At 38.5% G+C, this 71,662-nt stretch overlaps 3 protein-coding genes and 1 long non-coding RNA gene across 12 annotated transcripts; 1 reads left to right on the top strand and 3 right to left on the bottom strand.

Moving 5' to 3' along the window:
• Positions 1-549: 549 nt before the first annotated feature.
• LOC147544600 (TATA box-binding protein-associated factor RNA polymerase I subunit B-like) lies at positions 550-13,023 on the bottom strand. Of its 3 annotated transcripts, none has more exons than XM_086637057.1 (7): positions 12,695-12,919; positions 12,444-12,605; positions 11,100-12,043; positions 9,476-10,348; positions 9,210-9,340; positions 6,969-7,308; positions 550-1,015 (listed from the first exon to the last, which is right to left on the bottom strand). In XM_086637057.1, the coding sequence occupies exons 3-7, from the start codon at positions 11,656-11,658 to the stop codon at positions 777-779; spliced, it is 2,142 nt and encodes a 713-aa protein (XP_086493183.1). In that variant the 5' UTR covers positions 11,659-12,043; positions 12,444-12,605; positions 12,695-12,919; the 3' UTR covers positions 550-776. The 3 variants fall into 3 exon arrangements, with proteins under 3 accessions (XP_086493183.1, XP_086493182.1, XP_086493181.1); XM_086637056.1 differs by lacking the exon at positions 550-1,015 and adding an exon at positions 6,535-6,872 and having other exon boundaries at positions 12,695-13,023; XM_086637055.1 differs by lacking the exon at positions 550-1,015 and having other exon boundaries at positions 6,535-7,308.
• A 2,626-nt stretch (positions 13,024-15,649) lies between these two features.
• LOC147544601 (conserved oligomeric Golgi complex subunit 5-like) lies at positions 15,650-22,570 on the top strand. Of its 6 annotated transcripts, none has more exons than XR_015223869.1 (5): positions 15,867-17,156; positions 18,499-18,972; positions 20,046-21,005; positions 21,308-21,400; positions 22,370-22,570. XR_015223869.1 is itself a non-coding variant. In XM_086637060.1 (4 exons), exons 1-3 carry the CDS (start codon positions 16,086-16,088, stop codon positions 20,979-20,981), a joined length of 2,481 nt encoding a protein of 826 aa, XP_086493186.1. In that variant the 5' UTR covers positions 15,650-16,085; the 3' UTR covers positions 20,982-21,005; positions 21,308-21,800. The 6 variants fall into 6 exon arrangements, 4 of the variants coding, with proteins under 4 accessions (XP_086493186.1, XP_086493187.1, XP_086493184.1 ...); XR_015223870.1 differs by having other exon boundaries at positions 22,375-22,570; XM_086637060.1 differs by lacking the exon at positions 22,370-22,570 and having other exon boundaries at positions 15,650-17,156; positions 21,308-21,800.
• Positions 22,571-24,664: 2,094 nt separating this feature from the next.
• Positions 24,665-31,877, bottom strand: LOC147544602 (putative lipase ROG1). 2 transcript variants are annotated; one of them, XM_086634998.1, is made up of 10 exons: positions 31,337-31,877; positions 31,095-31,162; positions 29,777-29,847; positions 29,389-29,628; positions 28,006-28,169; positions 27,820-27,875; positions 27,666-27,718; positions 27,464-27,578; positions 25,494-25,591; positions 24,665-24,957 (listed from the first exon to the last, which is right to left on the bottom strand). In XM_086634998.1, exons 1-10 carry the CDS (start codon positions 31,471-31,473, stop codon positions 24,877-24,879), a joined length of 1,083 nt encoding a protein of 360 aa, XP_086491124.1. In that variant the 5' UTR covers positions 31,474-31,877; the 3' UTR covers positions 24,665-24,876. The 2 variants fall into 2 exon arrangements, with proteins under 2 accessions (XP_086491124.1, XP_086491125.1); XM_086634999.1 differs by having other exon boundaries at positions 24,665-24,823; positions 31,337-31,804.
• Positions 31,878-51,633: 19,756 nt separating this feature from the next.
• LOC147544603 (uncharacterized) lies at positions 51,634-53,050 on the bottom strand. Its single transcript, XR_015224355.1, has 2 exons — positions 52,895-53,050; positions 51,634-52,826 (listed from the first exon to the last, which is right to left on the bottom strand). It is a non-coding gene; the product is annotated as an uncharacterized LOC147544603 (long non-coding RNA).
• Between the last annotated feature and the right edge of the window lie 18,612 nt (positions 53,051-71,662).

Genomic DNA, 71,662 nt, shown 5'->3' on the forward strand with positions numbered 1-71,662 from the left:
CTATAGGTGGATATCACATGAGCCTTTCGGGTGCACTATAGGTGGATATCACATGAGCCTTTCGGGTGCACTATAGGTGGAGCTGATCGTACGACAGTTCTTGTTACTAATGATAGCGAGGGCAATGAAGAATAATGTGCAAATTGTGATCCAAAATGTTTGAATAATCGAGACCAAATGTAATGAAGAGAGCTGATTTTATGGCTTGTTTTGTTTACTGAATCAATGAAAATTTGCCAGGTTTAAAAGAAGCTACAAATAGTAGACACATTTAGATTAGTTCATTCTGTCCATGTCCATAGAGAACATAAGTAGCTCATGATTTATTAAGCAAGTAACAAATGTAACACAGAAATTGAACTTTAGAATTAACAAAGGTAGAGAGACCTCTGACCTAAAATCAACCCCCCTCCTGGGACTCAGTCAGGTGGAGAGAGAAATATTTGTTTCTCTCACATGGGGTTCATGCGGGAGTCCAATGAAGAGGGTTTTGTAGCCTTGTTGGATATTTTTACTAGGACTAGTTATAAAACAGGCAACACCCCCAACGAAACATACATATATCCATATATACAGCTTATAAAGATCACCTACAAATATATTATATGACCAGTGTAGACATGGTTGAATTCTATTGCTTAAGACCTAATTTGAACACTTCCAAGTATTCAACCTCATTGCAACAACAAATAATGTATTATTCAACCTCATGAACCACAATATTTCTCTCTAGACTCTGCCGCTGTTAACAGTCATATTTCTTACAAAAATCAAGACTAAATTACAAACCTATAATTTGAGTAGTCGAGAGAATCTTTAATATCATCTTCTGATTCTTCATCTACATTTACCTTAAGCTTAGAAAGATCAAAAGAATCACCCTTACTTTGTGATGTTTCAACATCTACATCTAAAACTACATCAGACTTGAAAGGAATATTATCTCTTGCTTTCAAGTGTAAGCATCGATCGATTTGGTTTTCTAACCATTGTAACCTCTTCTCAAATTTTAACACTGCAAAATGCATAAAGCGAGCATCGACTTGAGCAACACTAGCAAGTTGGTAGCCTAAGTTGGCATGGCCTAAGTTGGTAACCTAGGCAGGGACGTGTTTGGCATGGCCTAAGTTGGTAGCCTAGGGGCGAACCATCCTTGGGTCGTACAAGGCACAACCTACGCCTTTGGCAGGGACAAACCAATTGGCAATTACCCAATTCAAATCTACAATCAATGTGGTTAGTTATGATCGGTTAGTTATGATCGTCGATGACCATGATAGTCGGGCGGAATTGGGAAATTGCTGCTATCTGTGGAATCCAGTTACTTTGGAGAAGATTCAGTTACCCTAGTCTTAAATCCTCTTATACTGTTTCATCTTCTAAGACCCCAAAATATAAAAACTGATCTTGAAATTCTTCATCTAATAAGGTCCCAAACACAAAATGATTGTCTAACACAAACTGAATGTAGGCCTTTTTTTTTTAAGTTTGCTTTGCATTTGTATAATACGTTTGGCTTGTTTGCTATTGTCTCAAGAAATTCTTGGACCCGTTCTTGAAGGGATTCAGTGAATACTTCGCGAGTCGTTTCCTGCGGTGAAAAAGGCAGCCATCCAAGCAGGTGCCTTTTGGGTGCACTATAGGTGGATATCACATGAGCCTTTCAGGGTACAATGGGAGAGTAGCCGGACATAAGCTCATTTTCCTTGTAAATATATCATGACTTTGAAACATGAAATGATGTAAAAACATGCAAATCGTAATAACTTCAACATAAACTTCCTGAACATATAGTACGAATAAGAACTGCAATTAAAAGATTACTCCATTCCTTGCTACCAGTCCCAGACACCAAAAGAAAGAAAAAAAAACAGATTATGAAACAAAAAAGTTACCACATCCAAGCTCCATTGTCTAAAAAGTATATCATTTCATCACACTAATTGAAGTTATCAGACACCTTCAAATGGCAGCAGATGCATTACCTCAAGCTAGAATTTCAGGTCAGGAAGAAAAATGGTTATTTCATAAAAAAAAAAAAAAAAAGATTAATGAAACAGTTTGTTTCCCCAAAAAACTAAATATTGGAAATAGAGCAATTGATAATTATTGAGACTCATTAGTTATTTAAACATCTCAGTAATATAGAGAAAATATTCTTTCTTCTTTTTGAAGTATTAACTACTTTTTTATCATCATTAATCATGGAGGTTTCTCCTAGAGAAACTAATGAGACAAAGCTGTTCACATGAAGAATTACCTGATCAAATCTCAAATTCGAAAGGCGTTCACACTTTCCATCTTTTGGGTCACAACGATAGATATTTTCGAAAGCATAATCTACAGAGAGTATAAGTTGGCCACTTCTTGTGATGGCTAATGGTTGAAAGATGGAGTGGGAGAGAATGGTGTTTTTTGGTATGCTGAATTCCCTAATCCAACTCCAGTTGAGGTATTTGTTTTCTTGTAAGCCTTGATCTCTAGTAGTAATATTAGTGTTGTTGTCCATTTTGTTCTTCTTAAATAACCATAAGTCAATACTATTTTCTTTTTTTTCGGTCGCGCACAACCAACCATCCAATACAGAGAGTGAGGATATAAAAGACTCAAACTTAGGATTAGTAGGGAGGATATTGAATTCTTCATTCTTCAAATCAAACGCATAAATGGAACGACCATCATTAGAATAGTCCTGAAAGTGAAGAGCTCCATTCGCAAGTGTACCTAAGCTACTAGTAAGAAACAAGAAGGGGATTACACCTTTGTTTCTCCATTTGCCACTTCCAAGAGAGTATACCTCTACATGTGACTCTTTTTCGAAACGGTACCGTGTGATTGTAACAACTTTGTAATCATTAGTTGAAGGATGGTAGCCGAACCCTATAGCAATACTGTGAACTTCATTCTGAATGTTAAGTTTTGGTCCGTACGGAAGATGAATGTATTCTCTAGTGATAGGATTACATATATTGATTCTAGAACCACTTACGTTGTTATCTTTTAAAATATATTCATTAAAACAAACCAAACCATTACATGAACCAACAATGAAACTACCCATTGGGACATAATTGTTTATCTTTTTATATCCATTATAAGGATACCCAGTAAAGCAAAATTGGTATTTTGTGTTACTACTTGATGAATTAGACAAAAAAAGAAGATTCAAACCTGGCTCACTGTCTACATCATTGTGATTAGAATGGCTATGGTTACCATGAAGTTGATGATTGAGGTGCATACTGATGAAGTTAGTGTCAGTAAGAATAAGAAGATTTCGCCATGTTTTGGATACTACTCTGCACCGTATAATTGATTCCGCCGGTAAGCGAGAAAATATGTCAAGCATTAATTCTTGTGGGAGAAAGTTTTCCATTAATTATTTGGTGATTTGACGCAGCGGAAAATTCCGAAAAGAATTAGAACTCCGTCTAAAACTTTTAAAACTCAGAAAAAATCTTAGAACTCCGTCTAAAGACTATAGAACGAAACTATAAGAAGATTTAATACTAAAAAGCTGAACTTTATTGATAAACTTGAATGAATAAAACAACTCCTAACTCCCCCTTTATATAGAATTAGGGTTTCCTTAACCTAATTAAACTCAAATAACAATTTCTAATAAATAAAATACTACTTTCCTAAACCTAATCAAATTCTAATAACAACTTCTATATAAATAAAATACTAGAATCTAAAACCTAAAAGGTTTCCTAAAAATATAAAACTGCTAAAAATAATAATTCTCTACTAACAAAAATATTATGCTACTAAAATAACTAGATTTTAAGATATCCAAGATACTTGGAATATCTCATGAAAACCTCCCTGCATCATGATTTGAATCACCTTTTGCTTGCCCTTCAATGTATAGCTAGCTGTAGTGTATGTATGATAAGTTTTAGGGTTTAGAGTTTATTATGGTAGCACCAATACTTTTGGGAGAAGATCCGCCATTATCTGGTGCGAGGAATTAGGTGTTGCTTGCGCTATAACGTCTAGCTAGCTTTAGGGTTTATATGGGCATGTGGCAAAGGTGGAATTTAATTATCTGGCGCTCCAACCGGGCATAGCTGGTGACGTGGTTTGTAATATTAGAGTGGAATGCTACGACTTTCTAGGAGAATTACTTAAACCCCCACTTTTGATAATGCGTGTACTGAAACCCTTCACTTTTATTAGTAATTACTGAAACCTCCCACTTTCGTTAGATTTAACGGAAAATATTGGTTAGTGCTTGTCTATTTACTTAACTGCCCTTAGTGTTTGGTTAGTGCAATTTCGAGTTGTCTCTCTCTCTCTAAAGATTGTCGAAACCAGGTAATACATCTCTCTCTCTCTCTCTCTCTCTCTCTCTCTCTCTCTCTTTCTCTCTCTCGTACTGATCGAACTACCCTTTAATCGAATTAGGGTTCTTCGAATTGGAGGTGAAGTCAATACACAATTTCTGCAATTTCGAGTTGTCTCTCTCTCTAAAGATTCCCGAATGGAGCTACAGTTATTCCAGCGAGGAATCTTCGAATTAGTGGTGTACTCCATTAGAACTTTTTCAATTTCGAGCTAGGATTCTTGGAATTAGGGATTTGTCCAACTAGGTTTCCATTTTTGTCTGAAATTGACCATCAATTTGTTCCAGTAATTACTAAAATTGCAGTGACTTAGTTTGTTTGCAATTTACCATTAATTTGTTTCAGTAATTACTAAAATTGCAGTGACTAAATTTGTTTCAGTAATTACTAATAAAAGGTGGGGGTTTCGGTAAACGCATTACCAAAAGGTGTGGTAAAACGTGAAAGGGCAAGAAAGTAATATTGAAAATATCGAAGTTAAATGTAACGAAAGTGGGGAGTTTCAGTAATTACTAATAAAAGTGGGGGGTTTCCATAAACGCATTATCAAAAGTGGGGGGTTTCAGTAATTCTCCCTTTCTGAATCAGTCCCTCCAAATACCCGATACTAAAAGGAAGGCATTTTTATAATTAGAGTGGAATGCTTTGATTCTCGGGAGAATTACTGAAACCCCGCCTTTTGATAATCTGTTTACTGAAACCCCACATTTTATTAGTAATTACTAAAACCCCTATGGAAAGGTGAGTTTTCATGGGTTTTCTTCTTCATTCTCTATCTTCTGAATCTTTGTATATCTCTCTTTAGGTGTTGTTCTCTTGTATAATTACCTCCTGAACATGAAGAAACCCCATTTCTGAGCTAGGGCTTCACGAAGAAGGATTTTTGGGAGAGTTCCAAGTTCGATTTGAGGGGAAACCACCACCTAGGGCTTCATCATCTGAGCAAGGTGAGTTTCTGCCCTAAAAGTTGAATCTTTGTCCTAATTTTTTCTAGTTTCTTAGTTAAAACTTAAAAGTGCATAACACCAAACACATGTCGTAATTGGCAATTACCCAATTCAAATCTACAATCAAGGTGGTTAGTTATGATCGTCGATGACCATGATAATCGGACGGAATTGGGAAATTGCTGCTATCTGTGGGATCCAGTTACTTTGGAGAAGATTCAGTTACCCTAGTCTTAAATCCTCTTATAGTGTTTAATCTTTTAAGACCCCAAAATATAAACACTGACCTTGAAATTCTTCATCTAATAAGGTCCCAAACACAAAATGATTGTCTAACACAAACTCAATGTGGGCATTTTTTTTGAAGTTTACTTTGCATTTGTATAATATGTTTGGCTTGTTTGCTATTGTCTCAGGAAATTCTTGGACCCGTTCTTGAAGGGATTCAGTGAATACTTCGCGAGTCGTTCCCTGCGGTGAAAAAGGCAACCATCCAAGCAGGAGCCTTTTGGGTGCACTATAGGTGGATATCACATGAGCCTTTCGGGTGCACTATAGGTGGATGTCACATGAGCCTTTCGGGTGCACTATAGGTGGAGCTGATCGTACGACAGTTCCTGTTACTAAGGATAGCGAGGGCAATGAAGAATAATGTGTAAATTGTGATACAAAATGTTTGAATAATCGAGACCAAATGTAATGAAGAGATCTGATTTTATGGCTTGTTTTGTTTACTGAATCAATGAAAATTTGTTAGGTTTAAAAGAAGCTAAAGAGTAGATACATTTAGATTAGTTCATTCTTTCCATGTCCATCTAAACAAGCAAGAAAGAAGTGAACTTAAGTAGCTCATGATTTATTAAGCAAGTAACAAATGTAACATAGAAATTGAACTTTAGAAATAACAAAAGTAGAGAGACCTCTGACCTAAAAACGAATAGATATTTTTCAAACAGTATACTCAACCCGCCTCCTGGGACTAAGTCAGGTGGAGAGAGAAATCTTTGTTTCTCTCACATGGGGTTCATGCGGGAGTCCAATGAAGAGGGTTTTGTAGCCTAGTTGGATATTTTTACTAGGACTAGTTATAAAACGGGCAACACCCCCAACGAAACATACATATATCGATATATACAGCTTATAAAGATCACCTACAAATATATTATATGACTAGTGTAGACATGGTTGAATTCTATTGCGTAAGACCTAATTTGAACACTTCCAAGTATTCAACCTCATTGCAACAACAAATAATGTATTATTCAACCTCATGAACCACAATATTTCTCTCTAGACTCTGCCGCTGTTACCAGTCATATTTCTTACAAAAATCAAGACTAAATTACAAACCTATAATTTGAGTAGTCGAGAGAATCGTTAATATCATCTTCTGATTCTTCATCTACATTTACCTTAAGCTTAGAAAGATCAAAAGAATTACCCTTACTTTGTGATGTTTCAACATCTACATCTAAAACTACATCAGACTTGAAAGGAATATTATCTCTTGCTTTCAAGTGTAAGCATCGATCGATTTGGTTTTCTAACCATTGTAACCTCTTCTCAAATTTTAACACTGCAAAATGCATAAAGCGAGCATCGACTTGAGCAACACTAGCACAAGAACGAAGCAAAGTATAGTAGTCGGCATGAGCTACATAAACTAGGTTACCTTCGTCTTTCTTCCTTACATAATGAAGATAATCGAATCTCTTGAGGTTGACCCTTGGAGGTATATAGCGGAACCCACTTTCTTCCATGTTTGATTTTAGCCGTTTGAGGGTTGCTTTCCTGTCAGTTCTTAATGAAGATTTGGAACAGAATGGAGGGTTTTGATCTTCTTGCGAACTTGGAGAAGGGTTATCATCATCAGATTTGCTATCGACCGGAGAACTACTACTACTATACTTGGGTTTTGTAGGTTTTATGTCATCCATGGACAAATCTGCAGCGGATTCTTGGTTGCAGTAATTATTGCTTCCAGTTCCTGCTTCTGCTGGTTCTTTAGAACCCTGAAACAGAAAGTAGAGTTCTGAGAATCTACATCCGTGCATAAATATATTATTGGCATTAACTATACTATCTCGAAAGAACAAACTTAAAGCAATATAATAACGCAATAGAAGCATTCAAGATTGACTTGTATCGAAAACCTAAAAATATGTTTCTCGTAATTATGCATACTTGAAGAGTGAAAAGAGACAATATACAGCAAATGCCAGATTAAAGTCATTAAACAAAGAAAGTGTGGAATCGAGCCTTTCACCCAAAACATCTCGAACTGAATCGAGTAATTACTTTTCTTTAAATCAAAGTAAATTTCACAAGTTGAAGATTAATGGTTGTTTATAAAAGAGTAACAACATCAGCTGTGTATATGCATTGGCTTTCGTCAAATCCTTCAACAAAATGAAAACCAGAAATTGCAAGAAAGGTGACAAATAAGCTTTTTCTCAGAGCTCAAGAAAGCAAATCTTATCGGGGAGGTTTTTCTTTTAATAGATCGGGTCTTTTGACAAAGATGATAATAATCTTTCGTTCCAACTTCCATGCCGATAGTTGCGTTTAAAACAATTATGTGTGTCTCGCAAGGAATGAAATTTCGGTTTCGGTAGAAATTTCGGTCGGCCGAAAAGTGGAAACGTTTCGAGGACACGTTTCGGTCTGTGTGGAAATTTCACAATTTTGCGGAAATGATAGAAATATAACAAAATTACATATGGCAAGATTATATTAAACTATAACAAAGCATAGAAAAGATGTTATGCTTATTCTAACAATCATACAGTTAGGTTAGGGGGGTAAATTGGATATCTTATTGACAACTACACCCGATTTTTACTGCCAGTAGTTATAAGTAGTTGATACAGGGAGTAAACATGAGAAAATTAATAAATTTTTAACAATTTGTGTTAGTTTGGGGAGGTATCTTCAATCACATAGTTAGGTTGGGAGGGTAAATCGAACAATTTCAACTTATATAGTTATGGTAGGAATTTTCAAAAAATATATAGTTATGGCAGGGAGTAAATTGCTGTTTTAAACAATTATGTATACTTGGAAGTAAAAACATGAAACGTCAGAAAGGAGGACCTGAGTACAACAAAATTTGACTCAATTGTGAAGACACCCTGCATAATTGTTAAAGGCGCCTCTCTTATGGTAGGAGGTTTATGAGGGAAGGGGCGCCTTTTACACTAATACTGGGTGCATATAAAACTCTTATACACTTTTAGGTTTCTTCTCTTTCGCAAATGATCAGAACAGTACGTAAGATTAGGGTTTCTTCAAGCTTTCTCTCTCTACAGTTTTCTAAGTTCTCAAATCTTCTCAAGTTGATACAAATCTATTGGGGCTTTCATACTGAAGATGACTAATAATGAATTAGAAAAAAAATCTAGAAGAAAATTCGATGAAACAAACCACAAAATGAAGAAGAAACGATGAAGGTGTGTTCAGTTTTTTCAATCAAATGTTAGAATCCAGTAGGGTTTCGAAACCCTAAAGCTTTTTCGCAATTTCGTGCCAGATTTTGGTGGAAATCTGACGCGAAAAATATGTATCCAGCTTTTCCTGTCGGTGGAATGAAAAACCGACATATTTCAGCCATTTCGGCCGAAATATGTCGACATTTCATTCCTTGGTGTCTCGTATGATTCTCGGGTTGCCTAAATACCCAGATAGATTTTGTAGATGAACTTTGGTTAGTAAATATTTTTTGAATTTTTGGATAGTAAATAGAAACTAAGCATTTGCCGATGTTTTTTTGTATTTTTACCCCGCAACTAACACAATGTGCTAGAACTTAGGCAGCCTAAAGTGAAACATATGTTGCTTAAAGTGAAACATATAGATGGTCCTAAGACTCTGAACATACGGGTAGCTAAATCTGGCTAGTGGAATTATAACATACCTCTTCGTTCTCATAGATTTCCCAAAGATCTTTGATTAAATCATTTTCACGGTTATCTCCACCAGGTGGATCTGGTCCACCGAACAAATCCCTACAGTATTTGAGATAGGTCGGTAAGTCCCTTAAATATTCTGTCAGCAAGAGAGAAAATAATCAATATGATTCATAGTCATCAAAATTAATACTTGGATTGAGAACATAATACGGCTCACAGAACAACTAGATTGCCGAGAATTTGTGCATTATAATTACTCAAAGGTTGTTACCTGGTGAGTCACGAGTTTTTTCATATGATGCTTCAAGGTGAGAAAGTAGTTGCGCCGTATCCAACTCAGGATTCTGATTATGTAATGAGCCTCTACCTCTTTTTGTACTCGTATTGTGCAACTTGGTAGCACCATCACTCTTCTTGCCAGACTTAACTTTTGGGTCCGAAAGCTGAGAACAGTTTTTAGCACTAATTTTCTTTTTCGGGGGCATGCATGTTCCTTTATGTCTCTTTACTTGGTGACTCGAAGAAGCAACATCAACACCAGAAAACTTTTCTTCCCACTTTCCAAAACCATTTATATTGTACAAAACCCTTATAGCTACCATAAGAATTGACATCACGCAAACACGAGATGGAATCCTGTTCTGATTTGCTGACAACCACAATTCTGGAGGCATCGACCATTGATGTATCAAAGACGCACATGGAAGAATCTTTTCCACTGGAAGTAGAAGTTGTTTAAGAAGGCGGCGAGATATAGCCTCAAAGTTCACTGGAGGAAGTTCCAAACCTACACGCTGAGCAATAGAACCAGACAGTGACTCCAACATCTTTGAATCAACAACTTGAGAAGGCTTAAACATGAATTTTATACTTAATGGAAACTTGGTGTTTGATGAATCAAATAGATTTCCAATTTTGAGGAAAGCACTCAAATACGGGAGCTTATTCTCAAGTGACCACTTTACTATATCTGTTGGTAGGATGGCCTCCCTTGCAATATGACAAGCCAGAAAAGAAACCGCTAAAGAAAATGAGAGTGGTATTTTCTTTTTCAAAGATCTCAACCAAATTATCACTGCCCTTTGCCCGTGCCTGTTATGAAGCTCGTGTTTGTGTTCCCAACGATGCTTTTTGCTATCAACGCCTGCAAGGAATGATCCGGAAGGTGTCTAGTAAATAATGCAATGGTAAATACCAGAGAGAGTAAAAACATCACGGATGGAAAGAGATGATACTTTTGCTTCCGTAAAAGGATACAAATAAATTCAGACTCTTAAACAGAACGGTTAAAAAGAGCACTAATGTGGGGTATGTACCAGTAAAACTACAATCTCACAGTCAAAATAGAACATGGAAACAATTAAAATCATGTTGAAGCCTAGAATTCAGGTTTAGAATTTTGGCGACTGCGGATCATTCAATAAAGTTGGCACTCAAACTTAATGTAATTCTACTAGAGTTTGTGAACTTATAAATTATAATTGGCTTAATCATATAGATTAACTTGCAACAAATTGACAGATATATCATCAGATGAAGACTTGATGTTTTTTACCCGTAAAAGTAATGAAAAACATTCTTTTCTCCTCACATTCGCTGCAACAATCTGTACCAAACACTAAATAATCTGCTCAAAGAGTTGAGCTGATAACTCAATTTTGCGTTAGTCTTGGTTAAAAGACATGTCGATGTTTAGACATCTCTGGGAAAATCTAAGCAACCCCATGCAAATTTGTGCAAACCATACTCATGCAAACATGTCCTTACTTAAGGAGCCTAAAGAAATCGATAGATCCTTTCTGAGAAATACTGGTGTAGGCGTTTTAGCTAATTTGCCCTAAATTTACAAAGAAAACACATCAACAAGAGGAGAAGGTATAGTACTGTCTAGCTACCTTCTTTCTGTATCTCTGAATCCTCAATCATTTTATCTGCCCAATGTTCATCAAAAACCCCACAAACACTAACAAATCTTAACCAAATCACCCCAGACAACCCACAAATCAAAGGACTAGCACCAAATTCTTCAACCAAAGCCTGACACTGAAATTGAATCATTAGTTGGATTCCCATAATGTACCTTAATCTAAGGTTAGATGCTAAATCTTCCGCATTTTGAGAAGAAACCCTAAAACTACCAAAATCATTAGGTTTAGAAGGTCCCCAATCACTGTTTTCTTGTTTTATTTGATCCCTATTATCAGATTTTTTTAACTCATCCCAAAAGGTTCCTTGAGTTTGAGATTGTGATAAACCAGACTCAGATTTGATAGTTCGGCGACGAGTCTGTGAGTACATTCCTTTATGATTATCATAGTTACATAAATCTTCATCTGCAACACCAGTTTCAACCATATCGGAAGATTGAACTCCACACTCTTGGCAATAGTAAAATCCATCGATACAATTGAACTCCGAATGACCACAATCATGGCAAAATACTTTTTCCACCATATCTAAATAGATTTGTTCCGGTCACAGTTCACTTCAAAACCCTAATGAAGAAAGCGGAATTATCATGATATACATGTTACGAATTTCAAGCTTTCCTCTTGAATGGCGGAGCTTGAATACGTTAACTGATTTCACCGGAGGAGATTCAATATCATCATCCCTTTCGTAATGGAGAACGAAACCCTAAAATCTTCGATTAGGGTTTAAGCACTATCATCATCCCTTTCGTAATGGAGACCTTGTACACTTCAATTATCAAAGAGAAGAGAATGAAAAGAACTCTTCTTCCACGCAATATTTGTACATAACCTTGTACACTTCAGTTAAGAATCTTGGGAGACGACTCAGTCATATATACACTGAATCCTTCAGGTCCAAGAATTTCCTGAGACAAAAGAACACAAGCAGAAAAATATTATACAAATGCAAAGCAAACTCCGAAAGACAAAAAGAACACATTATCTGTTCACTTTCTTCTATGGAATACATGAGAACACATCACCTATTTGAGACTAATTTCACCATTTGAGACACTATTTGAGACTAATTTCACCATTACACATCTAGGGCACAATCTAGAGCAAAATCAAAATACATGAGAACATATGTCAAACCCATCTCACGATAATTAGGGCAAATTCGACCACTTTCATCACATTAGACATCTAGGGCACAATTTAGTGCAAAATCAGATTAATTTCACAATTTTCAGAACAAACTGTCAAATAAAGTTAAATTCCTTGTTCTTGTCTTAAAATCAAAACAGAACAACGATGAAGACTCACCTCGGTTTGTAGAGAAAGTCGAGTGGAAGTGTGAAACCCTCTGTTTGTAGAGAAAGTCGATGATGTTAGGAGAGAAAGTCGATGCTGATAAAAGATGAGTTGGGTTGCTGTTAGGTGGTGATTTGGGGTCAAAACCAACCTTGAAACCTTCCAAAATCAAACCTTGAAATTTGTAAAGAGAGAGAGAGTTAGACAGTGAATGAAGTGGTATGAGAGGAAGACAGAGAAAGAAGAAGAATACCAAACCTTACCTTTCGAGAAGAGAAGATGAAGCCCTAGGTGATTTCCGGCCAAAATCTTGCTTCAATCCCTCCCAAATTCGAGCTGATGTTTTGAATGGAAGATAAACCCTAAAATCAACAATTCTGAAACCCCTTCTCAGTTCTCTCTCTAGACATTAACACGATTACAAAAGGGGAGAATTACTGAAACCCCCCACACTTTGATAATGCCTTTACTAAAACCCCCACTTTAATTAGTAATTACTGAAACCCCCCAACTTCGTTAGATTTAACTTTGATATTTTAAATATTACTTTGTTGCCCTCTTACGTTTTACTCCCATTTCTGATAATGTGTACAGAAACCCCCCCACTTTTATTAGTAATTATTGAAACCCCCCAATTTTATTAGTAAGTACTGAAACCTCTCAACTATTTGAAATGAATAGAGATATCAAAATAGAGGGCCAAGATGACGCAAAATTCATATGAGAAGACAATTTCAGTGATACTAGACCCTATCAATTTGCAACCATGCACAACCACCCAAACCCTATCACATATACATATATATATATATATATATATATATATATATATATATATATATATATATATATATATGCAACCATTGGTCATATTTTATATGATGGGATTCTCTGAACTACTAGTGATCAATTTCAGTCATACTAGACCCTATCAATTTCAGTCATACTAGGGTTTTGGTGGTTCAGAGAATCCAACAACACACATATTCATCAAAGTCCAATACCTCATTCATGCATTCAATTCAATTGACACCTATACCTCATTTAACTGAAACTGTGGCAGCCATGTCACTTTGTTCTCACTATATAAATCTCATCATCACTCAATTCCTTCTTCATATTCATAACTCAATCCTACTTAATTAACAAGTTTGATTAGCAAATCAAAGCTTTCTTAATCAACAATGGCGTCAGGAGGAGACCAACAATTCCCACCACAGAGCCAGAAGACACAACCAGGGAAAGAACATATCATGAATCCTACCCCTCAAGCTTCTCACCCTCATTATTCCCCTTCTAACAAACTCAATACCATCATCAAAGTCCAATATCTCTCAAACTCAATAAGTTAATAACCTTCAAACTATCTCTAGGGTAAAAATCACCATGATCACATGATCACCAATTGGTGAGAAAATATCACTTTCTAATATAGACTCACTTCGATCATATGAAGTCATTGATGAAATTAAAGAGGCCTTAGAGAAAATTGCCCAAATGTTGTTTCTTGTGCTGATATTATAATCATGGCTTCTAGAGATGTTGTCCTTTTGGTAAGAACATTAAACCCATATTGAAAACCCTAAGGTAAAAACCCTAGTTGTATTCGAATGGAGAGAGAGACAGAATACTGGTGTGATGACCTTCACCGATTTGTATTCGTCTGATTTGTGAGGGAGTGATTTTTGTTGAAAACTTTCACTTGTTTTCATGGAGGGAAAAGGGTTGGAGATGTGCGATTTTTGTTGAGGCAGTGAGGGAGAAGAGAACTATTGATATATGCGCCCCCTATTTAGTATCCGGCGCCCCATTTTCATGTACTTTTTCTGGTCGGGTTTTAGTAAATGGTTTTTTAGTCATTTCAGTCTCTCTCTAACGGCACAAAACCGTTGAATCTAACGAAGTTGGGGGGTTTCAGTAATTACTAATTAAAGTGGGGGGTTTCAGTAAAGGCATTATCAAAGTTGGGGAGTTTCAGTAATTCTCCCCAAATGCCGAGTTGTTCTTTGAATAGTTTTAAAGACGCATCTGATTACTGCTTTCGGCGCCCTTGCACAAGCAAACTTCCTAGGCCTGTCTCTGTCACCATGTCAAGTATACATGGGGCAGTGTCCGTCTAAGACATGATGCTGTATGTTCTTTCATATATCTTCCATGCGAGTAAGGGTGTCCAGAGACCATTATTAGGCATGAAATGGATAGGCCCTGTATAACTGTTTGTCAAATGAAACTTGGGAATTGTCGTTTCTACTCGGTGAGTTGTCGAGCTGGAATTCCTGTGTATGCAAAACTGAAGAACACGTACATGAGTGAGGTTCTCCGTTCTCATTTTGCAGTACATTCTGCAAGTGATTTATAAAGATGCATCCATTGAGGATCTTAATCATCAGATGGATCAACTTGACAAGGTAAATCTTTTCATGTCTGACTACCTTATTCACGTTGTCACTTGACCTTCTAGTTTTGAAAATATGTTTGTTAATGGTGATGCTCCATTTCGTTATTGTTTTCTTTTTGGTTATTTTCCTTGAATCTTCTACTGGGTGCTTTGTTGTTTCTAGTGCATGTTTATGACTTCTTACATTTTTCCTCTTCTCTTCTCGAGCTTCAAGAATACCTAATTTAATCACCTAGATTTATTGACAATTCATAGTTAGATTGTTTCTCCCGACTTACGACAGAAACCCCAATTCCTTCGTACATCTGTTTCATTTTGAAGTTTTTAGTAGAAGATTGTTCCATAAGAATTACAGCGGGATCTTCAAGGTGGCTTTTCTTGAGCCTGATTCCATTGCCGATGAAACTTATGCACCATCTAGATCTAGAACTATCATTACATATTACGTAATCTAGGACTTTTGTAGATGAATATCGTAGCTTATGAAAAGGATCCACCTCCTTTAATATAAAGCCCGAAGGCTTGTTTGATTAATGCTTGACGCAACTAGGCGCATATGCTTCACGATACCTTCCTGGTTTCTATTTTTAGTTATTAGTAGGCTTATTACGATCTTTGCTTGTCATATGATTTTATACAAATCATATGACAAGCGTTTTTATACAAATCTGATTTTATACAAAAAAATATGATTTTATACAAATCTCATTTTCTACATAGGCGTTTTTGGACTGATTTAATTTTTTTTTTTTTGAGAAGCGAAACTTACCATGATCAATTGTTTTTATACAAAGTAAACGAAGAGAACCTGGAGGTGACATTATGCCAGAACATGTACCAGAGGAATCAGATAACCAAAATCATGAAAACAACCAAGAAAACATGTTAAAGGAAGAATCGAAGGAACTAGAAAACCAAGAGCTAGAAGAAGTATCTGAGCAGTCCGAGAAGGAAAGAGCACCTATACGGCTGTACCAGAACAAGTGTCAGATGAGTCGGAGACCCATGTTAAGACCTCTAAAGAGCACATCAATGTCGAACCAGACTCATAAAACTAGGCTACTTAACTAGATAAGCAACATTTAGCCTTTTGTTCTAATAATTTCCACATGTTTTTATGTCTTTTCAATTATATTCCATATTTTTTGTGACCTATATAGTTACTTTCTTTTTTTTTATGAAAGGAAAGGTGACCTATATTTAAAAACTCAAAAACAGCAGAGGAAGAAGAGAAATAGAGGAGAAGACGAAAAAAAATGGTGATTCTTCAAAGAATTTCAACATCTATCCCTTCTTCCGCTACCTCTGTAATCACTCCATCTTCATCTACTGCTCCACCTTCTACTTCATCTGCTCCTCTTGATTTCTTCTCCACTGATCAAATTTTCTCTGTTTTTCTTTCTACTCAATTTAATTCCGCACAATTCTCTTCTGAAGCTTTAAGTTCTGGTTCAGCAGCTGCTCGTGTTGAAAAGCTCGAAGAAGGGATTCGACTTCTCGAAAAACAACTCCGATCTGAAGTTTTATCTCGTCATGATGATCTCCTATCTCAATTATCTTCTCTTAAAGACGCTGAATCTACTCTCTCTATTGTTAGGTCTGGTATTTCTACACTTCAATCATCTGTTCGTAGAATTCGTCAGGAAATCGCGGATCCTCATCGTCAGATCAGGTTGAAAACGACGCAACTTTCTAACATTCATCAAACTGCTGAATTTTTGCAATTTACTGTTAGAGTTGTTAGATTGTCGAAGAAATTGAGAGATTTAATGGCAATTGGTGGATCTGAACCTGAGAAAATGGATCTCTCTAAGGCAGCACAACTGCATCATGAGATTCAATGTCTGTGTGAGGAGAACTCACTATCTGGAATTACTGTCATTGATGAGGAATTAGTTTGGCTTTCTGAGACGGGGAATAAAGTACGGTTGGAAGGGATGAAGGTTTTAGAGAGAGGAATGGAAGGATTGAATCAAGCTGAGGTAGGAAGTGGTTTACAGGTTTTTTACAATCTTGGAGAATTGAGATTGACTGTGGATACATTAATAAATAAGTATAAGAATCAAGGTATGAAGAGTATAAGTGTTGCCCTAGACATGAAGGTAATATCAGCTTCGAGTGGGAATTTTGGTCCAGGAGGGATTCAGAGGAGTGGTGCTCCTCAGGTTGGTGGTGGAGCCAAAGCAAAAGAAGGGCTTTGGCATAGGATGGATACCTGTATGGATAATATTCATTCTATTGTAGTTGCAGTTTGGCATTTGCAGCGAGTTTTGTCCAAAAAAAGAGACCCATTCACTCATGTGCTTCTCCTTGATGAGGTTATGCAGGTACGATGTTTCGTTGTTCAATATTTTCTATTCATTACATGGGGATTCATTGTAGTATTGCTCTGGTAGTCTGTTCATTATTCGCTTTAACATATAGTAACAAAGAATTGTTGAGTTCTTAGGAATTGGACAGCTCATGTCCTTAACTAAGTTGTTAAACTCGGACTCGGCTCCTAACCGACAAAGGGCCGAGTCCGAGTCAAGGCCGAGTTGAGCTGAGTTAATTGCCCGCGTCAGGTAGGCCGAGTCAAGGTTGTATGCTTATACAGTTCAAACATAATAGTTCTTATTTAAATTACTGCAGATGCTTCAAACTGAGTTAGGCTGAGTTTTATATAATTATATACGTGATATTCCCTTATATATAAGCCTTAAAACATAGAAAATATCAAAAAATTGGGAAAGTAGGGAGAAGGGAAACCATAAAAGTAAAGAAGGATAATAAAATTAGGAGGGGAACAAGGGAAGAAGAAAAAAGGTAAACCTAGTAATGTACGAGTATTGTGTGCTGCATGTGACTGAACAGATATGATGGGACCAAACGGTATTAAACGGTATTAAACCTAATGGGACCAAACGGTATTAAACCTACTGCTGCATGAATAAAACCTAGTAATGTACGAGTATTGTGTGCTGCATGTGACTAAACAGATATGATGGGGATTAATTGGATGTTTGTTCGCCAAAGCATTTGGTGATTTGGGTCTAGGACTGATTTTTCTTGGTGTATTACGTTGCCAACATTAGGTGTGGGGACTCTATCTGATGGAATATGGATTTCAGTTGCCCTTTAAGCTTTGTAAGAGGGTTGCAATAGAAAGTGAAAATCATATGTACCTTGGGACGCTGAATTTTAGTTTGTCATGGTTAAAGTTACGAGTCTCTAGTTACGTTTGCTTAACATCTAGTGTGTTCCAAATGATTTGAGTCTCTAGAAACTCATTATAACCATGATTTCCCATTGGGGCTATAAAAAAAAATGTACCAAGGGAATGGTAGAATAATCCTTCGTTGTCTTGGTTTAGTCACAGTTTTGACAAGCATAGATCTGCAACGAATTCCATCATAAATAGATTGCTAAATTAAAATAAATCACTATAACAAGATAATGTAAATGCATCTCAAGGTTGTGAAGCTCTTCTCAGCTTTACAAAGCTGATAAAATTTGTCCTTTGAGTATTTTTATTCTTGTCGAGGTTGAATTGTTGCATTCTCTTCGATTTGAAGTTCCAACTGCATATATTAACCTCTTATTTGTGGTTATGATATACATGTGTTTGTTCTCCTTATTTTTGATGATTGTCTTTACTTTTTATAACTAGAACTAATAGCCTTTCTTCAGGAGGGTGCCCCAATTTTAACGGATCGAGTTTGGGAGGTACTTGTGAAGTCCTTTGCAAGCCAAATAAAATCTACATTTACTGCATCAAGTTTTGTGAAAGAATTATTTACTGCTGGTTACCCAAAACTTTACTCGATGATTGAGAATCTTCTTGAAAGAGTTTCACGCGACACAGATGTAAAAGGGGTTCTACCTGCTATTAGTGCAGAAGGAAAATTTCAAATGATTGCCGCTATTGATATATTCCAGACAAATTACTTGGCACTCTGCTTAAGTCGACTGTCAGATTCAGTTAATAATATATTTCCTGTTTCCAGTCGAGGAAGTGTTCCGTCCAGAGATCAAATTTCAAGACTTATATTAAGGATCCAGGAGGAGATTGAAGCTGTTAAACTGAATGGGCGCTTGACTATGCTTGTGTTGCGTGAAATTGGCAAAGTCTTACATCTGCTAGCAGAAAGAGCTGAATATCAGGTATTTTGACTTGTTGACTTACTGTATATATTTATACTTTCTTCCTTTTGCTCTTTTACTCTTTTACTTAGTTGAAATGTTTGATCTGGTCTCCAGGTCTCTACGTTAGGACAATAGTTATGTTAGTAATCTCTTAGTGGGAGGTCTAGGATGAGGCCTGGCTAGTCGAATTTGTCAGCCATATACTTCTTTCATTATTTAGGAAATACAGTTACAAATGATTCTGTAAATTTATCTCTCTATAATACAGAGTTTGCATAAGAACCAAGCAATAGGACTCGCACTAAATTGAATTAAAACAATGTACAGGATTGCACTGAAGATCCAATACTACATTATTTGTTCATCAACTACGACAAATTTTCTAACCGATGTTCTACAATTATTGATATTCAGAGTTTCACAGAGATGCTTTTGTATAGAATTACTTTATATTTGTTCAGTTCCACTTGCTATAATGAACACAATTTGTTCTGTGATGGTTCAAACTTAAAAGAAATTGACGTGGACGACTGTTCTGCAAAATCTAAATTATCAGAACACTCTTTTAGTGGTACGAGCTACATCAAAATTGTGTACTTATACTGATGGGTGGCTAGTTTATTGTCATATTAGCACTTACCAATTTGGGGTTTGACCCATAAAGTCATTGTTAAAGTTTCAGCCATTGTCTTAAACATAATACAAGTAATTTTAAGCATAGTTGCCATAATAATAGGTTTTTGTGATCAAACCTTGGACTAACCTATTTCCTGCCCATCTCATTGTGGTGTTGCCGTCTTATGTTTAAAGATCAACGAGGCAGATACAAAAATAGTATCAGCCCATCTTCCAATAGGTCTTTTAGCTTGTTTAAAGTACAAGGCTGTAACTGGATCTTTAGTTATGAATCAAGCATGGGTGCTTTATAAACATTCAAACTAGTGTCAGAAGTTTATATTCTTTACTTTATTATCGGCAAAAAGTTGGATATTTCTTAGGGAACATGTACCTTTTCCCTCCTCTTCCTTCTATTTAAGAATTTACTAACAACCTCTACATGGCAAATAATAGAATCGTTTTTGTAATTACAGGTATCAACGGGACCTGATGCTCGTCAAGTAACTGGCCCTGCAACTCAATCACAGCTCAAAAACTTCACTTTATGTCAACATCTACAAGAAATCCATACACGTCTTTCGTCTACAATGGTTAGCCTACCATCTGTCGCCTCAGATGTTCTCTCTCCTTCTCTAGGAGCTATATACGGGGTTGCATGTGACTCTGTAACGTCCTTATTCCAAGCAATGCTTGATCGTCTAGAAGCTTGTATCCTACAATTGCATGATCAAAACTTTGGGGTGAATGGCATGGATGCTGCCATAGATAATAGTGCATCACCATACATGGAAGAATTGCAGAAATATGTGCTTCATTTTCGATCCGAATTCCTATCTCGGTTGCTACCTTCATCTTCATCAAACACTCATTCTTTCAATACAGAAACCATATGCACTAGACTTGCTCGAACAATGGCATCTCGTGTTCTAATTTTCTTCATTCGACATGCGTCTCTCATTAGACCGCTTTCAGAATCCGGTAAACTGAGGATGGCAAGAGACATGGTTGAGCTGGAACTGGCCATAGCTCAAAATCTATTCCCAGTCGAACAACTTGGTGCACCATATCGAGCACTTCGTGCATTTCGTCCTGTTATTTTCTTGGAAACATCTCAATTGGGAGATTCTCCTCTTCTTCAAGATTTACCACCAAGTGTTATACTTCATCATCTTTATTCTCGAGGTCCTCAAGAGTTGCAATCTCCTTTACAAAGAAACAAACTCACTCCACTTCAGTACTCACTGTGGATGGATTCTCAAGGGGAAGAACAGATCTGGAGAGGAATTAAAGCTACTCTTGATGATTATGCTGCAAATATTACGGTTAGAGGACACAAGGAATTTAGCCCTGTATATCCTCTTATGCTACGGCTGGGATCTTTGTTAACCCAGAATGCATTCTCACAATGAAAATCTCAAGGAACAAAACGAAAGGTATTCGCCCAAATTTTCCTTTATATTGATATTGTCAAATTTCGACGTTTATAGGTGAGTCTCCTGGCGCTCCAACCTTAGTGATATTCACAGTTTCACACGGTAAACTCCAAAATTTTGTATTGTTTGAAAACTGAAGATGAGTACAACTTCTATTTCTCTTCATCCCAAATCAGTGCTTCGCTTGATCTTATCTGAATTACATTGACTCTGTTTCTACTTTGTAAATCGGAAAACACACTTTGTTCTCTTTGTTCGTTCTAACATGATATTCTTTATTTTTTGTTCATGTTTATGTGTAGAATTGTCAGAGCCTATTGGGGCCAACTCTCCTCGCAAACTGGCTTGCAAGAAAAGGGATTGCTACTCGAATAGCTGTAATAATTCTAGAGATAGTACGTCCGACAAACCCAACTTTGGATTCGATACATTTATTAGATTGTCGACGCAGACTCTGCCCCTTCAGCTGATGATTCATGATAACCTGAATGATAGCTGGGCAATCGTTTCGGACAACGCATTTCTGCCCTAACCCAAGAAACAAACTCTAATGCCCAGGAAATGTGAAATAATGCTTACTCCCAACTCAGAAGGTGGAGTCATTCGAAACTCCCCTCCCACACAGCATCAAGGTTACAAGATCAAGATACATCTCCGAAAAACTAGCATTCGGATAAGAATCTGATTCTTAAATTACAGAGGATCAGTTACATATCAAAACCTAATTGTCATTAAGAATGTCAACTCTAGCTTCTAACTTCATATATCATAAACAGCTTATCTTGATTTCCTTTACACAGCTGTTCATTGGTTTCATGGTTGTCCAACTAGCAGAATAGCTCCATTCTTTTCTTCATCAACTAGTAAGATATGCCGTTAGGGGGCGGAAGTCTTGACGGTTCACAGGTGTCTGAAATTAGGGTCTAGGGGCAAGGCAAGAGATATATAGTTATCTTACACCTCATATGACACAGTACAGCTATTTCATATACTTATCTAAAAGTACAAGATAGAGGGGCGGAACGTCAAAGGCGAAGGCGCCTTTTGATAATGTAGCTAGCAAGTAATATATGCACTTGGTTCACCATTCATAATCTTTCCCTTCACTATATTATAAACTATCACGTTAACGATAAATTCATCATCCCATAATTCTTTACTGAATATTGACATTATTGATGTTATGCTGTAAACAAATCCTCGGGAAGCTAAGGATTAGTATTGTATTACTTTAACTAACCCTATCGAGCCATTGTTTTTCATTTAAATAATTTGTGACATTTTTTTCATCATCCCATTCTTTCTTTGTTTCTCCATCTTTTGTTTCACTCAATCTATCTTCCCTCAATCCATCTTTTGTCCAGCGAAGGAGAGGGTCTGGAGAAGAGATACACGGTGATGGTCGAAGGTGGACGGAGTGCTTGAGGAGGAAGTGCGTTAATCAACCTCTTGGTATGGAAGAATGGTGGTTATTAATTTTAACTAATTGAAGTTATGGCCGAATCCTGTACTAATACTGTAAACAGTCTTTTCAATGTTAAGTTTTGGTCCTTTTGGTAGACAAATGTATTCTCTAGTGATGGGATTACATGTAGTGACTCTGGTATCACTTTTCTTTGCTTTACTAAAACAAACCAATCCATTACATGGACCAACAATGAAACTATCCTTAGGGACATAACCGTTTGTCTTTTTATATCCACTAGGTTTCCACGCGACAACTCCCTCTTGGTTAACGCCGTAAGATTGTCAAATTCTTCCTAGAAATTAAAACTTTGATAATTTTTGAGAGAGCCTACCTGTAACATTCTCAAAATTCTTCCTTGCAAAATAATAACAATCCAAAATTAATTACAGTCAATTTAATTAACTTCACTTAATTCTTAACCGTAGTAATCTTATTTAAATAGCTTACAAATTAAATTCCAAAATTAACAGTAGAGAGAGTTGCAGAGGAGAGGAAGGGGGAGAGAGATATAACCATATGGTTATGAGAGAAAATATAGGACTGAGAATTTTAAACTGAATTAAAAGTCTACTGAATTAAAAGTCTAACCGAATTGATAAAATTAAGGGGACGTCTATGTGCAATCGTGAGAGAGGAAAGTAGAGATAGAAGATTCGTGGGTGTAGTTATTTTAGGGAGGTTGTAACCAAATATTTAAAAATAACTTATTGTTGACACTAAAACCCTTCTATTTTAAGTCGAATTACACGAAAAAGGATTTTATAACAGCCGTCAGATGCGATCTCTATGAAAATCCCAATAAAAATGGACGGTCAGACTTATTCTCTGGATAACCGACTTAGCTGTTTTATATAATAGATTATAAGGATACCCAGTAAAGCGAAGTTGGTAATTTTTGTTACTTCTTGATGAATCAGACAAATAAAGAAGATTCAAACCTGTCTCATTGTCTACATCATTGTGATTAGAATGGCTATTATGGTTATCATGAAGTTGATGATTGAGGTGCATACTCATGAAGTTAGTATCAGTAAGAACGAGAAAATTTCGCCACCCTTCGCATACTACTCTGCACCGTATAACTGATTTCGCGGGTAAGCGAGAAAATATGTCAAGCATCAATTCTTGTGGGAGAAAATTTTCCATTAATTATTTGGAATAAGGCTTTCCTTTCAATGAGTGTGGCTAAGAGAAGAGAAAGAAATTTATAGGGTTATTTCCCAAATAGCCCCCAATTTTGTGACCAGTTTCCTGCCTCGCCCCTTACTTTATCAAAAATACCCAGATGACCCGCTTTTTCCAGTTACCGTTAAATGTCTGTTACTCTCTCTCGTCCATCTCATCACCTCTCTCTGCCAACTCATCTATCACGCCACATCATCGTCTTAGCCGGCAAAGATCGCCGGTCAAATTTCCGGCCGACGACCTTCAAACTTCAAAAAAAAGTTTCTCTCTCCTCTCTCTCTAAACACTACGGCCAATGGAAACCCTAGAGCAAAACATGAAAACACAGCCAAACCTGGAGCAAAACATCATGTGACCACAAAAAAAGAAAAAAACTATTATAAAAACTCTTTGGTACCTAGGGGGTTGGCCGGTTTGAATTTTCAATACACCAATTCACAGTAGTATTCCAAGATACAGGGAGCGAGAGAGAGAGAGAACATGGAAACTGAAAAGAGAGAGCACGAGTCAAGGTAGACAGAGAGGGAAGCAAAGAACAGATTGCAAAACGAATGGGACCTTTTGGATCTTCAACTCTAACGTTTGGGAAAATGGATTGGCTGTCCAATCCATACCCTTGTCGGTTGGGCTTAATTTGGATGCAAAAACTAGATGATACTTCAAGGTATTTACATTTGATATGCGAGGCTATTTAGACAAAACACCTAGAACACTAAAAACACTTTTTCGTTTTTAAGATTGGACAACCGATCCATTTTCATTCTAGAAAATCGCCTTCCCTTCAATATTTTCTTCCTAAGTATTCGGGATAACAAGAACTTCATCCAACTCAATTGATGTGTTGGGACTTGGGGATTGTGAAGTATTTGAGGATTGCACTTCGTTCCAAACCCCTCCGATATATGCAAGTTCAAGATCGGGTGGACAAGAACATGCCAGCAGTCATCAGATGACCTCGACGTTTGCATACACCGTTTGCATTTCACTTCTAATTTACATTCAAAAATAATGAATGGATATTGTATATAAATAGATCTAATATAAACATCTCTAACAATTAATTGAAATAACCAGCCTTGGATATAAACTAACTGATTCGAATGTGATGCCCCATATCAGAGTATAGTGATTGCTTTCACGGCAACTACAGCCTCTCCGACAATATCTGCAATCATAATTCGAGTGATTTTATTGTTGCAAGTAATCCAACAGAGTGCTTTAGAGTTGGCATGTAAGGAAATGATCAATGATATGTTGTATGACATCTGCACCTTCAGAATGCATGTACTGATCTTTCACCTATAAATTCATTTCGAGGGAATCGTGTTAATAATGTATTTCATCACAACTGAAATTTAAAGATAGTTTACAAAAAAGAAAAGTTAAATCGGAACAGAATTTCAACATTGTGCATTTGCCCAAGTGACATGGGCATAGATATGGCATCCGCTACCCAACAACCAATGGGGGAGTCTGTATCAAACACGAGTGCGAGGTGATGGACACAATAAAAATACAAAATGAACACGACCATACACATGATTTTGTCTTAGGTTCTTATTCTTCGATTTTAACCGAACATTGTTTAGCTTATAAATGATGTCCTATCATAATTTTCTTTCAGTACAGAAACACGAGACATACAAAGTTGTTTAGATTTAAGTATTTGTCAGAATCTGGCAAATAAGTATCGAATATGAGCATGGATATCCAACTCAGGAAAATACATATTTAAGTAGCATACTTCAAACCAAACAATTACTGAGTTTGCAATGCATGTCCATGAGTTCTTGTGTATTTGTTAGTGTGTGTGTGTGTGAGAGAGAGAGAGAGACCTGTATGACGTTGTGTGCAGCAAACCTCTGTCTACTAGTATGAAAGCTAACGTCATATTTTTCCCACGATACGCTCGAGAGACCTGTCACCATGTCCTCTGCGCGACAAAAATCCAAAAAAGAAAATTAATCAATTTGATAATATTTTGGCAGCAAGTAGTAGTAGTACTAGTAGTACAGAATAGCTTGCAAATTGCTTCATTTCTAGCTTTAAAGCATAAAAGGGAGGCACGGCGTTTCTCTATATGAAACCCACTAGGTGCAAGACACTTTAACATAGATACAAGAAGACTATAGTGAAACCATAATTGCAAAACACTTCAATATATGATTCGAAGTTCAAAAAAAACATAATTGCAAGAGAATAGCTGGTTCAATTGGAAACAACGAGGCAATGACAGGTACACTAGGTCAAGGAACAACAAAAGGCAACATTACATAAATAGTTGGAGGGCCACATGAGGTATACCCATATAGAATGAGAGATAATATATACAAATAGGAATGATTAAAACAGCCTACTCGGAAAATAATTGTTTGTGTAGCCCATTGTTTGCAAATAACGTACAAGTATGAGAGTACATGATGCAAGCATTCTAGAAACTTTCTAGTAGAAAGAGTAACATCCGTCGCTTGTTGCGTTTAAACTTTAACAATATAAGAAACATACGATTGAGTACATTTGTTTCAAGTTATGTAAACTTGTTGGTTAAAGCTTTAACGGGGGTTTATTTCAACTTAAATAATTCCACGTTCAACTAGAAGTCTCTAAAATATAAATTTTAGTTAAAAAAGAAAAAATTAACCCGGATTTACCCTTTCTCCTTTTTCCATTATCTCACAATAATTAATACTACCTTTTTCTTTCCCCACATTCCGGGAGAAAGGGGCCCCGTGTTGTACTCAGTTAGATATAAATGATGAGGCTTACTCATGTGATTTTCCACCATACATACCAGTTTGTCTACGAAGGTAAACTAAATTTAGTGACTAATTAAAGGACAAATTTATGGGAAGTTGGGAACTATGAAAACGTTAGACAAATGATGACTATATGAGGTCATTCTTCAAGACAACATTAATAAACAAAAACGAAATTTATAGGTGCCTTACACAAGGTATTATATTTTCCTAAATTTACCTCAAAATTGCCAAATATTTTCATTTCCAACCAAACCAAAACGAAATTTATAGGTTTTCTTTGCATTATTTCTACCAAAATAACCTAAATAACCAAACATTTCTAATGAGTTGACATTTTTCTTACTCATTTTGTCCAAATTTGGGCGAAAGATGTTGTTCTTAGATATATTTCATTATGTCGGTCATTTCGGCAGAAATAATGCCAAGAAATATGCGAGTAAGATTTCGTTTCAGTTGGTTCGTAAATTGAGATATTCCTGTAATTTTGGTGGAAATTTCAGGAAATGTAATAACTTGATATATATATATATATTACACAAGCCAAAATTTTTGGAGGTCACGAGTTTTTATTTTCAAGTCATCTCAACCTAAAAAGAGTATTTTTCTTAAGAGAAGAAGAATTACATATGTATATATATATACACATAATATAATAAGAACAAATAAGAACAAATAATGGACTAGAAACCAACCAATAGATTATAGAGGGCAGGCCGACGCTTCGCTAACATGAAACAAAATTTAGAGAAAGACAGGCTAATTTAAAATGTATTACACACTATATATTACTAGTTTTAATAACATAATTTAGAGTCTTTTTTGTGGACTTATTTATATATAGATCTCCTTGTACATAAGTGTAGCTTGACACTTATTTGTTTTTCTTTTTTGTTGAACAGACGCTTATTTGTTTAGATTGACCAACATATAGATCTCCTTCAACAAAGTAAATCACATCACGTAGTTTAAAGTTAAAAAAATTGCTTTTCATCACAACAGAAATTAATAAAAAAAAATGCATGCAGCTACCAGAAAAATGGACAAACCTTCTAGCACGTCAGAATCTGCATCTTCTATTGCCACACGCTTTCCACCATTACTTGCCAGGCACCGTTCTTCATAGACAATATGCGGATATTTCTCACTTAGAGAATCCTCCCACTAGATAGCCAAGGATAACTCTTAAGATATGTCACTTGGAGTCAAAAAGCAAAGTCAATGTGTCAAAATGGAAGCATGAAGGAATACCTTCGGAAGTTCGCTTTTACGTCTAATTGATGCGGTTCTCCAGCCCACGATATCTTGAATGAATTAAGTAAGGAAAGGAAGGATATCAAATCATGGTTACTATAAATCAACGAGAAGCAAAAAGCAATTAACATTAATGTAGAGAACAGGATACGATCATAGCCAACATTTGAGTATGTAACCCGACGTCTGAACGTTTTTAGAGCAGATCTACAGTAGAGAAAAGCCGATTATATACTTGTAATTGTAAATCAAGTTTAGTACAAAACAGTTTGAAATATATTAAAGAAATTGAAAATGACCCATCAGTACGAAAAGGCAAGTGATGTAGTTAATGTACATGAAATAGAGGTCATCGTGATCCTCCACCATCCTTAGGAGCAGTGGAGGTTTCCCATCCTCGATATCAGTAAGAAAAAGATGCCGACCTGTTCTCCTAAAGATCCAGTGAATAACACGAGATGCAGTTTTCTCCAATGCTGTTACACCAAATAGAAATGGAACCTGCAGAAGAAAGCAACAGTATGGAAAATAATCAAGAGCTAGTATATTAATCAGAAATAAGACAAAGGTTATTGTAATTCCAAATGTGATGCAAGAGATAAGATTAACACAAGCTAGTTATCTCTTCCAAGAGCTCAAATCAATCCAATACATAAGCAGCAAAACCTTCCTCAGCTTAGCCTTTCAATTGCACTAATACATAAATCTGATTCAGGTCAGCATTTATTGTAGAAAGGAGACCCTCTATTAATAACATGAGCTCAAAGAGACAAAGATAATATGACAAAATGGAAAGTCGTCCTGGACAGATTCAAAGACTACATGTTCCCAACACTTTCCCTTCTGTGAAATCTCCCAGCCTATCTAAAAAAAGATCAATAATAGCTAGAGCATGTACAGTCCCATTTATTTACTCCCGAATCGTAGATAAAATGAGGAAATAAGTCATCACAGGTATCACTAAGATTCCTACATATTAGATAAGATTTTCTGTGAAACGGGTGTTCTTCGATAACTTTCAGCAGGGATTGTTAAGAGAGTGTCCTAACTTCGGTTCACTGAATATTTGGATTAAAACGAAAACTCAGTTGCGTAGTCTTGAGGGTGTCCGTGTCCGTGTCCGTGTTCTTTAGAAGACTATTTGGCTTTAAACAGTACTCCTGATGAAGAAAAATAAACACGACCTCCAGACCATATTCTTCATGATAAAGAAGAACCAAACATCCTATTTCAAATATCCTATTTCTCAATTCCTAAGTACCTAATGTGCTTTTGCTACTGTAGGATGGTACCTTCCCTATAAACTAGCGGTTCTAGTCGTCGATGTGAATTGTGCTGCTTGTAAGAAGAGAATAACCGGAAGGCAGACGTGAGGAGGTTCCATACCCAATATGTACATAGAAGGTTTCATATCCACTATGTACATAGGAGGGGATGCAGGTGGACTACTAGATGTCACTGATTTCTTACTTCTAACACTTAAAAGGTTTTACTTTGTTTTGAGACTACTCTTTGTTCCTCTTTCTTTTTGTACTCCCTTGATCTCAAAGGCAATTCTGTGTGTCACTCAACTGACTGAGATATCAAGTCATAAATAAACTTGCAAAACTATGAACGAACAACAAAATCAGAGGTAAAACTCCATGATGACGTAAGTTCATTAATTGTCAAATAATAAACAGAACTCCTTTTTATAAATGCAAAATAAGGACGAGCGTACTTGATTGTTACCCCTAGAACCGAGATGTGGAGTTGCAACTGTAATAAAATTCATTGCCTCCAGACCGCAAATTGTACCTCCGGAAACATCACATAAATCGTGTGACCCGCTCTCTGTATTTTCCTTTGTAGGAGGTCTATACAATCTCCCAATTGCATATCTTGCTACTAATCCACCCATAGAATGTGCAACAAATGAAATTCTTCGTACTTCTGGTTTCTGATTTATCACTTCCAGAACCTAAAATGATTATATGCTTTGTCAAATACCAAGAAGTATTTCTGTTAAGAGAAATTTGCTTGAGATTCCCAGCAAATTCTGCAGTTAATTCAATCAGATCAAGTGGAACAATAAATTTAGAGTGAAATTTAATCCAAGATAAACCAACCTCCTCAGCTAAGCGCTCACCCATAACATCGACACCGTCCAAAGTCAATCGTGATACATTCCGTTCACTACCTGTGGAACGTGTCAAGCAAACTCAACAAAATGGAGCACATGATAGTCAAACTACTCAAATAATCACGAGTGTGAAATAGCCAAATCACGAAAAACTGGACTCGCAGATATTTCAATTTCAGGAAACTAAAGCTCAGCTTCAAATGCCTTGCATTTAGCGAATTCTGCCCCCTAGTTATACTTATGTTATGTTTTGATCCAAATATTTAGGTGCAACTAAATGAAAAAATTCATAGTTAGTATGCACAACTTTAGCGAAGAAGGTTTTGCACATTCAAGGCATAACTGAGACCTTGAAAATTTGCAAAAAGTCAAGGCATATTGAGCATAGCCTAAAATATTGTAGATCAAATTTAATGAAAGCAACTATAGACCCTAAATGCAATAAATGCAACTGCACAGATATCCTAATTACAAAGTTATGTGCTTAGTTTTGCGTTTTGATTAGCACCTCTGCCATATTCAAGAAGTTGCACAACCAAATTAACAACTAAATAATCTTAGAGCATCTCGATTGTAAAATTCAAAATGAAACTCTAGTTGTCATATGCGTCAAGTTTCAATTGAGATTATCTTCGCTAGGTAGCATAATAGAGATCCTCAAGTTTTTGTCTCCCAATGGAGATGCTCTTACCAACGCCTAAGTGCCATGCCTAATACCATAAATGTCAATGAGGTTATCGTTATTCTAGCACACTTGCCTCTTCATAGGCAGTAGTACTCTGGCTACTTTGCTCAGTTCTCATGCTGGTTCTTTTAGAGGTATTTTCACGAACAGGTGTTGTGCATAATTTTGCTTGATGTCCAAATGCACCACATTGAGTAACCTTTGGAGGCTTCCATAAGTATTCCACTCGTACTGTTATCTCCTTAGTCCCATTCACTCGAATTGGAATCTTATCAACCAATTCCTGTTGTTTAGGAACTTCAACACACACTCGTGCATAATTGAGCCGAGTTTGGGTAGAGCAGTGTGTCGGTCCGTGGTGAGTATTCTACCAAGAAAGCTTGAGATCAAGGCAACCCCTTTTTTTATTCAACCAAGAAAGCTTGAGAAATTGTATAACAATTCTCACCATGCTACCACATTATCTAAGCAAAATATTTTCACTGACAAAGATGACATAGTTTTTATTTATTATAGTTGCCCTAATTATGGAGCTCTTAACAACATATTCAATCAATACCTAATTGCTAGCTAAAAAAAAACAATACAATTAGAAAAAAAGCTTGAGATATTATCTTACGGTGAACAATCACTTTTTCATTTAGTGTTCTTACAAACTGCTCAGCCCCAAATTTCCAATCAGCCGTACTGAAAAAAAGATTAAGACCTAAAAATTAACAATTCATACGAAAAGAAGCAATATTTCTTATCATCAAGAAACATCAGATCTAACTAATTTGATATAGCAATTTCAAATTCAAAAGTAAACCCTAATTCCATTCAAACAACAAGACATCAAATTGAATTTCTTAACAATTATACCTTCCGAGGATTCCGTTAACCATAACAACAAGATGATCAGCAGCAGCGGAGGAAGAAGAATTGTTAGAACTCCAAACATCATAACCGCCATTAGCAGGTTGAGAAGAAACACCGTTTTCTTTAGATTGAGAATCCATACTTAAAAATATTGTTCAGTTCTCTAATTCTAATACATTCGATAAAAGTTGAAAGAAGGAAAGAGAAAATAATGTACTAATAATAATTGTAGGTTATCTTCAAGAATTAGAATAAAACAGTCAACAGGAATAGAATTCAAGAGATATTTGTGAGGAGAGAGAAAGAGGAGAGATGAAGTAAAGAAGGTAAAGACAATGACTAATCAACCGGGAAAAGAAATGGAAAATGATGTAGCAAGAAGATAAAGGAAGTCGGGTAGGTCGGTAGAGAAGTTGGGTCTACCAAATTATTAGGAGAATGAGAAAAGAGAAACTTTTTAGGAGGTTGGATATTTTTAGCACTTGGTACCACTTCTCAGGTGATAATTGTTCTCTCAACAAAAAAAAAAGAAAAAAAAAAAAGTGATAAACGTTTGGTAAATAATATCAATTAATACAACAATTACTTTATTTAGTGTCTAAATTACATGGGATAAATTTTAGAGATAAACAACTTCTACCGAGACACGATCTCAATATCTCATGGACTTAAGAGGGATGTCCTACCGCTACACCAAAGAGCGGTGGACAACTGATTGTCTATTTTGACTTTTAAAGTATTTAAATGTTAGTATTTCATAATAATTCATTGAACTCGTAATTTTAGTTAAAAGATAACTAAGATTTATGAATATTTTGTGTTGCAAACATAAATCGTAAACAATTGACATGTTGCATCATGGAGTTTTGGTGGTTGCGGATTAGTGAAGGAGAAGAATTGAGAATAGTCTAGCGAAAGGTTTTAGTTAAGGACGGGTAATAAGGGGGGATAATAAACACTCAAAATTTGGATAAAATGAATAAGAAAAATATTAACTCATTATAAATATTTTGTTCGTTGAAATAACGCAAGGTAAACCTACGAACAACGCAAGGTAAACCTACGAACAACGCAAGGTAAACTTGTAAAATTTGCTTTGGTTCAATTGAAAATGGAAATATTTCGACAATTTTGAGAGAAATTTGGGAAAATATAATACTTTGTGTTTGTTAAACCTGATTGTGAGGATATAGGATCAAAATTTGGTCTGAAACTTTACATGTTTGTTTGACATGGAGACCCAAGATAATCAAATTTTATGTTTGAAAGACAATAAGAAAATAAGAACTTTATGTTATATATGAGTATGTAGGGGGTTTTCTTTTATTGTGGAGTCTAAGTTTCCACTGCGCTCTACAGTCGCGAGTACCTATCGCTCAAAATCATGTACTTTTTTCGAATGAAATCATGTACTGATTTTGAATGACATGTAAACACATATTGCCAAAAGGTGTGAAAATGGGCATTATTGTGTTTGCATGTATGCGCGTATGCTTGACCCTACATGATGTCTGCCGACACAAGCATAGGCACCACGATATATTCACACTCATAGAATGCTAAAAATGTGTTACCCGTAAAACTCAAATGTGATATACTACGATGACATTAGCTAAAAGGGATATAATGCGCATGTGGACCAGGGTGGATATTTGAGTCAAGAATTTGATGACCATCTAATTCACTCCACTTGAAACGCCTTAGATGAATGATGAGTTTATCTAGTCTTCGAAACACTTTCTGGTGGTATGCTCTAGAAACAACCGCTTATACACTGAATCGATCTCCATCTTAAGTTGAAGAAAAAAGCGTCACATGAGTAATAGAAGGGAAATACTCCAAAGTTGTTTTTTTGAAGTCCAGGGCCGCGAAGCATATGTAAAGCTTTTATTAGGAGATAAGATAAAATTCAAATCAAATAAATGTTTCGTTGTGGGTTATCTATAAGAAACAAGGGGATATTACTTTTACAATGGATCAGACAATGAAGTGTGTTGTTGCTCGTGATGGTGTCTTCCTTTAGAGAATTCATTTTCAAGAAGTCAAGTAGGAGTAATGTAAACATTGAAGAAGTTCGCTATCAGTAACAAAACTGACAATGAATTACCAACGTGAGTCGTGACGATCTCAGTCTTTGAAAAGACTATAAATAGAGAACTGGAGGAAGATTTAGATGAACTTGAAGAACCTTCCACACCACTCGAATGCTTCACAAAAAAACTCTCAAAAAGTGGAGGGTGTGCTTCACAAGAAAACTCTCAAAGAGTTGAGAGTGTTTTACCAGTTGCTAAAGCTCTGCATAGGTCTCAGAGACTTAAGGATCTTGCTCAAAGGAATGAAGTCATGATGTTATAAGATCATAAAACTATCACCTATACAGAAGGCATGACGGGTTCGAACTCTGAAAAATAGCTTGGAGCCATAAAATCTGAAATGGAGTCCACGTCTAAAAGACAAGTTTGAAACTTGATTTATTTGCCTAATGAGCCGAAGCCTATTGAATGTAAATAGATATTGAAAGTGAAAACGTATAAGGATGGAAACGTAAGCATTTTCAAAGCTAGAGATAAATGGAGGTGGTGGTGGACGGAAAGAATAAAAAAAAAATGGCGATGGCGGTGACAGTGAGCGAATTTGGTGTTGTGTGCCTTTATCCGCAACACCCTGGAATATTCACAATTTTTCTTTAAAACTTTTAACTCCGGATTATTTTCTGATTTAGTTAGAGTGTCGGTATGTCTTAATTGTAGTGTAATCCTTGAAAAGTTTGAACATGTATTTTGTTCCTTTATCCGCGTGTCGGCTTGTAAATCTTTCAATGCCCATTACTCATCACTAAAATTAGATGCATAAGATAAAACATGACCAGCATAGATGGCCTTTTTGTTCAAATGGACTACGTTTTAAGCTAGTCATTACATGGCATTGATACATCATCATCAAGATGTGATAAGCACGATAATCGCCGAAGTTAAACTACAAATGAAAGAAACCTAAAGCCCAACAACACAAAAAGATGCATAAAGCCCGACAAACTTATTATTTATACTCTTAATAGCCCACGTTCAATAACCATGGGTTCCACCACCTATGGGAATCGAATTTGGAACTTCTAGTTTTCAGAGTTTATGCCGACACTTTCAACCACTTGGGCAATGATGGGCCTAGAAAGTTTCCTAAATAGGTCTACTCTCGCAAGTGCACGGGTGTCAAGTTGTAATTTCCCGGTAAAACCGGTTCGTTCCTCAGAGACTAGTCAAATTCGTCCTAAGACTTGGAAGTAACACGGTTTTTGGTTTTCTTTGAAATTGTTGGTGATAAAACGATCAAATAATGAAATACTTAAAGAGACTAATGATACACTCAAATCGATGGGGGGAGAAACCTAGGATTTCAGAATCTACACAAAAATCACTTTTATTACACATAGTTAACTAACTAGTTCTTGTAGACGGTGAGAAGTCTACGGGTCGGAAGTCAGAAGGTCGGTAGCTGAAACGTCTTCTGGAGTTCCAAACGTCGAGTTCTTGATTGATGGGCACCAGCAACGTGTGAAAGAAACCTGCAAAAGAAGATGAACAGACACAAACAAACCCGTGAAGGCTTGGGGGGACACCGGGATGGTGCCTGCCAAGGGCCCTCCGACGGTCAAGTTAGCAAAGTATTACAGTGGATAATAAACGAAAAGCCGAGGGTATAACCGTTGATGTATTATCGGAGAGTGGCTAGGCTCGTAGAATGACCGGAGTTCGAATCTACGGGAGTGAAATGATCAGAAGTAAGAAAGTAGATGTTACCAGTAGCGTCGAGCAAGAAGAAGGTTGTGATCTCCTCGAAGACGTCTGGAAGCGTCGAGCCGGAAGCGTCGAGCAGGAAGCGTCGAGCCGGAAGCGTCGAGCAGGAAGCGTCGAGCAAAGATAAGCTTTAACACCTTTGAGGCGTCTAGTAGTGTCCACGACCAGAACCAGGTGAACTTGTATGCAAACGTCTCAAGAATAATCGAAGAACAGAGAGCGAGTGGAGAAGAAGAAGTAGTATGGGTTGATTTGCTCTGCATTCGATGATCTGAGAAATGAAAGTGCTCCTCTTTATATAGGCTTGAGGAGTGATCCGTTGGGAGGAGTAAAGGCTGACCGTTACGGAGTAAATGCATGTTAAGATACCTGGGATATGGTGACGTGTACGCTAGCTGTACATGCACAACGGTTGTGCATGTTCTCTGGCAACTACTCTGATTGTGCATGTGCATGGTCTCACATTTATGTGAGACGTTACCATGTTATGCATGTCAATAATGGGGGAATATTCGTTGCTGGGGTTACGTTGACCAAGTCTGATATCTTTGTCATTATGGATATATTTGACATGTAGAGTATCTCTTCATTAAATAATCTCTTACACGTGGTACGTGGAGATATAGACATGTCGAGCGCCAGACGTGTGGAGATTCGGGCGTGTGGAGCTTTGTGCACGTGGGAACTCTTTGCACGTGATTGGGCCTTGACACGAGTTTTAGGGTCTAGTTGACGAGTACCCATTAAGAGACTTCTGGGCTGGGCCCAAACAAGGACAAGCGAGCCGGGTTGGGCTTGACGTCCCGGTGGACATTTTATCATCGAGGGCCCAGGTGTAGTTTTTGGTCAACACAGTTTGTCCCCCACTCTCTAAGTAAATGGTCTATTTCCTTGGAGAGTAGATGAGGAAGAAGGAACGAGGGCGGTCCCGTTGGTTAGATGATTTCTGTGTTAAGCGTGTGAACCAGATAACAACGTTGCAGCCCTGCTTGGGAGGAGAAGTCCGGGAGACCTTCCCCGTCGTCGGGCAGGTTTCGAGATGTCCCTCGCGTTATCGGACCGCGTCGAAGGTTCGTTTGAATCGTGGCGCTTTGAGGGTCTTCCCCATGCGGCCGGGGCAGCGTGGAGCAAGATCTTCACGCGGCCCGGGCAGCGTGGAGCAGGATCTCCACGCTGCCTGGGCAGCGCGGAGGCCTCTCCCGCTGCCGGGGCAGCGTGGAGACCACTTTCATGCTGCCGGGGCAGCGTGGAGAGTCCACTGTTGTCGAGGTACGACGCCGGGAGTTCTTTTTCCGGGGTAACCGAATTTGGTGACTTGGCGGAGTAGTGCCATGTGGACGCCCAGGTGGCGTTTATGTCATGGATCATCAGGATCTTGCCATGTGGCGATGTGACCCATGAGTCGATGTGGCCCTTTGATCAGGGGTTGGGAGCCCTATAAAAGGGATCCTTAGGCCTTTGAAGTTCATTATTGTGAAAGTTTTTTTTTTTTTTTTTTTAGAGCTCTGGATTTCTAGAAGCGGTTTTCTCCTGTTCTTCGCGTTCTTCGTGATCTTCATACCAATTCTCAACAAGTAAGTCATTTTTCCATTTTTTGAAATTTCGATCCTTCGATCTGTTTTCGTCGTATGAAACTTGCTATTTTTCGTTTGTCTTACCGATCAGCATGTTCTTCCATATTAGTGCTTGTATGAAACTTCCCGTATGCACGTGAACTTGTAGTAGGCGTATGCATCCACTCGTAGTAGTTATAGGGGTACACGGAAACCTGTAGCTGTTGTGTAAATTAGGAGTAGTTGTAAATGTGCATGCAAACTGGTAGTAGTTGTAGTACAAGTAAACTTGTAATTCGTACTGGCACACGAGTGAACCGGTGAAGCATGTAGGAGTACACGTAAATTAGTAGCTCGTGTGGGTGTACGTGTAAAGCTTTGTAATACGCAGAGTTGTACACGTAAACTTGCGAGGTGGAGGTGTGTACACGCACTCATGAGGAGGATGCGTGTAAAATCTCTGACGTGTATCTGTGCACAAGAGAAAAAATTATTCAATCCTGTAAGTAGTACGGAACATACCTCAATTTAACGTGACTCGTCTATACGCGTTCTTGATACGTAAGTGTCTTTATTTTGTACATGCCTCCATTTTGCACGCGATTTTCAGTTAGTCTGTCTCGTACTCGTGTGAGGTATTCCTGAGTGTGTTTTCCCTTTGATACGTAGGATGGCCAGGACTTTCCCATACAACCGTGAACAAAGTAGTGCTGAGCTTTCTCCGCATTTAGGTGGAGAGCCTCATGTTGACTCGTCTTCTGATGACGAGATCGATGTGGAACAACAACTCTCGGTGCTGACTGAGGAGTGCGTAGAAAACCTCAGGATGAGCTATCAAATTCCAGCAACTCTAAAGATGAGAGCGCCTGAACCTGGTGAAACTGTAGTTGAGTCGCGTCGGCCTGGGTATTATGCCTTTTATGAGAACTTTCTGGAAGCGGGCATACGATTCCCCATTTCTTGTCTGGTGAGGGATGTGTTGGTTAGGTTCGGGATAGCCCCCACTCAACTCATGCCGAACGCGTGGAGGTTGTTGATGGCTTTGGAGAAGCTTGGGGAGAATCTGAATGATCCTTTAACCTAGGGGTGGGAATCGGGCGGGTATGGGTACCCGCGGGTAGTCAAGTTTCGGGCGCGGGCGGGTCGGGTACTTGTGCTCCTTGACCATTCGGGCACTCGGGTAAATCGGGCGGGCAAATTTAAATATTTCTATGATCAGAGCCCGCCCAAGCCCGGTTATGGAGACGGGTTATGCGGGCATCGGGTCGTTCGGGCTTCGGGTGATGCTATAAAATATTTCAATTTTTTTAAAAAAAATTAATATATAAAATATTAAGAAATTTCACTTCAACCAAATATTAAGAAATTTAACTTCAGATCTGTGAAAGCAAGAACATGTATGTGATTCCAGAAGATGTAAACAAAGACTTCACAGATCTGGAACAAGGGAGAACAACAACTCAATATTCTATACTTAGAAATTATAAGAAAAATGGGAACAAAGATCTTGAAGTTTGTTTGATCTTTACTATTATATGTTTGATCTTTGTAACCAAATGGTTACAAGATTAAAGAAGAAAAATGGTAACGAAGATCTTGAAGTTTGTTTGATCTTTGTAACCAAATGGTTACAAGATTAAAGAAGAATAATGGTTACAAAGATCTTGAAGTTTGTGTGATCTTTATTATTTTGTTTGATCTAAATGGTTACAAGATTAAAGAAGAAAAACTGTCTGAGAAGTCAAGTGTCTTACGGAGAGATAAAGAGGCGCTCTAACAGGGAGGGTGTGAAGAAATTGTTTAGTAATCTCAATCCCATATATATACTAAAAGGTAAAAACTAAAGACCACATACAACCGTTGATATTAAAAAACCCTAAAATCCAATGGTGGAGGGACATCTAAAGTCTAAACAGGTGTTTGTTATTGTATATAATGGGCGGGTGTTTGGTGATGTTTAATCGGGCAGGTATAAAAGCACCCACCGAGCCTACCCAAGAAGGGCGGGTATAAGGCACCCATCGGGCTATTTTGGTGGGCTCGGGTGTGGGCGGGGGGGTCAGGTAGGCCTTTTCACCCGAGCCCGCCCACTAAATCTTGTCGGGCCGGGCGGGACCTACCCACTTTCGGGCACGGGCACCCCATGGACCTGTCCGGACTCGGGCATCCATCACGGGTTTCGGGTAATCGGGTGAAAATCCCACCCCTACTTTAACCGCGCAAGATGTAGTTGCCCATTATTTCATGAAAGCAAATGATCATGGATCAAGGCAGTACCAGCTCAAAGTCCGTCCAAAGATGGCAAAGATTATAGTTGGTTTGCCACGTTCTGAAAAGAATTGGCAGCGCCTGTTCTTCTTTGTTAAGAGGGAGGGCGTGTTTACCCCGCGCGAGAGCGGGAATGTCTCGTTCAAATGGAGAAATGCTCGTGAGTGTCGTCCATATTGTCGATTACGCTTTCACACGCATTGTTCTTATGCGTTTGGTTTTCACATGTTTTGTTTTCACTGTAGGGTTTTATACCCTTATACTAGTGTTTATAGCGGAAATAAGACATCTAATGTCTACACTAGTATCCCCAGGATCACATGCAAAACTAGTAATTAATCTAATGGAGATAGTAGATTACCTTAATCGCTTTTCCCTCGAACTAGTTGAATTGATTGAAGAAGACCAAGAGCTTCAATTGTAGCTCCTCTACTTGGGACACGAGCAATCAATTTGATCTCCCACCTTGTTGTATAGCTAGCACACCAATGGTGGTTGGATAATAAGAAGACCTTCTTCTTGCTTGACTAGAAGATAGCTTGGGAATTAGCTCACTTTCTCCTCTCTACTTGATGTGGTAGAGTAAGAAAGCTTAGAGAGAAATTCCACACCTTATTCTCTGCCCTAAGAGTGTTTATATATAACCCTAATAAGAATCCACCTCCTTTTAGGTTTCCTAAAACACCCTTTAGAATAAGATTTAGGGAAATAGTCGAAAATAGCAACTATTGGTATTTTCTCAATTCCCTAAGGAGATGACGTCCAAACCCAGCCAAAATTGGCAGATTTAATGTTCATAACATAAGGAAACGTCCCTCCAAAAATCAGCCCAATCCGAGCCCTAAAAGTGCCCGAATCGGCCTAGGCCCAAAAACCCTGTTTTTGGCCTTTTTGTACTATCTTTGCCTAATTCCTTTTTAGGCCTATGAGATATGTTTATGGGACACTCCCATGATTATATCTCACTCCCACTAGTCATATCTTAGATCAATTTGTCACTCTTATGTGTAACCCGTTGTAGGATCCGATCGAAGTTAGCCGCGAATTACTTCGTAATTCGACGATCGTAGTTGGTCTCTAGCTACAACTCTACGATCCCTAAATCAATCGGACTTGATGATCTTCCACATCAATTATCCTATCCGACAAATTGTTCGCATTGTCACCTTGGTCGAAGGACATCTCCTTCAACTCCTTCAGACTCCCACTTGGACTTAGAACAAGTGCAATGCCTCGATTCCCGTGTCAATTTAGTATCCCATCTGATACGTCACGTCATTCAGACTTTCTTGATATCCGAGTACAACTGTAAAAGACAAACGATTAACTTTTAATCCGTTTGAGCGCGGCCACGCATTTTCAGTTGCTACTCATCAAGTGGCCTTGAGACACTTTGTACCTAATGTGATTAGGGTGACACAATCCATTCTTGCACTCCCACTTAACTTCATGTCTATCCTGTCCTTCCCAGTATCCGCCTTTATAACCTCCTTTTACGGCGCGGCGTTTAACGGAACCAAAGTCGGGCATTCCTTACATAAGATGAGTGGAGCACTCATGTTTTGAGGAATCTCTCCAATTGTCTTTATGAGAAGTATTGACGTTCATCACGAGTGATGTACTTCTCATTTTGAGGGTTATCCAGTGTATAAACCTTTTACACACCCACGTAGTCGAATAGAATATACTATTCCTATAGCCCATGAAACTGCGCTATCCTATCGACTCCCGTGCTAGTCTTCGTGAGTCATTGTTGTCCATGCAATGACCTGGACCAGGGATTCGATAATAAATATTCCAAGTTCACTTAATAGGGTTTCATTCATCAGATCACGTATCTGACAAACCTATTCGGAATGTTTTATCATCAATGGACTGTCGTTTAAATACTAAACCAAATTTAGACGACTTGTGAAATAACTCTATTATTTCTGATAACGAGAGTTGTAAATCTGAGCCTCTTCCGTAAAACTCCTTTTACCCACTCAATTTTACTTGTCGAGGTTTAAAATTATACCTCATGCCTTAGACTGTGTATGAATCTCATACTATGTCTTAGGTGACAGTTTAGTTTGACTACCGTGGTAGTCGGTTTTAAACTTTGCTTATTATCAATTAATTTGAAGATTGCTAACTTCAACCTTGATAATATCTAGTAACTTTTACTAGAGTTAAGGCTTTTAATTCTTTATGTAGTATTTGCAACAGTTCCCGGCTTAAAACACTTTTAGCCTACTTTCCTTCCATGTCTGGAAGTTTGCTTCGATGACATGTTCAACTTTTGTACTACTTCATCCTTTAGCCTTCTAGGATGTACTAAGTAGTGTTTCGGTTTTCCAATCCGAATTCGGATGTTTAAATGCTAATCATGTCCAACATGATTGACTTTATGTTTTCGAACATAAATGTCTCTCTCATGCGTGCTAGCTCATCGGTGTCTTTTCTGACTCCGAGTTTTGCAACGCCCTCTGTCATGAGTTTTTGGGTCGAAATCTTTTAGACTTTCCGAGTCTTAGATTTTCTGTTTCGGATCTCAAGCATCTCAGCGTACTGAGTCTCTCTAATCCTATCATCCTTTTGATCTATGCTTATAGATCTTCAGATGCCCAAAATGGCATTTTATCCTTTTGTGTGTGGTCCTTTATTGAGTCAGTTCGTTACTGTTATACAACACCTTATGTCGTACTCAATCTTTTGTATGTACTCTGCATACGGACCTGGAAGGTTTGTTTCTCCCACTTACCTTCTTGAAACTCGTGATTCAAGATTTTCTTCATTCCTCAGGAATCAAACTTCTTTGATTGCCTTTTGAATCGAAGATTCTAACTCTTGCGTGCTTTTAATCCGTTGATAGATTTTTGAAGCATGCATGTGGACATAACTTGATTGGAAGAATCTTTATTCTTCTTGTCTCGTTTCGGGAAACATGAATGTTTCCATCCTTCTCAGTTTTCTACTTTGGAAAACCAATTTAGGTCTTCTGTTGACTTAAATTATCAAGCTTCATGTCTTGACGAGATATGGATTCCACGATGATTTTGGCTTCTAGCCAAAATCTAGAGTCAGTTTCCGTTTCTGCGCAGGTCTTTTATCTCTTCAGAAATAACCTTTATTTTCTGAGTCTTTAAGATTTTATTTTGACCTTTCAGGGCTTTTGAACAACAATTTGGAATTTTCTCAACTACTTTGAGATATTCCTTTAGAGACACTTTCACTCGCTTTGAGAGTTCTCCTGCGAATGACATTCGCTTTTGTGCGGTGGGTTTACAAGATCATATCTTTAACCTTTCCTTTTCCGAGGAGCCGCAGTTTGTTGCTCTTGGTCGAATTTAATCGTCTTGTACAAGTTTTCATGATTGTTCTTCATGACTCTTCATGATTTTTCTCATGATCGAATTAAATCGACTTGTACTTTTCTCCCACTTATTCTTGTAATAATTAGTGCTAATTATTAGAAGAATACTATCATGAGCAACAAACACTTTGTTCTCTTGATTGGTTATGGAAGAAGCCCAAATTTCTTTCAAAAGAAATTGCGTCAGATATTAGCTAGTTTTGTAACGCTTTTACAGATTTAGCTTTAGACGGAATTTTGGTAGTTTTGTGAGAAGCTGTGTCTAGACTAATGGATTTGGAGGATAGAGTTTGATTCGTGTTCTTCATCTTAATCCATTTGGACACTCCAAATATGGATAGGTTAGAAGTACGTTTGAAGATCAATCTCTGTTTCCGACTCAAGGCTTTCTTTCTTGTCAGTTTGATTCATGTTTTGGTTATAGTGGACTTGTTGTCCTCATCCCTTTCCGATTGGGATGAACCTATCTTATAGGTTTTTGACCAAGTTTTAGAATCTTTTGGTATAGTTTGTTAAATTTAGCACTTATTAACATCTCAATCTAGAAATAAAGTTCTTTATTGATTCTCCATAATACTTAGTACAGAGATGATGTTAAAAAACTAGAAAAACGATTAATCTAGAATAGTGCCTAAAGTAGACTTCGATCCCTTTCAGCATCCTTAGCAGTCGAGGCTTCTGCTCCCTCTTGGATCTTGTCTTCCTTAGCCAAATACTCAGTTCCCAGCTGCGCCTGTACATTCACAATGATAGGGCAATTTTAGGTATCATATACCAAGGTTTGGGAATTTTATAGCATTTGATAAGTTAACTGTTTATACCTGAATTGGAAGCCACTGTTCCATTCTTCTTGTCCTCCAAGAACTTAGGGCAGTTTCTTTTCCAGTGGCCCTTGCCATCACAGTAGAAACATATGGTGTCAGGAGGAGGACCTTTGTCTTTAGGTTTGGCAACTCGTTTGCCTTTACCTTTTGACGCGGTTTTCTTCTTCTGTTTTCCACCTTTCTTGAACCCTTTGTCCTTTTGTACCATAAGAACGTCCTTCTTAGTCTCCACTATAGCGACGTCCTTTTCGGCTGTTAGAAGCATAGAATGAAGCTCCTCCAACGTTTTATCCCATCCATTCATGTTGTAGTTCATCTTAAACTGATTAAAACCACTATGGAGGGAGTGAAGGATAGTGTCGGTAGCCGTCTGTTGGCTATAAGGGAAACCTAGTTTAGCCAGCTTGCCCATGAGCCTGATCATTTGACGAACATGAGGCCCAACTGGTTTTCCCTTTTCAAGGCGCATGTCCATAATTGCTTTGGAGGTTTCAAACCTCTCCAATCTCGACTGTTTCTGGAACATTTCCCGAAGTTGTCGCATCATGGAGTAAGCATCCATGTCTATGAACTGCTCTTGCAGAGTCGGTTCCATGGTTGCTAGCATTAAGCAAGTTACAGGCTCTGCCTTTTTCCGCACACTCCTTTCTTCATCTATCTCTTCTTTAGTCGAATTATCATCCAATATAGGAATTGGAGTTTCTAGTACATGTTGCTTTCCTTCCATCCTGAGAACTATTCCCAGGTTCCTCTCCCAGTCAAGGAAGTTGTGCTCATTTAGCTTCTCCTTGTCGAGAAGTGAGCGGAAGTTGAAAATATCTTTTGTCATCTTTGAACTACATAAAAGAAATGGCAAAGTTTTAAAACTCGTTATCGTTTTTGAAAAACTTAGTTTTCCCACATTATTCAATAAAAAATCGTCCCCGATTGAATAAGTGATTCCAAGACCCCAGTTCTTCGGAGTAAAGCGGACGAAGGCCCTACCCTTTGACTCCGTCGTTCCGGGTGAGTGAACTACTTCACTGATCATACCTTATGACTCTTGGTTGATAGATTTCATTAATGAATGACTAATCTATCCTTTTGCCTCGAGTATCCAAGACTCTCTTGCTGATCTCGTTGAGTAGAACCATTTAGACGTGTAGGCCTCTTCTATAGACCTACCTGCATTGTCCCAAGGTAGAGGAGGTACTCTGCGAAGGCCGACCCACCTTCCTCGAACAAGGGCGCAACGAGTGTCTTAATCTGGATAGGCGATTACTCAAGATTACGTTTTGGGGACTTTTACGCTAGTCTGGCGTTTGTTATAGTGAACTATTTAGCCTAACTAACACCCACGACATAAAGCGTAAAAAGTAAGTAAATGCGCGCGAGAAAGTAAATCAGGCAGATATGGATCCTAGTATGGCCCCTAACCTAGAAGATCTAATCTCCTTTGGTTTTCTTCTTGTTTCGCCTTTTGGTTCGTCTAGATCTCCATCTTTGAACCTCCATTGATTTCTCCCACTCGCCTTTGGATTCCATCCTTGAGTTTTCTTCAATGGACTCATTGACCCTAAACTCTAATTACAAGACTCTAACGATTCGCAGATCGTATAAACTTGAAATTAAAATTAATTACAAAGCATGCACCCATCCGTGCTTAAAACAAGAATAAAGATATAAATCTATGGCCATACTAGTTTCCCGCATTCACAACACATGCAATCATATAATATATCAAGGCTAAGAATTATATATGCATGATTATCTTGGGAGATACTTTTGTTGACATCACATGTCACATGACCTACCTTAAGTCTAAATTCGAAGAATTCGACTAATGGTGCGTTCTCGTTTTATCTCTTATGATTTCTAAAATCAACTTTAAGAAAAACTCCGTTTTGGGCTTGAGAAAGCCCGGGTCAATTTCGGAAAAAATATTGGTTCGATTCTTAATGATTTCATAAATCAATTTAAAGAGAAATCCGTCTTGGGCCCTTGGATGGCCCGGATTGATTTTGGAATTATTTGGTTGGAATCGGAAGAAATTTTGGCAAAAACTCCCACTCGAATGATGGTCCCTTTTCGTGGTCTGAAAAGCCTCGAAAAAGCCCGGGACAAGTCCTAGACAAGTCCCGGCCCAAGCCCAAAAAGGGCTCGGACAAGGTCCGGACATAGCACGGCCCATAGGGCCGGCATGTCCTGGCCGAGGCCTATCAAGGCCTGGTCTCGTCCTGGCCGGAGCCAGGACGCTAGTCCATGTACCAGACGCGTCCTAGACGTGTCTGGTGCTGGACCGGACCAACACTAGGTGTCTCGGACTAGTCCGAGACACCCAGAACCTCCCAGACGCGTCTCCAAGACGCGTCTGGTCGAGTGCTCTGGACGCGTCCTAGACGCGTCCAGGAAGCTCCCTCCGCAGCTGCTGGTCGCGTCTCCAAGACGCGTCCCAACAGCTGCTCTGGACGCGTCTTCAAGACGCGTCCCAACAGCTGCTCTGGACGCGTCTTCAAGACGCGTCCAGAAGCTTCTGTCGCAGCTGCTGGTCGCGTCCTAGACGCCTCCAGAGGACGCATCCAGGAGCTTCTGGTCCGGCCAGGAAGCTTCCTGGCCGGACACTAGGGTTTTTCAAAACCCTAGTTTCCAAAATTTTTTTTTTTCTCATGCAACTCTAAGTTGCTATTTTCCAATTTTAAAATTTTCCTCAAAATTTTGAAATTCCTTTTAGAATACTTCTAAAATTTTTTCAAAACTTTTAGAAACTTTTAAATTTTTCCAAATTTGTTTTGGGAGTTTCCTAAACTCAAAACTACTCTTTTTAGAACACTTCTAAAATTCCAAATTTTTGTTTTTCAAAAGTTTCCAAAACTTAAAAACAACTCTTAATCAAACCAATTTTGGATCAAAATCTAGGTTTTTGAAATTTTCAAAGAACAATTTTGAAATCAATTTGAAGAATCTTTGAATCCAATTCAAAATTAATCAAATTTTATGTTTTAAAACCTTTTAAGCATAACTATCAACTTAATCAAGCATAGATTAGTTTGAAATTCAATCAAATTGAGTCTTTTAAAACACTTAATCGTCAATTTGATTCTCAATTTGAAATTCATTGAATCTCATTCAATAATATCAAATTGTGAGTTTAAATAATTTTAAAACACTTTTAAAATACTTTTATAAACTTAATTTATCAAATTATCAATCATATCTAATATGAACTAGTTCGATTCTTAGCAAAAACTAGTTAATTGCAAGAGGCTCTGACGCCACTGTAGGGTTTTATACCCTTATACTAGTGTTTATAGCGGAAATAAGACATCTAATGTCTACACTAGTATCCCCAGGATCACATGCAAAACTAGTAATTAATCTAATGGAGATAGTAGATTACCTTAATCGCTTTTCCCTCGAACTAGTTGAATTGATTGAAGAAGACCAAGAGCTTCAATTGTAGCTCCTCTACTTGGGACACGAGCAATCAATTTGATCTCCCACCTTGTTGTATAGCTAGCACACCAATGGTGGTTGGATAATAAGAAGACCTTCTTCTTGCTTGACTAGAAGATAGCTTGGGAATTAGCTCACTTTCTCCTCTCTACTTGATGTGGTAGAGTAAGAAAGCTTAGAGAGAAATTCCACACCTTATTCTCTGCCCTAAGAGTGTTTATATAGAACCCTAATAAGAATCCACCTCCTTTTAGGTTTCCTAAAACACCCTTTAGAATAAGATTTAGAGAAATAGTCGAAAATAGCAACTATTGGTATTTTCTCAATTCCCTAAGGAAGAGGTGCCCAAACACCACGAAAATTGGCAGATATAATGTTTATTATATCAGCAACTAACCCTCCAAAAATCAGCCCAATCCGAGCCCTAAAAGTGCCCGAATCGGCCTAGGCCCAAAAACCCTGTTTTTGGCCTTTTTGTACTATCTTTGCCTAATTCCTTTTTAGGACTATGAGATATGTTTATGGGACACTCCCATGATTATATCTCACTCCCACTAGTCATATCCTAGATCAATTTGTCACTCTTATGTGTAACCCGTTGTAGGATCCGATCGAAGTTAGCCGCGAATTACTTCGTAATTCGACGATCGTAGTTGGTCTCTAGCTACAACTCTACGATCCCTAAATCAATCGGACTTGATGATCTTCCACATCAATTATCCTATCCGACAAATTGTTCGCATTGTCACCTTGGTCGAAGGACATCTCCTTCAACTCCTTCATTCACATGTTTTGTTTCGCATGTTTTGTTTCACATGTTTTGTTTCACATGTTTTGTTCCACGTGTTTTGTTTCACATGTTTTGCTCCACGTGTTTTGTTTCACATGTTTTGCTCCACGTGTTTTGTTTCACATGTTTTGTTTCACATGTTTTGTTCCACGTGTTCTGTTTCACGTGTTTTGCTCCACGTGTTTTGTTTCACGTGTTTTGCTCCACGTGTTTTGTTTCACGTACCCCCCACGGAGTAGGGAACCTTATAACTTGGTGGAAGGTTGATGGAACCGCCCTCATGTTGTGGATCCAAGGACGTCCAAGTATGATGTTGTAGGCAGAGGGACTGTCGAGTACTACGAAGGTTGTACTCATGTTGATTCCACCTGCAAAAACAGGTAAAGAAATTTCGCCGAGCGTGTACTTTTGCTCGCCGCTGAAACCGATGAGAATGGTGGGTCGGCGACATATACTCGTTTCTTCCAGTCCCATTCCTCGCAATGCATATAAAAACAACACGTTAGTAGATGAACCATTATCGACAAGTATCCTTTTAACAAGAACATTAGAAATAGTAAGTGAGATAACGAGAGCGTCATGATGAGGGTTGACGAGCCCTGATGCTTCACTGTCTGGGAAGCTGAGAACTTGGTCGGTGAAGACAGGTGAAGATGTTCTAGATGAGTGAGCGTCTGGATTGGCCGCTACACGTGCACTTCTTTTGGCGGCTGAATGACTGACTCCGCTTACTTCTGATCCTCCCGTGATAACCAAACATGTTTTTGTTGGAGTTGGTTCTTCTGGTTCCTTTGGATGAACATCTCTTTGGGCTATAGTATTTTTCCCTTTATCTGTCAATAGGTCAGTGAGGTGACCTCTCTTCAAGAGTTCAGCTACTTCTAGTCGAAGGGCTATGCAATCAGCGGTCATGTGCCCGTGGTCAGCGTGGAACTCATACCACTTGGTATTGTCTCTCTTATCACTAGGAGTTTTTGTCTTGGCTGGCCATCTTACTACATTGCCCATTCCTTTCATTACAGCGACTACTTCGACAGGTTCAATGTTGAGATTGTATTCTGGAATTTTGGAGCAAACAGGCGCTTGATTCTTATCATTTGGACGCCCAGAGGGGGTGCTGAATGGTTTCCTGTTCTCTCGGGACAAGGGTCCTCTGGATGTTGGATATGGTTCTGCATGTCAACGATCGGTCCTTCTGTCGGACTGTCTAGAGCGTCGATCACTGCTTCTTCCTTCATACGAGTATGACCTGTTTCGGTGGGCTTCGTCTTCTTCCCAACGAATTTCTACCCACGCCCTTGCTAACACGTCTTCCATTGTAGTGCAGTTGAACTTTGTGAGTTCTTTGTAAAGCTCTCCATCTGGTAGAAGACCTTTTCTGAAGGCATCTACGGCAGTTTCCTGGTTACAATAAGGGATAGATACTTTCTCCCTGTTGAATCTTCCCACGTAGTCACGTAGTGGTTCTCCTCTTCTTTGGTGGACTCGGTACAAGTCACCAGAAAGTTTTTCCAACTTTTTGCTGCTGGCGAATTGTTCGACAAAAGTGTCCGTCAACTGGGCAAACGACGCAATCGAGTTATTAGGGAGGTTTGTGTACCACTGCAATGCTGGTCCAATGAGACTAGACCCAAAACTTTTGCACATGCAGGCTTCACGCAGGTCTCTTGGAATAGCTGCTGTGAACATCCTCTGTTTGTAAGAGGCAATGTGGTCATCTGGGTCAGACGTACCATCATACATCTTCATGTTCGGGAAAGAAAACTTCTTTGGCATCTCCACCAACGCAATAGCATCGACGAAGGGCGAGTCAGCGTAACTGTGAGGAAGACTCTTTTTGAAAGGGGTGGGCATTCCTGGAATACGTGTAATCAATGCTTCCATCTCTGCCAATTTCTTTGCTATTGCCTGTTCTAGAGGAGTACCTGTAAACGCAAACGGAAGCGAATCAGAAGATACATTAACTTGAGTTGATCCGTTTGTCATAGGATACATAGTAGGTAAAGTATATGGGAGAGAAGAGTAAAAGGGGGTAGTAGTTGGAAGAGTTTGATGCGTGTGCTGGGAGACACGTAATGGTGTGACAGGAGTAGCGGTAGGGACTGGAGTTGATCCTCCAGCTGTTACAGGAACTTCTTGACTCGAGGGGCCTGCTCCTTCTGTACTTGTAGGAACTGGTCTGGCATTTCTCGAGGTATGAATTCTGGAACCTCCTGGAGTCATCATAGAAAGTTCGGTAATTTTTTCCTGGAGTAATTGGTTCTTTGCTCTAACCAACAGGTTCTCTTCTTCCAACGCTTTGAAGCGTTCAGAGTTCTCTCGTACTTGAGCGGTAAGTGCAGCAAGTTGAGCAGAAACGTCAAGAGGAGTAGATGTCATGTTCTCTTCCATTTGGCCGATTGTCTTCGTTGTTAGTTGCTGAGGCCCCACGGTGGGCGCCAAAATGTAGACGGTGAGAAGTCTACGGGTCGGAAGTCAGAAGGTCGGTAACTGAAACGTCTTCTGGAGTTCCAAACGTCGAGTTCTTGATTGATGGGCACCAGCAACGTGTGAAATAAACCTGCAAAAGAAGATGAACAGACACAAACAAACCCGTGAAGGCTTGGGGGGACACCGGGATGGTGCCTGCCAAGGGCCCTCCGACGGTCAAGTCAGCAAAGTATTACAGTGGATAATAAACGAAAAGCCGAGGGTATAACCGTTGATGTATTATCGGAGAGTGGCTAGGCTCGTAGAATGACCGGAGTTCGAATCTACGGGAGTGAAATGATCAGAAGTAAGAGAGTAGATGTTACCAGTAGCGTCGAGCAAGAAGAAGGTTGTGATCTCCTCGAAGACGTCTGGAAGCGTCGAGCAGGAAGCGTCGAGCCGGAAGCGTCGAGCCGGAAGCGTCGAGCCGGAAGCGTCGAGCAGGAAGCGTCGAGCCGGAAGCGTCGAGCAGGAAGCGTCGAGCAAGGATAAGCTTTAACACCTTTGAGGCGTCTAGTAGTGTCCACGACCAGAACCAGGTGAACTTGTATGCAAACGTCTCAAGAATAATCGAAGAACAGAGAGCGAGTGGAGAAGAAGAAGTAGTATGGGTTGATTTGCTCTGCATTCGATGATCTGAGAAATGAAAGTGCTCCTCTTTATATAGGCTTGAGGAGTGATCCGTTGGGAGGAGTAAAGGCTGACCGTTACGGAGTAAATGCATGTTAAGATACCTGGGATATGGTGACGAGTACGCTAGCTGTACATGCACAACGGTTGTGCATGTTCTCTGGCAACTACTCTGATTGTGCATGTGCATGGTCTCACATTTATGTGAGACGTTACCATGTTATGCATGTCAATAATGGGGGAATATTCGTTGCTGGGGTTACGTTGACCAAGTCTGATATCTTTGTCATTATGGATATATTTGACATGTAGAGTATCTCTTCATTAAATTATCTCTTACACGTGGTACGTGGAGATATAGACGTGTCGAGCGCCAGACGTGTGGAGATTCGGGCGTGTGGAGCTTTGTGCACGTGGGAACTCTTTGCACGTGATTGGGCCTTGACACGAGTTTTAGGGTCTAGTTGACGAGTACCCATTAAGAGACTTCTGGGCTGGGCCCAAACAAGGACAAGCGAGCCGGGTTTGGCTTGACGTCCCGATGGACATTTTATCGTCGAGGGCCCAGGTGTAGTTTTTGGTCAACACAGTTCTTTTTTTCTATAACTCAAAATTCTGGATAATAAACTATCCGAATTTCGGAAGATGTTTTCGATAATCGGTTTTTAGATCATAAAATGGTAATTGTCTTCTTTTGAAAAATATATTTCTAAACTACTATCTATCAATTAATAAGTATGAATCGTCAAACAATTTAACATAAGCACGATGCATCAAATCTAAAAGCATAGATAGTGAAAAGATAACCGATTTAACAAATTAAAACAACTTAAGCGTTGGAGCACATTCAAAGAATTAATCAATCAAGAATATATCTAAAAGATCAAGAATTAGTTTCTTCATAAATCCTAGATGAGAGATTTAGCTATTCATGATCAACGAGATTAAAATTAATAGAAGGATAAGAGAAAAAATGGAAGAAGAGAACTAAACTTTTTCTTGCTCGGAACTGTTTTCCCTTTGTAAACCAAACAGTTTCCTAGGAAAAATTATTTTCCTGCAAAGTGGGAAACTTATTTTCCAGCAATTGTTGCAACCAAACGCGGTCTTCTTCTTCCTCAGAAAATTCCTCTTTCTGTCTCTCTTCTCTGTTTTATTTCAATCAAAATAACTAACACAAGCAAATTGAAAGATGAAGATTTTATTAGATAAAGAATTACAAAAAATCTTCTCTCTCTCTCTCTCTACAAGCAATGCTCACTGTTCTCTTTCTCTCTCTCTCTGTTATTGTAATTCCTCTCTGTCACTAAAAGAAATACAATATGAGAAGAAGATAGATGATGGTCTCTCTCTCTCTGATTTATTTCTTGTTCTTGTTGAGCTAAAGAGAGGATCCCCAAAGATGAGATGATGTACCCATTCTTAGCTCCCTGTTTATATACAAAGAAGAAGAAGATTTAAAACAGTCCCAAAAACCCAGTCGATCCTCTCTTGATTCTCTGAAAATATTCAACTCCATCTCCCTTTCCATTTCAAGAGATTGAATAGATAAGAAAAGAATTCTCCTCTGTCAATCTCTCTATCTTCCATCTTTGTTTTATAATATATTCAGATTTATGAGAGAGACATATGATGAAGAATCTCTTCCTCTCTCTAAATTATCTTCTGTGTATCCTTTTCAAATCAACCGAATCCTCTTAAATATATCTCCTTCAATCTTGAGAGTCATCTCTCTCTATAGAATCCCTTCTTTCAGTGGTGAGAAGATCCAGCCGAGACCTCTCTCTCTCTAGAAACATATTCTAGCCGTTTTCTTCTTCATCTCTCTCAATCACTCTATCAATATTTTTCTAACCAAATCAGTTAAACTTACCAAATAAGAGAGTTATCTCTCTATAGGAAATCTGGTTGGGAGATGCTAGAGAGCCCAAATTTTTTGGGCATTTTAATGCCCAGCTGATGTGGAATCACTAAAAGACAAGGTTTTTTCAAAGTTTGACTACGGTGGGGACCGCTTTTATTTGTAAATGAGGAAATATGTCACCCTATAAGTACCAATTTCTAAGTCACTCTATCATTTCCCAATCTGGTTCAGCTTTTAGAGAGAAGAATATCTTTTCTCTACTATTAAGAGTTCCCTATAATGATTTCTCTGATCTGGCCAAGTATGATGAAGAGAAAATATCTATCATGAAGACCAGCTCCTTCTCAATTTGCTTTTGATTTCCATTTTTAATGTTGATTTTCCAGCCATAATCAAATCTCTCTTTCAATTTCACCAATCCAATATCCAGCTCCAAAACTTTCATTCTCTCTCTCTCGAATATTTTGATCCGAGAAAGAGATCCAGCCAGCTCCCTCTAATATCTTTATGTTGCCTTCTTCAATCGAATATTTTGATCCGAGAAAGAGATCCAGCCAGCTCCCTCTAATATCTTTATGTTGCCTTCTTCAATCGAATTAATCATCTCCAAGAATCGTTCTAACAATAAGAAATCCCTTTCAAATCTTCCATCTTCTTATCTCCATTAATATATTATCTTCACATTTTTTTCCTTCTTCTAAATAATCTAGTTTCTCTCTATATACTATTAATATAGATGAGAGAGAGAGGGAACGATAAGGAAAATTCCCATCAATATGGGAACCACACAATCTGAACGTGAATTGTAAGTGAGATTGATAAGATGCTTCTCGGGTGAGGGAAATAAGCTACACACATGTTAGATTAGCCCACGTGTCTCTGAAACGAAATAAGCCACTGAATTTGAATGAACGTGCGAGAGAAGTACGGCGACTCTTACGCTGTGTTACACGGGATCATGCACTCCTAGAGAATCAAGAAATACACCGTGTCTGACCGAATATAGCCCGAATGACCTTGCAGCCGTCTGATTTGGGTTCCTCGTGCGCGCCACGTGTTGCTGGAACATCCGGGTTCACTTGATTTTGACTCAAACTTTGATTTGGTCTATCTTGCTTGTCCGGACTCCGATTCGACTCTCGTTTTCGCCGTTGAATTCGTCTCGACTCTACTTTCATCCGAGCATCAAAATCAGCCACAACTCTCAAAATACCCTTACCACCAAAATGATCAAAATGGCCCTCTTTTATCTGTTTTTCAAACTCAAATCTGTAGAAGACACCTGGACAAGAAAAACACCCAAATCATCAGAGTAACTGCTCGAATTGGACTAACTAGCCTTAGTTAAGAGATTCAGATGAGACATCAGGCAGCCAAGTGTTGACACATACATGGGCTTTATGTTGAAGGGAATTAAAATAGAGGGAAATGTTAATACACTCACCATATTTGTTCTTACACTTGCATCAAATGTAATTTAGGTTCAAGTAAAAGGAGATATGAGTGTATATCTGTAGGCACTCCCTATTATGTGGGCAACAATTTACATTTATTGCTTTTGTTAAAGAAAAACAACATTTCAACAACAAAAAAAGGAGAACAACATCAAATAATGAAAGGCCGCGGCTTTGGGGAATAAAGAAAATTCTCCGGGGAATAAATTCTCTAGGGAATCCAGATTTTTTTGAAAATTCTCCGGGAATAAATTTTTATGGGGAATACAGAATACATTTTTTTGAAAATTCTCCTCCATCTCATCTGTTCTCTCTGCCACTTCATCTTATCGACACCTCATCATCTTCTCCGGCGAAAGTCGCCGGCCGGCGACCTTCAAACAAAAAAAAATAATAATCATAATAATTTTCTATCTCCTCTCTCTCTCTCTCTCTAATTTTTTTTTCTTTTTTTTTCTCTCTCTCTCTGTAGAACAGATCTAGAGAGAGAAGGTATGTTCATCTTCTCACGAACAGACCACCTGTTCGTGAGAACAGACCTTCTCTCTCTCTAGATCTGTTCTAGAGAGAGAGAAAAGGAAAAAAAATTAGAGAGCTAGAGAGAGGAGAGACAATTTAAATTTTTTAATTTTTGAAGGTCGCCGGCCGGAAAATTGACCGGCAGGCGACTTTCGCCGGAGAAGATGATGAGGTGTCGAGAAGATGAAGTGGCAGAGAGAGGTGATGAGATGGAGGAACTTTTTTTTTATAGCATCTTCTAAAATCAGATGTCCCTTAGCAATAAAAAGAAACATAAAAAGTCAATCTTATTTGACTAGTTTTAAGAAAAGTCGTTATTCTCCGGAGAATTTTCTTTATTCCCCAAAGCCGCGACCTAATGAAAATGTAAAAGAAGAAGCAAAATAGTTTTTGATACACAAATCTGAGAAAATATGATGAGGTATTGAGAAAAGCAAGCTCCTCTTCTACACCAAAACAAATCTGATAGTATCTTCAATTCCCATAATAAAGTTAAGAACTTGGAAATACAATAATCTTCCCATTAGAATGTATATCACCCTTTAAATCATCTCCATGGTGTGTAAAAAAAAAACGGAAAAGATCAGTGGGAACAAATATTGACTTATATTACGAAAATAGTAGTTGGGGGACAAGGCTCACATCAAATTCATGTAAAAATTGACTTCTCACTATCTGACATTCACTCCACTTTACCTTATTCAATGAAGTTGCCATTACAAATAGAAAAGGAATCAGACCCCACAGCACCACAAAAACATTATGCAAACCTTTTCACCAGACAAACAATTGAAAGAAAAAGCAAATAATTTATTTTCTAACTAGAGGTTAGAAAGAGAAACTATGATATTGACACAGATGAGACTTGTATATTTATCACTCACTAGATCTTTTCATAGCAGTAGTTTATATAGGAAATAAGTAAAATGCTACAATTAAACTAGAATAGATAAAAATAAGAACTTAAAGGGGAATTTAGGTGGATTGACCTTTGACTGGGTCAAATTTGTTAAAATGACCCTCATTTCGAAGTATTGGTCAAATGACCTTATTTTAGCCTTAAACTTCCGTATTTGCCTTCGTTATAAAAGGATGTCTAGATAATCTAGACAACCGAAAATAACAAGGATATCAGCCCGAGTAAAACTCTCTCTCTCTGGTAGAACGAAAATCCTCCCATAAACTTCTTCGTTTACTTCTCATTCTCGCGCCGTTTCTTTGGATCGATCACTATCTCTCACACACACTAATATCTTTGATGCAGGTATGGCTATCTCTCTCTGGATGTTTTTTTTTCGGTTCAACTATAGGGTTTAATGGAGCATAAGACACATCTCTTGTTTGATCATAGATCTCATTTCATGAAATCCATGATTTTATTAGTATTATATCAGTGGCATTATTTAAGTTTTATCTTCAAACTACTTCAATTAGGGTTTAATGGAGTCTAACTAGGGTTCTTACCCACATAATAAATATAGCACATCTACTGTTTGTCAAAATGCCATAGTGAAGATAAAACTGTCTCTCCACAAGTTTCCTCCCAGATTGTTGCAGCTGTTATTGTTTTGTTACTTGTCATGGTTTCTTATCAATCTAGCTTCCATGATAGTTGGTTTAATTGATGAAGAAATACAATTAAACCATCTCTATGCTTGGTTTAATTCCATGATAGGTATGATAGTTGGTCTTTCATACCTAGTATTCTTTATCACCATCTCCTTCTGGTTCGATTAATCTTGATTTCATACCTTCACCAAAACATAATGGTTCTTTTGCATTTGTCAATGGCATTGAGGTCATCTCTGTGCCCGACTTATTCGAACCTGCAGCTATGGTTGGATTTTCGGATCATTTGATCGATCCCCAAAATACCAATTTTCAGACTATGTATAGATTGAATGTTGGTGGACAGTATATACCACCAACTAATGATTCTGGACTTACTCGTACTTGGTACGATGATTCTCCTTACTTATATGGAGCTGCATTTGGTGTTACTAGTGATGATTCTAATAAAGTAAACGTTCGGTTCCCAGTGGATATGCCTAAGTATGTAGCTCCTTATGATGTTTATAGTACGGCGAGATCTATGGGTCCAGATTCTAAACTCAACCAGAACTTCAACCTAACTTGGGTTTTCCATGAAGAAATACTAGGTCTTTCTTTTGTATACTAGTAATTAGATCCTGAGTTCCTAATTAAGATGATTGTGTATATTTATGTTGTGCTAAAATTATTACTTGGGAATGAATATTTATGTGTTTATAGAGGTGTATATTAATGTACATATTAGAAATTTAAGCATGTTTAATATTGATTTGGGATTTATTGGCTAGTTTTGTGACTTAATCATTTGAGAAGCTAGAAAAGTCATCAAGGAAGGGAATTCAGTTCAGTTAGATAGTGAAAAGGAAGAAGAGTTAGAGAAGAAGAAGGATAGTTAAGTTGAAATGCTAACCCAAGGTAGAGTAGAATGAATGAATGAGAAACATGAGTGCCTAAAGTGTTGGTCCAATGAAGAGAAAAAGTTTGTATTTATTATGTTAATCTAATTAAGAAGATAAACTGAAAAATGTATAATATTACTTATGATATTATATGAAGTATGGGTTAAAAAGAAAAAGTGCAATCATATCGAATTCATCTTATGTGTTTTCAATTTACATGTTAAATTCATGTCATGTTTGTATGTATTTTAGAAGTTGGTATTAATTTTAGTACGTATACATAATGAACTTATCTTTGTTTTGTAGGGTAATTCGTGTAGGGATTTATACCCTTATACTAGTGTTTATAGCGGAAATAAGACATCTAATGTCTACACTAGTATCCCCAGGATCACATGCAAAACTAGTAATTAATCTAATGGAGATAGTAGATTACCTTAATCGCTTTTCCCTCGAACTAGCTGAATTGATTGAAGAAGACCAAGAGCTTCAAGTGTAGCTCCTCTACTTGGGACACGAGCAATCAATTTGATCTCCCACCTTGTTGTATAGCTAGCACACCAATGGTGGTTGGAAAGAAGAACACCTTCTTCTTTGACTAGATAGATAGTTAATGGGAATTAGCTCACTTTCTCCTCTCTACTTGATGTGGTAGAGTAAGAAAGCTTAGAGAGAAATTCCACACCTTATTCTCTGCCCTAAGAGTGTTTATATAGAACCCTAATAAGAATCCACCTCCTTTTAGGTTTCCCAAAACACCCTTTAGAATAAGATTTAGGGAAATAGTCGAAAATAGCAACTATTGATATTTTCTCAATTCCCTAAGGATATGACGTCCAAACCCAGCCAAAATTGGCATATTTAATGTTCATAACATAAGGAAACGTCCCTCCAAAACTCAGCCCAATCCGAGCCCTAGAAGTGCCCGAATCGGCTAAGGCCCAAAAACCCTGTTTTTGGCCTTTTTGTACTATCTTTGCCTAATTCCTTTTTAGGCCTATGAGATATGTTTATGGGACACTCCCATGATTATATCTCACTCCCACTAGTCATATCCTAGATCAATTTGTCACTCTTATGTGTAACCCGTTGTAGGATCCGATCGAAGTTAGCCGCGAATTACTTCGTAATTCGACGATCGTAGTTGGTCTCTAGCTACAACTCTACGATCCCTAAATCAATCGGACTTGATGATCTTCCACATCAATTGTCCTATCCGACAAATTGTTCGCATTGTCACCTTGGTCGAAGGACATCTCCTTCAACTCCTTCAGACTCCCACTTGGACTTAGAACAAGTGCAACGCCTCGATTCCCGTGTCAATTTAGTATCCCATCTGATACGTCACGTCATTCAGACTTTCTTGATATCCGAGTACAACTGTAAAAGACAAACGATTAACTTTTAATCCGTTTGAGCGCGGCCACGCATTTTCAGTTGCTACTCATCAAGTGACCTTGAGACACTTTGTACCTAATGTGATTAAGGTGACACAATCCATTCTTGCGCTCCCACTTAACTTCATGTCTATCCTGTCCTTCCCAGTATCCGTCTTTATAACCTCCTTTTACGGCGCGGCGTTTGACGGAACCAAAGTCGGACATTCCTTTCATAAGATGAGTGGAGCACTCATGTTTTGAGGAATCTCTCCAATTGTCTTTATGAGAAGTATTGACGTTCATCACGAGTGATGTACTTCTCATTTGAGGGTTATCCAGTGTATAAATCTTTTACACACCCACGTAGTCGAATAGAATATACTATTCCTATAGTCCATGAAACTGCGCTATCCCATCGGCTCCCGTTCTAGTCTTCGTGAGTCATTGTTGTCCATGCAATGACCTGGACCAGGGTTTTTGATAATAAATATTCCAAGTTCACTTAATTGGGTTTCATTCATCAGATCACGTATCTGACAAACCTATTCGGAACGTTTTATTATCGATGGACTGTCGTTTAAATACTAAACCAAATTTAGACGACTGGTGAAATAACTCTATTATTTCTGATAACGAGAGTTGTAAATCTGAGCCTCTTCCGTAAAACTCCTTTTACCCACTCAATTTTACTTGTCGAGGTTTAAAATTATACCTCATGCCTTAGACTGTGTATGAATCTCATACTATGTCTTAGGTGACAGTTTAGTTTGACTACCGTGGTAGTCGGTTTTAAACTTTGCTTATTATCAATTAATTTGAAGATTGCTAACTTCAACCTTGATAATGTCTAGTAACTTTTACTAGAGTTAAGGCTTTTAATTCTTTATGTAGTATTTGCAACAGTTCCCGGCTTAAAACATTTTTAGCCTACTTTCCTTCCATGTCTGGAAGTTTGCTACGATGACATGTTCAACTTTTGTACTACTTTATCCTTAAGCCTTCTAGGATATTCAAAGTAGTGTCTTCGGTTTTCTAATCCGAATTTGGATATCTAAATGCTATTCATGTCCAACATGATTGACTTTATGTTTTCGAACATAAATGTCTATCTCATGCGTGCTAGCTCATCGGTGTCTTTTCAGACTCCGAGTTTTGCAACGCCCTCTGTCATGAGTTTTTGGGTCGAAATCTTTTAGACTTTCCGAGTCTTAGATTTTCTGTTTCGGATCTCAAGCATCTCAGCGTACTGAGTCTCTCTAATCCTATCATCCTTTTGATCTATGCTTATAGATCTTCAGATGCCCAAAATGACATTTTATCCTTTTGTGTGTGGTTCTTTATTGAGTCAGTTCGTTACTGTTATACTATTGGGTTTTACACCCTTCTACTAGTGTTTATAGCGGAATTAAGACATCTAATGTCTACACTAGTATTCCCAGGATCACATGCATAAGTCTATGATAATCATTAATTAAAACTAGAAAGATAAATACCTTATTCGCTAGTTTTCCCTCGAACCTTTCCAATTGCTTATGAGAAGATCAAGAGCTTCAAGTGTAGCTCCTCTACTTGGGACACGAGCAATCAATTTTATCTCCCACCTTGTTGTATAGCTAGCACACCAATGGTGGTTGGAAGAAGAACTCCTTTCTTCTTGACTAGATAGATAGTTAATGGGAATTAGCTCACTTTCTCCTCTCTACTTGATGTGGTAGAGTAAGAAAGCTTAGAGAGAAATTCCACATCTTATTCTCTGCCCTAAGAGTGTTTATATAGAACCCTAATAAGAATCCACCTCCTTTTAGGTTTCCTAAAACACCCTTTAGAATAAGATTAAGGGAAATAGTCGAAAATAGCAACTATTGATATTTTCTCAATTCCCTAAGGAGGAGGTGTCCAAACACCACGAAAATTGGCAGATATAATTTTTATTATATCAGAAACTAACCCTCCAAAATTCAACCCAATCCGAGTCCTAGAAGTACCCGAACCGGTCTAGGCCCAAAAACCCTGTTTTTGGCCTTTTTGTACTATCTTTGCCTAATTCCTTTTTAGGCCTATGAGATATGTTTATGGGACACTCCCATGATTATATCTCACTCCCACTAGTTATATCCTAGATCAATTTGTCACTCTTATGTGTAACCCGTTGTAGGATCCGATCGAAGTTAGCCGCGAATTACTTCGTAATTCGACGATCGTAGTTGGTCTCTAGCTACAACTCTACGATCCCTAAATCAATCGGACTTGATGATCTTCCACATCAATTGTCCTATCCGACAAATTGTTCGCATTGTCACCTTAGTCGAAGGACATCTCCTTCAACTCCTTCAGACTCCCACTTGGACTTAGAACAAGTACAATGCTCGATTCCCATGTCACTTAGTATCCCATCTGATACGTCACGTCATTCAGACTTTCTTGATCTCGAGTACAACTGTCAAAACAAATGATTAACTTTTAATCCTTTTGAGCACGGCCATGCATTTTCAGTTGTTGCTCGTCAAGTGGCCCGAGGACACTGCATCCTAACATGGTTAGGAGGACATAATCCATTCTTGCGCTCCCACTCAACTTCATGTCTATCCTGTCCTTCCCAGTATCCGCTTTTATAACCTCCTTTTACGGCGCGGCGTTTAACGGAACCAAAGTCAGACATTCCTTACATAAGATGAGCTGAGCACTCATGTTTTGAGGAATCTCTTCAATCTTGTCTTTATGAGAAGTTTGACGATTTCATCATTCTTTGGATGAACTTCTCATGTTGAGGGTTATTCCAGCGTATAATCCTTATTATGCACTCACGTAGTCGAATCGAATACACTATTCCTATAGCCCATGAAACTGCGCTATCCCATCGACTCCCGTACTAGTCTTCGTGAGTCATTGTTGTCCATGCAATGACCTGGACTAGGGAATTGATAATGAATCACTCCAAGTTCACTTAGTAGGGTTTCATTCATCAGATCACGTATCTGACAAGCCTACTCGGAGCGTTTTCTTTATCGTGTGGACTGTCTCTTAAAATACCAAACCAAATTTTAAGGACAAAATAAAATTTCTTTTATTTTATTTATCGAATGTAAGTAATTAGGCACATAAACTCTATTATGAATCCAAATTACATTTGTTGCCATTCCCCAATGCGCTTTATACCAATGTCCCTCATGTGTGAATCATGTTTGGGCTGAGGTAACGGTTTGGTCAACGGATCTGCAACGTTATCATCCGTATGAACCTTGCAAATTACCACATCTTTTCTTTCTATGATTTCTCTAATCAAGTGGTACTTCCTTTGGATATGTTTGGATTTTTGGTGCGCTCTTGGTTCCTTGGCTTGGGCTATTGCTCCGTTGTTGTCACAATAGAGGGTCACGCCCTCTTCCATGCCAGGTACGACACCAAGTTCTATCATGAACTTCTTGATCCAAACTCCTTCCTTTGCAGCTTCCGAGGCCGCTAGGTATTCTGCTTCAGTGGTAGAGTCTGCAACTGTGCTCTGCTTGGAACTTTTCCAACATACCGCTCCTCCATTCAGACAGTAGACGAACCCAGATTGTGATTTGAAGTCGTCTCTATCCGTTTGAAAGCTTGCATCCACATGGCCTACAACTTTTAGTGTATCTTCCCCGCCATACACCAGGAAATGATCCTTAGTCCTTTTCAGGTACTTTAGGATATTCTTGGTGGCGTGCCAGTGCGCTTGGCCTGGATTTGATTGGTAACGGCTACACATGCTCAAAGCATATGAGACGTCTGGGCGAGTGCAGATCATGGCGTACATGATTGATCCTATTGCCGAAGCATAGGGTACTTTCATCATGTGTGCTAGCTCATCAGGACTCTTAGGACACTGATCTTTGCTAAGCACCATACCATGTGACATGGGAAGGAATCCTCTTTTGGAGTTTGTCATCTCGAACCGTTGAAGAATCTTATCTATATAAGTTTCTTGACTAAGTCCGATCATCCTCCTTGATCTATCTTTATAGATCTTGATTCCCAATATGTATTCTGCTTCCCCTAAGTCCTTCATAGAGAAGCAATTCCGAAGCCAGTCTTTAACTGATTCCAACATCGGAATATTGTTTCCTATGATTAATATGTCATCGACATAAAGGACTAAGAAAACTAGGTCGCTCCCACTAACCTTCTTGTAAATACAAGATTCTTCTGCATTCTTGAGAAATCCAAATTCTTTGATTTTCTCGTCGAATCGAAGATTCCAACTCCGGCTTGCTTGCTTGAGTCCATAAATGGATTTCTTAAGCTTGCAAACTTTTCCAGCATTTTTGGAATCTACAAAACCTTCGGGTTGTGTCATGTACACATCCTCTTCCAAGTGTCCGTTCAGGAAGGCGGTTTTGACATCCATTTGCCAAATCTCATAATCATAATGAGCTGCAATTGCTAGAATGATCCGAATGGATTTAAGCATTGCGACAGGTGAAAAGGTTTCATCATAGTCTATGCCATGAATCTGTTTGTATCCTTTTGCCACGAGTCTAGCTTTGAAAACGCTAACGTTTCCATCCTTGTCAGTTTTTACTTTGAAAACCCATTTGCATCCGATTGGTTTTGCTCCATCGGGCAAATCGATCAAGTTCCATACTTGATTTTCTGACATGGAATCCATTTCCGATCTCATGGCTTTTAGCCATTTTTCGGAGTCGGGGCTCGTCATAGCTTGGTTGTAGGTACTCGGCTCATTATCTTCTAACAGTAGGATATCTGTTTTCTGAGATAATTCCTGAAGCCTTTGAGATCTACGAGGGGCCTGAGCAACTTTTGGAGTGTTCTCAACTAGTTGAGATGTCTCCTGCGAATTTAATTCGACTTGAGCGGGAGGTACTCTCTCGACCTCATTTTCCTCTTCCATACTTTGTGTATAGATAGGAGCCGCTAAACCTCTTGATATCTCTATATCTGTGTTTATTTGTTGCTCATATCGAATTTCATCGATATCTACATTTCTCCCACTTGTCTGTTTGGAAAGGAATTCCTTTTCAAGGAAGACACCATCTCGAGCAACAAACACTTTGTTCTCAGATTCGTGGTAGAAGTAGTAACCCCTTGTCTCTTTTGGATAGCCCACAAAGAGACATTTGTCTGATTTAGGTGCGAGTTTGTCTCCTTGTAAACGTTTTACATAAACTTCGCATCCCCAGACTTTGAGAAAAGACAGCTTTGGAACCTTTCCAAACCATAACTCATATGGCGTCTTTTCTACAGCTTTTGACGGAGCTCGGTTAAGTGTGAAAGCAGCCGTTTCTAGAGCATACCCCCAGAACGTGTTTGGAAGATTTGCTAAACTCATCATAGATCGAACCATGTCTAACAAGGTGCGATTTCTCCTTTCAGAAACACCATTCATCTGGGGTGTTCCTGGCGGAGTGAGTTGAGATACTATACCACAACTCCTAAGATGATCGTCAAATTCTTGACTCAAATATTCACCACCTCGATCGGATCGAATGGCTTTTATTTTCTTGCCAAGTTGATTCTCTACTTCGTTCTGAAATTGTTTGAACATGTCAAACGATTCGGACTTATGCCTCATCAAGTATATGTAACCATAACGAGTGAAGTCATCCGTGAACGTGATGAAGTAGCCATAGTTACCTCTCGCCGGAGTACTCATTGGTCCGCATACATCCGTATGTATGAGTTCCAAGGGTTCTTTGGCTCGGTCTCCTTTTCCTTTAAAAGAAGACCTCGTCATTTTACCCATTAAACATGATTCGCATGTGTCATATGATTCTAAATTATACGAACCTAGAAGTCCATGCTCATGGAGCTTCTTCATGCGTGTCATGTTAATGTGACCCAAACGACAATGCCAAAGGTAACTTGGATTTGAATCATCTGACCGTAGCCTATTGGTTTCTATGTTGAAGACTTCGTTCTCAATATTCGTAATATAGAGACCGTTGTATAGCTTAGCACTGGTATAAAACATTTCACCTTTGTATAAAGAACAACGCTGGTTTTTTATTAATAGGTGATATCCCTCTTTGTCTAATTCTGAGACAGAGATAATGTTTCTAGAAATAGAGGGTACATAATAGCAATTATGAAGTTCTAAAACTAGACCAGTTTCTAAAGGTAGACTGAATGTTCCTACAGCTTTCGCAGCAACCGTTGCTCTATTTGCTACTCGTAGGACAAGCTCCCTTCCAGATAAATACTTGATTCCCTTAAGGCCCTGCACATCATAAATGATATGAGCACCACATCCGGTATCGAATACCCAGGATTGAGAATCAAATGTATTTGCTAAGTTAACTTCGATAACATAGATACCTTGGTCGGAATCTCGAGTTCCTTCCTTTTTCCTTTTGTTCTTCTGAATCAGTTGAAGTTCTTTCTTTGATTCAGACATTCCAATGCCTCTCCGGATTGCCTTGGAAGTCCCGTACTTCCTCAACCGTGATTTGTTTCGGGACATGTCCCTTAATCGACGGATGATTGTGTGCGCATCCATTTTCCTGAATCTCTTTTGAAGATTAGGCTCCATGGTTGCCAACATAAGGCAAGTTACTGAAATTGATTTCATCCGGATACTTTTGCCTCGAGTATCCAAGACTCTCTTGCTGATCTCGTTGAGTAGAACCATTTAGACATGTAGGCCTCTTCTATAGACCTACCCGCAATGTCCCAAGGTAGAGGAGGTACTCTGCGAAGGCCGACCCACCTTCCTCGAACAAGGGCGCAAGGAGTGTCTTAATTTGGATAGGCATTGTACTCAAAATTACTTTTAGGGACTTTTACGCTAGTCTGGCGTTCGTTTTAGTGAACTAATTAGCCTAACTAACATCCACGACATAAGGCGTAAAAGGTAAGTAAATGCGCGCAAGAAAGTAAATCAAGCACATATGGATCCTAGTATGGCCCCTAACCTAGAAGATCTAATCTCCTTTGGTTTGCTTCTTGTTTCGCCTTTTAGTTCGTCTAGATCTCCATCTTTGAACCTCCATTGATTTCTCCCACTCGCCTTTGGATTTCCTCCTTGAGTTTCATCAATGGACTCATAAACCCTAAACTCTAATTACAAGACTCAAACGATTCGCAGATCGTGTAAACTTGAAATTAAAATTATTACAAATTATGCACCCATCTGTGCTTAAAACAAGAATAAGAATTAAATTCTATGGCCATACTAGTTTCCGCATTCACATCACATGCAATCATATAATATATTTCAAGGCTAACAATTATATATGCATGTATATCCGGGAGATACTTTTGTCGACATCCATATGTCATGTACGTACCTTAAGTCTACATCAAAGGATTAGACTAATGGTGCGTCTTGGTTTGATTTTAAAATCTGATTTTAAAGAGAAATTCCGTTTGGGCTTTGAATGGCCCGGGTTAATTTCGGAAATATTTGGATTGGAATTTGGGAGAAAATTTGGATAAAACTCCCACTCGAATAGTGGTCCCTTTTCGTGGTTCGAAAAGCCTTGAAAAGACCCGGGACAAGTCCTAGACAAGTCCCGGCCCAAGCCCACAAAAGGGTTTGGACAAGGTCCGGATATGGCATGGCCCATAGGGCCGGCATGTCCGAGCCGAGGCCAATAGGCCTGATCTCGTCCTGGCCGGAGCCAGGACGCTAGTCCAAGCACCAGACGCGTCCTAGACGCATCTGGTGCTGGACCGGACCAGCACTAGGTGTCTCGGACTTAGTCCGAGACACCCAGGACCCCAGACGCGTCTCCAAGACGCGTCTGGTGGTAGCTACTGGACGCGTCCCAGATGCGTCCTGGTTAAGCTACTGGTCGCGTCTGGAAGACGCGACCTGGAGTAGCTGGACGCGTCCCCAGACGCATCCACCAGTAATCTGGGACGCGTCTCCCACACGCGTCCTCCAGGCTACTGGTCCGGCCAGGAAGCTTCCTGGCCGGACCTATTGAGTTTCTAAAAACTCAATAGTTTCCTTTTTTTTTTGTGTTGCAATTCTAAATTGCTATTTCCAAAATTTGAAACACTTCTAAAATATTTCAAATTCTTTTTAGAACAATTCTAAATTTCCAAATTTTGTTTTTCACAAGTTTCCAAAAACTTAAAAACAACTCTTATTCAAACTAATTTGGATCAAAATTTTAGGTTTTGAAACTCTTTCAAGAACAAATTTTGAAATCTTTTGACAAATACTTGAATCTTATTCAAAATTAATCAAAATTTTGTGTTCAAAACACTTTTAAACACAATAATCTATCTAGAAAAGCATGGAATTGGTCCAAAACTTAGATAAGATAGGCTAATTGCAAGAGGCTCTGACGCCACTGTTGGGTTTTACACCCTTCTACTAGTGTTTATAGCGGAATTAAGACATCTAATGTCTACACTAGTATTCCCAGGATCACATGCATAAGTCTATGATAATCATTAATTAAAACTAGAAAGATAAATACCTTATTCGCTAGTTTTCCCTCGAACCTTTCCAATTGCTTATGAGAAGATCAAGAGCTTCAAGTGTAGCTCCTCTACTTGGGACACGAGCAATCAATTTGATCTCCCACCTTGTTGTATAGCTAGCACACCAATGGTGGTTGGAAGAAGAACTCCTTTCTTCTTGACTAGATAGATAGTTAATGGGAATTAGCTCACTTTCTCCTCTCTACTTGATGTGGTAGAGTAAGAAAGCTTAGAGAGAAATTCCACACCTTATTCTCTGCCCTAAGAGTGTTTATATAGAACCCTAATAAGAATCCACCTCCTTTTAGGTTTCCTAAAACACCCTTTAGAATAAGATTAAGGGAAATAGTCGAAAATAGCAACTATTGATATTTTCTCAATTCCCTAAGGAGGAGGTGTCCAAACACCACTAAAATTGGCAGATATAATTTTTATTAAATCAGAAACTAACCCTCCAAAATTCAGCCCAATCCGAGTCCTAGAAGTACCCGAACCGGTCTAGGCCCAAAAACCCTGTTTTTGGCCTTTTTGTACTATCTTTGCCTAATTCCTTTTTAGGCCTATGAGATATGTTTATGGGACACTCCCATGATTATATCTCACTCCCACTAGTCATAACCTAGATCAATTTGTCACTCTTATGTGTAACCCGTTGTAGGATCCGATCGAAGTTAGCCGCGAATTACTTCGTAATTCGACGATCGTAGTTGGTCTCTAGCTACAACTCTACGATCCCTAAATCAATCGGACTTGATGATCTTCCACATCAATTGTCCTATCCGACAAATTGTTCGCATTGTCACCTTGGTCGAAGGACATCTCCTTCAACTCCTTCAGACTCCCACTTGGACTTAGAACAAGTACAATGCTCGATTCCCATGTCACTTAGTATCCCATCTGATACGTCACGTCATTCAGACTTTCTTGATCTCGAGTACAACTGTCAAATTTAATCGCAGTATCCAAGTACAATGCTCGGGTGAGTGAACTACTTCACTGATCATACCTTATGACTCTTGGTTGATAGATTTCATTAATGAATGACTAATCTATCCTTTTGCCTCGAGTATCCAAGACTCTCTTGCTGATCTCGTTGAGTAGAACCATTTAGACGTGTAGGCCTCTTCTATAGACCTACCCGCATTGTCCCAAGGTAGAGGAGGTACTCTGCGAAGGCCGACCCACCTTCCTCGAACAAGGGCGCAACGAGTGTCTTAATCTGGATAGGCGATTACTCAAGATTACGTTTTGGGGACTTTTACGCTAGTCTGGCATTTGTTATAGTGAACTATTTAGCCTAACTAACATCCATGACATAAAGCGTAAAAAGTAAGTAAATGCGCGCGAGAAAGTAAATCAGGCAGATATGGATCCTAGTATGGCCCCTAACCAGAAGATCTAATCTCCTTTGGTTTTCTTCTTGTTTCGCCTTTTGGTTCGTCTTAGATCGCCATCTTTGAACCTCCATTGATTTCTCCCACTCGACTTTGAATTTCATCCTCGAGTTTCTTCAATGGACTTATAGACCCTTAAACTCTAATTACAAGACTCTAACGATTCGCAGATCGTATAAACTTGAAATTAAAATTAATTACAAAGCATGCACCCATCCGTGCTTAAAACAAGAATGAAGAAATAAATCTATGGCCATACTAGTTTCCCGCATTCTCATCACATGCAATCATATAATATATCAAGGCTAAGAACTATATATGCATGATTATCTTGGGAGATACTTTTGTTGACATCACATGTCACATTACGGACCTTAAGTCTAAATTCGAAGAATTCAACTAATGGTGCGTTCAGATTTTATCTTTTATGATTTCTAAAATCAACTTTTAAGAAAAACTCCGTTTTGGGCTCGAGAAAGCCCGGGTCAATTTCGGAAAAAATATTGGTTCGATTCTTAATGATTTCATAAATCAATTTAAAGAGAAATCCGTTTTGGCCTCTTGGATGACCCGGATTGATTTTGGAATTATTTGGTTGGAATCAGAAGAAATTTTGGCAAAAACTCCCACTCGAATGATGGTCCCTTTTTGTGGTCCGAAAAGCCTCGAAAAAAGCCCGGGACAAGTCCTAGACAAGTCCCGGCCCAAGCCCAAAAAGGGCTCGGACAAGGTCCGGACATAGCACGGCCCATAGGGCCGGCATGTCCTGGTCGAGGCCTATCAAGGCCTGGTCTCGTCCTGGCCGAAGCCAGGATGCTAGTCCATGTACCAGACGCGTCCTAGACATGTCTGGTGCTGGACCGGACTAGCACTAGGTGTCTCGGACTAGTCCGAGACACCCAGAACCTCCCAGACGCGTCTTTAAGACGCGTCTGGTCGAGAGCTCTGGACGCGTCCAGGAAGCTACCAGTGCAGCTTCTGGTCGCGTCCTAGACGCTTCCGAGCTGCTCTGGACGCGTCTCCAAGACGCGTCCAGATGCTTCCATTACAGCTGGTGGTCGAGTCCTAGACTCGACCTGGACGCGTCTCCAAGACGCGTCCCAGCTGCTCTGGACGCGTCCTAGACGCGACCAGTGGCAATCTGGTTGCAGCTGCTGGACGCGTCTCCTGGACGTGTCTCAGCAGCTGCTCTGGACGCGTCCAGTGGACGCGACCAGCAGCTTCTGTCCGGCCAGGAAGCTTCCTGGCCGGACACTAGGGTTTCTAAAACCCTAGTTTCCAAAATTTTTTTTTTTTTTTTTTGTTGTGCAAATCTTATTTGCTAACTTCCAATTTTAAAACTCTTTCTAAATTTTGAAATCTTTTAGAACACTTCTAAAATTTTACAAAGCTTGTAGAAACTTTTAAAATTTCCAAATTTTTGTTTTTCAAAAGTTTCCAAAACTTAAAAACAACTCTTAATCAAACCAATTTTGGATCAAAGTCTAGGTTTTTGAAATTTTTCAAAGAACAATTTTGAAATCAATTTTGAAAAATCTTTGAATCCAATTCAAAATTAATCAAATTTTATGTTTAAAATCCTTTTAAACATAACTATCAATTTAATCAAGCATGGATTAATTTAAAAATAATCAAATTGAGACTTTTAAAAGACTTTTAATCATCAATTTGATTCTCAATTTGAAATTCATTGAGTCCCATTCAATAATATCAAATTGTGAGTTTAAATAATTTTAAAACACTTTTAAAATACTTTTATAAACTTAATTTATCAAACTATCAATCATATCTAATATGAACTAGTTCGATTTTTAGCAAAAACTAGTTCATTGCAAGAGGCTCTGACGCCACTGTAGGGATTTATACCCTTATACTAGTGTTTATAGCGGAAATAAGACATCTAATGTCTACACTAGTATCCCCAGGATCACATGCAAAACTAGTAATTAATCTAATGGAGATAGTAGATTACCTTAATCGCTTTTCCCTCGAACTAGTTGAATTGATTGAAGAAGACCAAGAGCTTCAAGTGTAGCTCCTCTACTTGGGACACGAGCAATCAATTTGATCTCCCACCTTGTTGTATAGCTAGCACACCAATGGTGGTTGGAAAGAAGAACACCTTCTTCTTTGACTAGATAGATAGTTAATGGGAATTAGCTCACTTTCTCCTCTCTACTTGATGTGGTAGAGTAAGAAAGCTTAGAGAGAAATTCCACACCTTATTCTCTGCCCTAAGAGTGTTTATATAGAACCCTAATAAGAATCCACCTCCTTTTAGGTTTCCCAAAACACCCTTTAGAATAAGATTTAGGGAAATAGTCGAAAATAGCAACTATTGATATTTTCTCAATTCCCTAAGGAGATGACGTCCAAACCCAGCCAAAATTGGCAGATTTAATGTTCATAACATAAGGAAACGTCCCTCCATAAATCAGCCCAATCCGAGCCCTAGAAGTGCCCGAATCGGCTAAGGCCCAAAAACCCTGTTTTTGGCCTTTTTGTACTATCTTTGCCTAATTCCTTTTTAGGCCTATGAGATATGTTTATGGGACACTCCCATGATTATATCTCACTCCCACTAGTCATATCCTAGATCAATTTGTCACTCTTATGTGTAACCCGTTGTAGGATCCGATCGAAGTTAGCCGCGAATTACTTCGTAATTCGACGATCGTAGTTGGTCTCTAGCTACAACTCTACGATCCCTAAATCAATCGGACTTGATGATCTTCCACATCAATTGTCCTATCCAACAAATTGTTCGCATTGTCACCTTGGTCGAAGGACATCTCCTTCAACTCCTTCAATTCGTAATGAAATCCGTGAGCATTTGGTTATTTCATGGTGGTAAATTAGAAAATGTGAATAACGAAATAAAGTATATTGGTGGTAAACAAGCCGGAATAGTTGTATCAGGCGGGACTACACTTAGAGAATTTCGTGAAGTTGTTAAAGAAATAGTATGTGAAGATAGCACGACAAGTTTGCCAAAATTGAGTTTTATGGTTCCGGGGACGATTCAGAGTCCTTCACCTATGGAAATTCAGATTCAGCGTGACTTCACATTTTTCTGGACACTTGTCAAAGGTAATTTCCCTAAGTGTATTCCATTGTATGTTACTATGGAAGGTGGTTCACACTCTAAAAACGTAGAAAAGGAATACCTAATACCAGAGGAAGTTCCTCAAAGAGAACAAGTGTGCTCGATAGATTTGAACATTCCATTCACTAACTAACCGACCACCTCACCAAACAGAACAGTTACAGAAGAACCTATGATCAGAAAAAGTGTTAAGGTAGGTGGAGAAGAAGAACCCGGAGATTTTAGACATGACCATTATTCTCTCGATGAAGAAGATTATGTGGTAGATTTGAGTTCTTCGGGTGTAAAGGAAGAACTCGCAGAAGAGTTAAAACCAGACATTTGTTCTAGAGAACAAGAAGACTATTTGTTTGATTTGAGTTGTTCTGAGATTTGGGAATATTCTGATGAAGTTAATTTTGATGTAGGGGGTGGATCATCTGATGATGTTGAAGTACTTAGTGAAAATCCATTTGGTAGAAGTGGTTGCGAGCAGGAAAAAGTTAAAGGTAAGGAGCCTTTAGAAGACTTAGGTACGGAAGATGTTGATGTGCCTATAATTGTTCCTTCTTTACATGATCTACCACCACTTCCGAGTAGTTTTGAATCTATGTGTAACATCTATGAAGATGAAGACGAAGGGTCAGG

This window comes from Eschscholzia californica, unplaced genomic scaffold, assembly GCF_041429995.1.
Source record: "Eschscholzia californica isolate CP2 unplaced genomic scaffold, dmEscCali1.0.p SCAF_4, whole genome shotgun sequence".
Classification (NCBI taxonomy): domain Eukaryota; kingdom Viridiplantae; phylum Streptophyta; class Magnoliopsida; order Ranunculales; family Papaveraceae; genus Eschscholzia; species Eschscholzia californica.

Excerpts from the sequence above, each read along its gene's own strand:
- LOC147544602 (XM_086634998.1), bottom strand. The coding sequence starts at position 31,473 with ATGGATTCTCAATCTAAAGAAAACGGTGTTTCTTCTCAACCTGCTAAT. Across the intron at positions 28,170-29,388 it reads GTTCTAGGGGTAACAATCAA|GTTCCATTTCTATTTGGTGT; the intron begins GTACGCTCGTCC and ends TTTCTTCTGCAG. Across the intron at positions 27,876-28,005 it reads CACGATGACCTCTATTTCAT|ATCTGCTCTAAAAACGTTCA; the intron begins GTACATTAACTA and ends TCTCTACTGTAG.
- LOC147544600 (XM_086637055.1), bottom strand. The coding sequence starts at position 11,658 with ATGGTGGAAAAAGTATTTTGCCATGATTGTGGTCATTCGGAGTTCAAT. Across the intron at positions 10,349-11,099 it reads TTCAGAGATACAGAAAGAAG|GCGTTGATAGCAAAAAGCAT; the intron begins GTAGCTAGACAG and ends CATTCCTTGCAG. Across the intron at positions 9,341-9,475 it reads AAAAACTCGTGACTCACCAG|AATATTTAAGGGACTTACCG; the intron begins GTAACAACCTTT and ends TCTTGCTGACAG.
- LOC147544601 (XM_086637060.1), top strand. The coding sequence starts at position 16,086 with ATGGTGATTCTTCAAAGAATTTCAACATCTATCCCTTCTTCCGCTACC. Across the intron at positions 17,157-18,498 it reads TCCTTGATGAGGTTATGCAG|GAGGGTGCCCCAATTTTAAC; the intron begins GTACGATGTTTC and ends GCCTTTCTTCAG. Across the intron at positions 18,973-20,045 it reads CAGAAAGAGCTGAATATCAG|GTATCAACGGGACCTGATGC; the intron begins GTATTTTGACTT and ends TTGTAATTACAG.